The 59,180-nt window shown below is 62.4% G+C and overlaps 1 protein-coding gene, 1 long non-coding RNA gene and 1 other non-coding gene across 3 annotated transcripts; 2 read left to right on the top strand and 1 right to left on the bottom strand.

Annotated features, from left to right (window-relative positions):
* Positions 1–36,273: 36,273 nt before the first annotated feature.
* LOC125439315 lies at positions 36,274–40,232 on the top strand. The gene is made up of 3 exons (XR_007245522.1): positions 36,274–36,426; positions 37,349–37,443; positions 38,626–40,232. It is a non-coding gene; the product is annotated as an uncharacterized LOC125439315 (long non-coding RNA).
* On the top strand, positions 37,187–37,268 carry LOC125439554. Its single transcript, XR_007245551.1, has one exon. It is a non-coding gene; the product is annotated as a small nucleolar RNA SNORD87 (small nucleolar RNA).
* Positions 40,233–40,278: 46 nt separating the features above from the next.
* Positions 40,279–58,116, bottom strand: MCMDC2 (minichromosome maintenance domain containing 2). The gene is made up of 14 exons (XM_048508358.1): positions 58,029–58,116; positions 57,685–57,815; positions 57,532–57,591; positions 56,036–56,231; positions 54,905–55,027; positions 53,473–53,580; positions 50,523–50,651; positions 48,870–49,107; positions 48,360–48,565; positions 45,960–46,126; positions 45,261–45,440; positions 44,103–44,245; positions 43,449–43,558; positions 40,279–40,470 (listed from the first exon to the last, which is right to left on the bottom strand). Exons 1-14 carry the CDS (start codon positions 58,105–58,107, stop codon positions 40,304–40,306), a joined length of 2,037 nt encoding a protein of 678 aa, XP_048364315.1. The 5' UTR covers positions 58,108–58,116; the 3' UTR covers positions 40,279–40,303.
* Positions 58,117–59,180: the final 1,064 nt, after the last annotated feature.

Raw genomic sequence — 59,180 nt, 5'->3', positions numbered from 1 at the left:
CTGGCAGGGGCTGATGGGAATTGTAGTCCATGAACATCAGGAGAGCCACAGGTTGCAGACCCCTGATTTAAATCAATTGGCAGGTTTGCCATGAACTTCCATGAAATGTTGACGTCGGTCTTTCGGTCCAAACATACATATTACAAACCACAGATGTGCATTGAAGATATGTACCCAGGCTTTGAAAAACACAACAAGGGCCCTGCTGTAACAATCTATCCCATTTTTCCAACAGTGGCTACATAAATACTTCCCAAAGAACACTAGTGGGAAATCAATGTTCCTCCTTTTCTGTCTCCAGCATCTGTTCCTCAGAGAGAGGTCAAGGCTCAGTATTAGATTATCTGCTTGGCTTGCAGAAGATCCCAAGTTCCATCTCCAACATCTCCAGAAAAAATTGCATAGTAAGTAGTCTGCTAGACCTTTGACTAGAGAGCCACTGCCAGTCTGAGTAGACAGTAATGAGTCTGAGTGTTGTCAGTTTTCCGGGTTGTGTAACCATGGCCCTTTCCGCACAGGCGCAAGCGGGGGTGCGTTGGCACAAACAATAAACAATGCCGACGCACACCCCCGGACCATTCGCGCGGATGGTCCCGGTAGGGGTGCATGCGGTGGCACAGCCTTCGCACAAGCTGCTGCGCTGTCCCTGAACACCGTACCTCGTCTCCTGGCTTCCGGCACATCGCAGAGGCCAGGGGACACCCCCCCCCCGCAGGCTGGAGTGGCGGCTCTGGAGTCGCAGGCCAGCGTGGGCATGTCCCCTGGCCTCTGCGACACGCCGGAAGCCAGGAGACGAGGTATGACGTTCAGGAACGGGGGGGGGGGGGGATGGTGCCTTCCAGTTGGAAGATTGCTTCCAGTTGCTTCCGAAAACAGTGGAAACAGCGTCTTCGCGCCGCTCGGGGGTGGCGAGGCAGCACGCCGACCGTGTGAACCCCTCCCCAGGGATGGCGTTTTTGCCGCCCCTAGAGGACTCTATTCCGCCAGTGCCGAAAGAGCCTATGTTCCAATAGCATTTTCTCCTGACATTTCACTTGCATCTGTGGCTGGCATCTTCAGAGGATCATGAGTCTGAGAGACTGATGGTCTGATTCAGTGTAAGGCAGTTTTGTGTGTTTATGTGAGATAACTGCCAGTGAACACAGAGTTTCAGTTTTGCTATTTTCTGTGACTGCTCAGGATGCACCTTTTTCTTCAAAATTCAGTAGGAGATTAAAAATTAGCACAACTCTGAATCCGCACATATGTGGACCATGCACATGTGATTTTACATTACAGCTTAAGTGTGTAGTATTGAGGTATCAGTGCAATAAAACCTAATGTGAAAAGCTAGAAGTTTTTCCCAAAAAGCTGTTCTTACAACATACACAAACTTTCAACACTACATATTCTCTCAAAGCTAATAAGGTTTGCTCAGACTTATATAGTCTTAAATTTATTTTCATCTTCTCTCTGATGATGTGAATTGTGTTCATAATAAAGTGAAAGATCTACTATAAAACAAACTACCAGTGTGACATATAGTATAAGCAACTCCATCCTTTGAAGGTTGGCTCTAACAGTAATATATGTTCATAATGTAATTATTGTTCTCACTGAGATTTATTAATGTCTTATGGCTTGAAATGTATTAAGTGTTTGATAAGAGAAAAACTATGTGACACCAAATATGTATGCTTTACATATGTGAAAGAATTTGATGTGTTGATTCCTCAAACGAAGCTTGCATGTTTGGTTAGTTCAGTTTAAATATTTACTGTATGTAAGCAAGGATAATTTGAATTAAAAGTGCAGTGAGAGGCTTACTCAGCCGTTTACTCTTGATGTATCATATTATACATCATTTGTAGAATTACGCTAAATGTAATTTTATATTAAATAATCTAAAAATGATTGAAAGTTGTCAGATAAATGCAAACGTTCCCTGGAAAGACAGGAAAATGAAAGTGCATTTAAGAGGAATGTTTAGGAAGCTTCTCATTTTGTGTAGAGCTGGGCAAATTGTAATTTTATCACATCTCATGTTTGGGTGTTCTTAAAACAGTCATGGTAATATCCTGGCACTTGATTCACAGGGTTAATTTGAATCAGCTATCCTTGCGACTCATCCCCAAAACCTTTTAAAATTGAATTCCCCTGACTGTCCTGGAAAATATAACAGACACAGATGGAAATGCATGTGCACAGATACTTCCTGCTTGGAAAGGACTGATTCCCCATCTTCTAAAACCTTGGCTGATTCTGCATGGGCCAAAAACAGCAGTGTGAAAACGGTGTGAAAACAGTGTAAAAGGGTTTAAAATGGTGTAGAAGGGTTTATACTGTTTTCACACCGTTTTCACACCGCTGTTTTTGGCCCATGCAGAATCAGCCCTTCTTTTTTAGACACTGCTACTTTTTTTTTACTTTATACTCTACTAATGTCAATAATAACTTTCAGCACAAATAATATTTACAGACCGTATCTCCAAACTTTTAAAATAGCAAATTATCCCCATGCTCACAAAATGTTAACAAAAAATTGTATAATGTATAAATGCTAGATATATCAAGTTTGGGGTTTAACAGGCTATATAATGGCTTTTCCTTTCAAACCTTTCAAGGGTCTCGTGGTGATGTATCATAACCACGACATTCCTCACATGGTCACCAAACTTCGTTACACTTTTCAGAATGATCGAGCATCAGAAAGTTGTAGATTATGATAACTTTTTGAACAGGGGTTGTAAATCTCATCCATGATCTAACCCATTGGGGAGTGGCAGACACCGAACAAAGGTCCCCTCCTTAGGTTCCCCAGATCATCCTTGGCTTTGCTGCCTGTACCAGACACAGAGCTGAACATCAGCACCATTTTAGCACCTAGAAGCCTTGCTAGGTTTCAGATCACATGTGATTTTTTTCCCTCAGAAATCCCTACAACTCTGTCAGGTGTACTGGCTCTACACAGAATGAATATAGTTATAATTACAAACAGCTATATTGGCAAGTGTACTAGGAGTATATTCAAAAGGCAGAAAAACCGACCTGAGTTCACTGTGCTGCTATCTCTTAAGAGGAATAAAAATAACCACAACAAATGCTCTTAAAATACACTCCTTTTTGTTGCAATTTCATGCTGAATATATTCCAGATTAACAGTGGTCTTTTCAGCAGACATAACCCTTTCAATTCCATTGAAATTAATGGGTTTTAAAAGGTCTAATCTGTTAAGATGACACTGTTTGCCCAAGTGTGACTCTTAACCTGTTGTGAACATTTTTTCTTCCTTCTACCCTACCACTAAACTCCGAAAAGAGAATCCAGTAAAGTAGTCCTCTGAATTCTGCAAGAGATGTTTCCATGGGCTCTTCAGTCACGATAGCACAGCCTTGCCTGCCCCCTTTCATGGCACCACATATATTACTCTACCTTAACCAAATTATCCCCCATCAAAATGTATGGTTGTCTTGTAATTGCTAATACGTACCCTTGTGATTTTTCTTTCAGCATGTGGGTTGAGAAGAAAAAATATAATTAGACTCATAATTTTGGAGTAAGTGGTGACTTTAATCACATTTTTCCCTGTTCATTTCACTTCTGTCACTCCACCCTCCACCTCCTTGTCTTCACTTTGCACAAAGACAGGTCTGTTCTAAGTGGTCTCTACGGGAATGAATGGTGATTGGCAGAGAATACATTAACACACAAAATATTTAACTTGAGGGTATAGTATTGTAATTACAGCTGTTTACATGAGCAAAGTGCACTGCACAGAATATTTTCAACATGCCCAGTTTTATGTATATTATTTTATTTATTGATGTTATATGTTTGTTTCTAGTTGTCCACTGGGATAGACCTGTTTTATTTAATCTTGCACAGCAACATCCAATTGAGGTTGCTACATAAATAAAAACTTTATGAACATAAGTGTATTATACATTTCTTGAATCATAAGTTATGACAAGAGAAGAAAAGATTTCTTCAATAGTTTATACTAACTCTTCTTTTACATGTTTAGCAAAAATCAATCTGAAACTAATTTTAAAAGCCAGTTATATTTTAATTTGCATTTGTAATATCTTTTTGGAAAGAAACGAGCAGCCTGATACAATAAGAAGAGTTGCTCTGGCATAGGAATGCTGCCATAGATGGAACAATAAACCTCATGTAAATTAAGTCACCAACCCCACACTCATACAACAGAAACACTAGCACAAAATCATGACAGGATAGGGAGGATAACTAGATGCAGAAAACTTAATTCCAATTGGTCATCAAACGTTCACGACCCTTTTGACCTGCTACGTCAGAGAACACAGAACAGCCCAATAAGAAACAAACTGTCAATGAAAATTCTTTGAAGGGATGAGTAAATATTGGCTCAGTGGTGATATTATCTCACCCACGAAGAGAATCCTAACATGTAGAGAACATCAGGGGAAAGGGGATGTATAAGAACTTGAAGAGCATGTAAGTGTTGCCAACTCTTGCAAATCCATAGTTTACTACCACGTGCAAAATGTCTAAGCTTATCTGCTATTGGCTGCTAGAGCTGAACATAATGTATCTCTCTTAGGTCCCTTCCGCACATGCAGAATAATGCACTTCCAATCCACTTTCAATCCACAGCTATGCAGTATAGCAAAATCCACTTGCAAACTATTGTTAAAGTGGATTGAAAGTGCATTATTCTGCATGTGCGGAAGGGGCCTCAGCTCTTCCCAGGCAGTTATCCAACAGAGTTGGGGCAGAAACAATAAATGGACCCAAGTGACAATTCAGTGTCATCCATCAGCTGTTGTATTGTAAGGTTGCTAACTTTGGTTCCTACACCACTGCAAGCCACTTAACAGAGTTTGACCTATACCTATTGTAGGTATGTAGTAACAGACAGTTCTACCTATGATTATACAGTCAGTGCCACTTTCAAAGGCATAAGAACCTCCTAGAGGCCTAAGACTAGTCATCACTGGGGAAATCCCATCCACCTGTTAAGGCGCAAAGGCAAGCAGCATACGGGTGGGTTTTGCATAGCACACTAACGTTGTGTAACATGTTATTAATGAACCCGGTTTCCCATTTGCCTTCACACTGGAGATTTCACCCCTCCAGGAAGTGACTGAAAACAGTCTGGGTTGTTATGGCTCCTTGAGTTTCCCGAAAAAGATTGCTAGTGTAATGATTGTTTATAAAATCTGGGCTGAGGGAAATATAACTGGCTACACCTGTTTTAAGAAAGAGCCCTGTGAGTAGTTCTTCCCCAAAATGTGATAAATAGCTTTCTCATCCCATTATGTTTGGGCTGTGCAGAAACCACCATGGCTGTTACACCCTCAGAAGATGTTGAACTGCTTCATCTCCTGGGACTTAAATCTCCTGAATCAACTTCAGTGGACCAAGGTCCAAATTCAAGATGCCAAGACTGACAGAGAAAAGTGCCGAAGAGATTTTCCCAGCAAAATGCCAACAGTAGAATAGTTAGTACCTCTCACATTTATACAACCAGCAGCATTAGAACATTCAGCAAGTGATAATTCATCTTCTATCCTCTAAATGATAGCAAGAAGTGCTTCTGTGGTGATCTACTTTTCTGTGATACTCAAGGCTTTGATCAGGTATTCTTAGGGGCATAACGAGGCAAACTGGAGCCTGGGGCAAAACCTGAGTTGGATGCCCCCCCATGGGCGGCCACCCCACCAGGACCAAAACTTTTTCTGCACCAGGTCATTGGTGCCTGCAGGGGGTGCATTTTTAAACATATCGGCACCAAAATTTCAGCATATCATCAGGAGACTGTCCTGACATTACCCCTCAAGTTTGGTGCAGTTTGGTTCAGGGGGGCCAAAGTTATGGACCCTCAAAAGGGTAGTCCCCATCTCCTTAGCTCCCTTTGGAAAGAATGGGGGATGGGGGCACCCCTTTTGAGGGTCCATAACTTTGGCCCCCCTCACCCAAACTGCAGCAAACCTGGGGGGTATCATCAGGACGGTCTCCTGATGAGACCCTGAAACTTTTGAGACTGTGCCTTCAGAAATGTGCCCCCCCCCCCCCAGCTTGCATCCCTCGTTGACAGCAATGCAGAAAACTCACCCCAGAACAAAGATTCTTGGGCAAGTTTCTGGGATGTTCCTGCAGGGGGTGCATTCTTGGCCATATGGGCACCAAACTTTCAGGGTATCATCTGAAGACTGTCCTGATGCTGCCCCCCACATTTGGTGCAATTTGGTTCAAGAGGGCCAAAGTTATGGACCCTCAAAAGGGTAGCCCCCATCTCCTTAGCTCCCATTGGAAAGAACGGGGGATGGGGGCACCCCCTTTGAGGATGGGGGCACCCCCATCAGGATAATCTCCTGATGATACCCTGAAATTTTGGTGCCGATACGTCCAAAAAATGCACCCCCTGCAGGCCAAAATGTGAAAAAACAAAAAAACGGATTGCTCAAATGCCCCCTCGTGACTCAAAATTCCGATGCCCTGGCCTAAACTGCCCAATGGATGTTACGCCCCTGGGTATCCTTATGGCTGATCTCCTTATGGCTCATCTCAATCTTTTATTTAATGAGGCGACAGAACAAATCATCATCCTGGAATGAGGCAGTTAGTGGTACTTCCCAAACCACATAGAGACACTACAATTCATACAACTGAAGGTGTAGAGACTTTTTTTTAAAAGCTGGGAATTGAAAGAACCTGAAGAATGGAGCCTTTTCCACAGCACATCTCAAGGAGACATGCAATTGATTGGAACACAAAAGAACATAGAAGCACACATACACTTTTTCAGTGGTTGGGTATGGGCACTTCGAAATCAGACTAATGACACTTTTTCATTATTTTTTACTCTCTCCCTGCCCTTTTTTGCTAGCAGGTTAAGCAACAGCTGCTGTATAGAATAAAACAGGAGCATTAAAAGACTGACAAAACTGATCTCACCATAAACTTTCAAGAGTCAGAGCTCACTTCCTCTGATGCTCTAGAGAAATTTGCGTACGAATAAACATTTGTGCTGTAGCTGCAACTGTGCAACCCCCACAGTGTAGTCTGCAGTTGAGACCAATAGATAACCTTCAAAGCAATGTTAGAATTAATTCTGTGGGAAAGAGAGTGCTTTGGAACAACCCTGCCAAGTCAGTCCATTGTTCCCTCAGGCAGGGATGGAAGGAAAACTGAAAACTGTTCAATATAGTCATATGATACCTGGGATGGAAGAGTAGGTAAAATATTTTATAGTCACCTACAGTTATTCTAGTGTTACTCCCATTTGCCCCGTTAATTGCTTACTTGGTTGATGGTTTATAACACCCCTACAATATAATCTAATCTGGAGATGGGTTGGAGGATGGGGCCTGGGTAAAATGAGGATCCACAGAGATTCTCCTGATTTCATATGATTTTTGAATTGAAATGAAATGACCATGAATCTATAAAGCATGTCCTACTTTACAGGCAGCACCAAAACAATCACACATCACATGTTTCCTGGCGCATCAGTGGAGCAAAAACATGTTTGAAAAACAGGGATCCTCAAGGATGATCATGATTTCTGCAACAAGTCACCCCCAAACCACCATCCTATCACAGCTCAAGCCCTCACACATATGTCTGACCAAAGCAATCACGCATCACATGCTCCCTGGCACACCATTTGCGCAAAAACATGTTTACAATCAGGAATATTCAAGGGGTCCCGTGATTTCTGCACCAAGCCACCCCAAACCACCATCACAGCACACCTCAAGTCCCCCCCCCCCCACCCCCCCCCCCCCCCACCCCCCCCCCCCCCCACCCCCCCCCCCCCCCACCCCCCCCCCCCCCCACCCCCCCCCCCCCCCACCCCCCCCCCCCCCCACCCCCCCCCCCCCCCACCCCCCCCCCCCCCCACCCCCCCCCCCCCCCACCCCCCCCCCCCCCCACCCCCCCCCCCCCCCACCCCCCCCCCCCCCCACCCCCCCCCCCCCCCACCCCCCCCCCCCCCCACCCCCCCCCCCCCCCACCCCCCCCCCCCCCCACCCCCCCCCCCCCCCACCCCCCCCCCCCCCCACCCCCCCCCCCCCCCACCCCCCCCCCCCCCCACCCCCCCCCCCCCCCACCCCCCCCCCCCCCCACCCCCCCCCCCCCCCACCCCCCCCCCCCCCCACCCCCCCCCCCCCCCACCCCCCCCCCCCCCCACCCCCCCCCCCCCCCACCCCCCCCCCCCCCCACCCCCCCCCCCCCCCACCCCCCCCCCCCCCCACCCCCCCCCCCCCCCACCCCCCCCCCCCCCCACCCCCCCCCCCCCCCACCCCCCCCCCCCCCCACCCCCCCCCCCCCCCACCCCCCCCCCCCCCCACCCCCCCCCCCCCCCACCCCCCCCCCCCCCCACCCCCCCCCCCCCCCACCCCCCCCCCCCCCCACCCCCCCCCCCCCCCACCCCCCCCCCCCCCCACCCCCCCCCCCCCCCACCCCCCCCCCCCCCCACCCCCCCCCCCCCCCACCCCCCCCCCCCCCCACCCCCCCCCCCCCCCACCCCCCCCCCCCCCCACCCCCCCCCCCCCCCACCCCCCCCCCCCCCCACCCCCCCCCCCCCCCACCCCCCCCCCCCCCCACCCCCCCCCCCCCCCACCCCCCCCCCCCCCCACCCCCCCCCCCCCCCACCCCCCCCCCCCCCCACCCCCCCCCCCCCCCACCCCCCCCCCCCCCCACCCCCCCCCCCCCCCACCCCCCCCCCCCCCCACCCCCCCCCCCCCCCACCCCCCCCCCCCCCCACCCCCCCCCCCCCCCACCCCCCCCCCCCCCCACCCCCCCCCCCCCCCACCCCCCCCCCCCCCCACCCCCCCCCCCCCCCACCCCCCCCCCCCCCCACCCCCCCCCCCCCCCACCCCCCCCCCCCCCCACCCCCCCCCCCCCCCACCCCCCCCCCCCCCCACCCCCCCCCCCCCCCACCCCCCCCCCCCCCCACCCCCCCCCCCCCCCACCCCCCCCCCCCCCCACCCCCCCCCCCCCCCACCCCCCCCCCCCCCCACCCCCCCCCCCCCCCACCCCCCCCCCCCCCCACCCCCCCCCCCCCCCACCCCCCCCCCCCCCCACCCCCCCCCCCCCCCACCCCCCCCCCCCCCCACCCCCCCCCCCCCCCACCCCCCCCCCCCCCCACCCCCCCCCCCCCCCACCCCCCCCCCCCCCCACCCCCCCCCCCCCCCACCCCCCCCCCCCCCCACCCCCCCCCCCCCCCACCCCCCCCCCCCCCCACCCCCCCCCCCCCCCACCCCCCCCCCCCCCCACCCCCCCCCCCCCCCACCCCCCCCCCCCCCCACCCCCCCCCCCCCCCACCCCCCCCCCCCCCCACCCCCCCCCCCCCCCACCCCCCCCCCCCCCCACCCCCCCCCCCCCCCACCCCCCCCCCCCCCCACCCCCCCCCCCCCCCACCCCCCCCCCCCCCCACCCCCCCCCCCCCCCACCCCCCCCCCCCCCCACCCCCCCCCCCCCCCACCCCCCCCCCCCCCCACCCCCCCCCCCCCCCACCCCCCCCCCCCCCCACCCCCCCCCCCCCCCACCCCCCCCCCCCCCCACCCCCCCCCCCCCCCACCCCCCCCCCCCCCCACCCCCCCCCCCCCCCACCCCCCCCCCCCCCCACCCCCCCCCCCCCCCACCCCCCCCCCCCCCCACCCCCCCCCCCCCCCACCCCCCCCCCCCCCCACCCCCCCCCCCCCCCACCCCCCCCCCCCCCCACCCCCCCCCCCCCCCACCCCCCCCCCCCCCCACCCCCCCCCCCCCCCACCCCCCCCCCCCCCCACCCCCCCCCCCCCCCACCCCCCCCCCCCCCCACCCCCCCCCCCCCCCACCCCCCCCCCCCCCCACCCCCCCCCCCCCCCACCCCCCCCCCCCCCCACCCCCCCCCCCCCCCACCCCCCCCCCCCCCCACCCCCCCCCCCCCCCACCCCCCCCCCCCCCCACCCCCCCCCCCCCCCACCCCCCCCCCCCCCCACCCCCCCCCCCCCCCACCCCCCCCCCCCCCCACCCCCCCCCCCCCCCACCCCCCCCCCCCCCCACCCCCCCCCCCCCCCACCCCCCCCCCCCCCCACCCCCCCCCCCCCCCACCCCCCCCCCCCCCCACCCCCCCCCCCCCCCACCCCCCCCCCCCCCCACCCCCCCCCCCCCCCACCCCCCCCCCCCCCCACCCCCCCCCCCCCCCACCCCCCCCCCCCCCCACCCCCCCCCCCCCCCACCCCCCCCCCCCCCCACCCCCCCCCCCCCCCACCCCCCCCCCCCCCCACCCCCCCCCCCCCCCACCCCCCCCCCCCCCCACCCCCCCCCCCCCCCACCCCCCCCCCCCCCCACCCCCCCCCCCCCCCACCCCCCCCCCCCCCCACCCCCCCCCCCCCCCACCCCCCCCCCCCCCCACCCCCCCCCCCCCCCACCCCCCCCCCCCCCCACCCCCCCCCCCCCCCACCCCCCCCCCCCCCCACCCCCCCCCCCCCCCACCCCCCCCCCCCCCCACCCCCCCCCCCCCCCACCCCCCCCCCCCCCCACCCCCCCCCCCCCCCACCCCCCCCCCCCCCCACCCCCCCCCCCCCCCACCCCCCCCCCCCCCCACCCCCCCCCCCCCCCACCCCCCCCCCCCCCCACCCCCCCCCCCCCCCACCCCCCCCCCCCCCCACCCCCCCCCCCCCCCACCCCCCCCCCCCCCCACCCCCCCCCCCCCCCACCCCCCCCCCCCCCCACCCCCCCCCCCCCCCACCCCCCCCCCCCCCCACCCCCCCCCCCCCCCACCCCCCCCCCCCCCCACCCCCCCCCCCCCCCACCCCCCCCCCCCCCCACCCCCCCCCCCCCCCACCCCCCCCCCCCCCCACCCCCCCCCCCCCCCACCCCCCCCCCCCCCCACCCCCCCCCCCCCCCACCCCCCCCCCCCCCCACCCCCCCCCCCCCCCACCCCCCCCCCCCCCCACCCCCCCCCCCCCCCACCCCCCCCCCCCCCCACCCCCCCCCCCCCCCACCCCCCCCCCCCCCCACCCCCCCCCCCCCCCACCCCCCCCCCCCCCCACCCCCCCCCCCCCCCACCCCCCCCCCCCCCCACCCCCCCCCCCCCCCACCCCCCCCCCCCCCCACCCCCCCCCCCCCCCACCCCCCCCCCCCCCCACCCCCCCCCCCCCCCACCCCCCCCCCCCCCCACCCCCCCCCCCCCCCACCCCCCCCCCCCCCCACCCCCCCCCCCCCCCACCCCCCCCCCCCCCCACCCCCCCCCCCCCCCACCCCCCCCCCCCCCCACCCCCCCCCCCCCCCACCCCCCCCCCCCCCCACCCCCCCCCCCCCCCACCCCCCCCCCCCCCCACCCCCCCCCCCCCCCACCCCCCCCCCCCCCCACCCCCCCCCCCCCCCACCCCCCCCCCCCCCCACCCCCCCCCCCCCCCACCCCCCCCCCCCCCCACCCCCCCCCCCCCCCACCCCCCCCCCCCCCCACCCCCCCCCCCCCCCACCCCCCCCCCCCCCCACCCCCCCCCCCCCCCACCCCCCCCCCCCCCCACCCCCCCCCCCCCCCACCCCCCCCCCCCCCCACCCCCCCCCCCCCCCACCCCCCCCCCCCCCCACCCCCCCCCCCCCCCACCCCCCCCCCCCCCCACCCCCCCCCCCCCCCACCCCCCCCCCCCCCCACCCCCCCCCCCCCCCACCCCCCCCCCCCCCCACCCCCCCCCCCCCCCACCCCCCCCCCCCCCCACCCCCCCCCCCCCCCACCCCCCCCCCCCCCCACCCCCCCCCCCCCCCACCCCCCCCCCCCCCCACCCCCCCCCCCCCCCACCCCCCCCCCCCCCCACCCCCCCCCCCCCCCACCCCCCCCCCCCCCCACCCCCCCCCCCCCCCACCCCCCCCCCCCCCCACCCCCCCCCCCCCCCACCCCCCCCCCCCCCCACCCCCCCCCCCCCCCACCCCCCCCCCCCCCCACCCCCCCCCCCCCCCACCCCCCCCCCCCCCCACCCCCCCCCCCCCCCACCCCCCCCCCCCCCCACCCCCCCCCCCCCCCACCCCCCCCCCCCCCCACCCCCCCCCCCCCCCACCCCCCCCCCCCCCCACCCCCCCCCCCCCCCACCCCCCCCCCCCCCCACCCCCCCCCCCCCCCACCCCCCCCCCCCCCCACCCCCCCCCCCCCCCACCCCCCCCCCCCCCCACCCCCCCCCCCCCCCACCCCCCCCCCCCCCCACCCCCCCCCCCCCCCACCCCCCCCCCCCCCCACCCCCCCCCCCCCCCACCCCCCCCCCCCCCCACCCCCCCCCCCCCCCACCCCCCCCCCCCCCCACCCCCCCCCCCCCCCACCCCCCCCCCCCCCCACCCCCCCCCCCCCCCACCCCCCCCCCCCCCCACCCCCCCCCCCCCCCACCCCCCCCCCCCCCCACCCCCCCCCCCCCCCACCCCCCCCCCCCCCCACCCCCCCCCCCCCCCACCCCCCCCCCCCCCCACCCCCCCCCCCCCCCACCCCCCCCCCCCCCCACCCCCCCCCCCCCCCACCCCCCCCCCCCCCCACCCCCCCCCCCCCCCACCCCCCCCCCCCCCCACCCCCCCCCCCCCCCACCCCCCCCCCCCCCCACCCCCCCCCCCCCCCACCCCCCCCCCCCCCCACCCCCCCCCCCCCCCACCCCCCCCCCCCCCCACCCCCCCCCCCCCCCACCCCCCCCCCCCCCCACCCCCCCCCCCCCCCACCCCCCCCCCCCCCCACCCCCCCCCCCCCCCACCCCCCCCCCCCCCCACCCCCCCCCCCCCCCACCCCCCCCCCCCCCCACCCCCCCCCCCCCCCACCCCCCCCCCCCCCCACCCCCCCCCCCCCCCACCCCCCCCCCCCCCCACCCCCCCCCCCCCCCACCCCCCCCCCCCCCCACCCCCCCCCCCCCCCACCCCCCCCCCCCCCCACCCCCCCCCCCCCCCACCCCCCCCCCCCCCCACCCCCCCCCCCCCCCACCCCCCCCCCCCCCCACCCCCCCCCCCCCCCACCCCCCCCCCCCCCCACCCCCCCCCCCCCCCACCCCCCCCCCCCCCCACCCCCCCCCCCCCCCACCCCCCCCCCCCCCCACCCCCCCCCCCCCCCACCCCCCCCCCCCCCCACCCCCCCCCCCCCCCACCCCCCCCCCCCCCCACCCCCCCCCCCCCCCACCCCCCCCCCCCCCCACCCCCCCCCCCCCCCACCCCCCCCCCCCCCCACCCCCCCCCCCCCCCACCCCCCCCCCCCCCCACCCCCCCCCCCCCCCACCCCCCCCCCCCCCCACCCCCCCCCCCCCCCACCCCCCCCCCCCCCCACCCCCCCCCCCCCCCACCCCCCCCCCCCCCCACCCCCCCCCCCCCCCACCCCCCCCCCCCCCCACCCCCCCCCCCCCCCACCCCCCCCCCCCCCCACCCCCCCCCCCCCCCACCCCCCCCCCCCCCCACCCCCCCCCCCCCCCACCCCCCCCCCCCCCCACCCCCCCCCCCCCCCACCCCCCCCCCCCCCCACCCCCCCCCCCCCCCACCCCCCCCCCCCCCCACCCCCCCCCCCCCCCACCCCCCCCCCCCCCCACCCCCCCCCCCCCCCACCCCCCCCCCCCCCCACCCCCCCCCCCCCCCACCCCCCCCCCCCCCCACCCCCCCCCCCCCCCACCCCCCCCCCCCCCCACCCCCCCCCCCCCCCACCCCCCCCCCCCCCCACCCCCCCCCCCCCCCACCCCCCCCCCCCCCCACCCCCCCCCCCCCCCACCCCCCCCCCCCCCCACCCCCCCCCCCCCCCACCCCCCCCCCCCCCCACCCCCCCCCCCCCCCACCCCCCCCCCCCCCCACCCCCCCCCCCCCCCACCCCCCCCCCCCCCCACCCCCCCCCCCCCCCACCCCCCCCCCCCCCCACCCCCCCCCCCCCCCACCCCCCCCCCCCCCCACCCCCCCCCCCCCCCACCCCCCCCCCCCCCCACCCCCCCCCCCCCCCACCCCCCCCCCCCCCCACCCCCCCCCCCCCCCACCCCCCCCCCCCCCCACCCCCCCCCCCCCCCACCCCCCCCCCCCCCCACCCCCCCCCCCCCCCACCCCCCCCCCCCCCCACCCCCCCCCCCCCCCACCCCCCCCCCCCCCCACCCCCCCCCCCCCCCACCCCCCCCCCCCCCCACCCCCCCCCCCCCCCACCCCCCCCCCCCCCCACCCCCCCCCCCCCCCACCCCCCCCCCCCCCCACCCCCCCCCCCCCCCACCCCCCCCCCCCCCCACCCCCCCCCCCCCCCACCCCCCCCCCCCCCCACCCCCCCCCCCCCCCACCCCCCCCCCCCCCCACCCCCCCCCCCCCCCACCCCCCCCCCCCCCCACCCCCCCCCCCCCCCACCCCCCCCCCCCCCCACCCCCCCCCCCCCCCACCCCCCCCCCCCCCCACCCCCCCCCCCCCCCACCCCCCCCCCCCCCCACCCCCCCCCCCCCCCACCCCCCCCCCCCCCCACCCCCCCCCCCCCCCACCCCCCCCCCCCCCCACCCCCCCCCCCCCCCACCCCCCCCCCCCCCCACCCCCCCCCCCCCCCACCCCCCCCCCCCCCCACCCCCCCCCCCCCCCACCCCCCCCCCCCCCCACCCCCCCCCCCCCCCACCCCCCCCCCCCCCCACCCCCCCCCCCCCCCACCCCCCCCCCCCCCCACCCCCCCCCCCCCCCACCCCCCCCCCCCCCCACCCCCCCCCCCCCCCACCCCCCCCCCCCCCCACCCCCCCCCCCCCCCACCCCCCCCCCCCCCCACCCCCCCCCCCCCCCACCCCCCCCCCCCCCCACCCCCCCCCCCCCCCACCCCCCCCCCCCCCCACCCCCCCCCCCCCCCACCCCCCCCCCCCCCCACCCCCCCCCCCCCCCACCCCCCCCCCCCCCCACCCCCCCCCCCCCCCACCCCCCCCCCCCCCCACCCCCCCCCCCCCCCACCCCCCCCCCCCCCCACCCCCCCCCCCCCCCACCCCCCCCCCCCCCCACCCCCCCCCCCCCCCACCCCCCCCCCCCCCCACCCCCCCCCCCCCCCACCCCCCCCCCCCCCCACCCCCCCCCCCCCCCACCCCCCCCCCCCCCCACCCCCCCCCCCCCCCACCCCCCCCCCCCCCCACCCCCCCCCCCCCCCACCCCCCCCCCCCCCCACCCCCCCCCCCCCCCACCCCCCCCCCCCCCCACCCCCCCCCCCCCCCACCCCCCCCCCCCCCCACCCCCCCCCCCCCCCACCCCCCCCCCCCCCCACCCCCCCCCCCCCCCACCCCCCCCCCCCCCCACCCCCCCCCCCCCCCACCCCCCCCCCCCCCCACCCCCCCCCCCCCCCACCCCCCCCCCCCCCCACCCCCCCCCCCCCCCACCCCCCCCCCCCCCCACCCCCCCCCCCCCCCACCCCCCCCCCCCCCCACCCCCCCCCCCCCCCACCCCCCCCCCCCCCCACCCCCCCCCCCCCCCACCCCCCCCCCCCCCCACCCCCCCCCCCCCCCACCCCCCCCCCCCCCCACCCCCCCCCCCCCCCACCCCCCCCCCCCCCCACCCCCCCCCCCCCCCACCCCCCCCCCCCCCCACCCCCCCCCCCCCCCACCCCCCCCCCCCCCCACCCCCCCCCCCCCCCACCCCCCCCCCCCCCCACCCCCCCCCCCCCCCACCCCCCCCCCCCCCCACCCCCCCCCCCCCCCACCCCCCCCCCCCCCCACCCCCCCCCCCCCCCACCCCCCCCCCCCCCCACCCCCCCCCCCCCCCACCCCCCCCCCCCCCCACCCCCCCCCCCCCCCACCCCCCCCCCCCCCCACCCCCCCCCCCCCCCACCCCCCCCCCCCCCCACCCCCCCCCCCCCCCACCCCCCCCCCCCCCCACCCCCCCCCCCCCCCACCCCCCCCCCCCCCCACCCCCCCCCCCCCCCACCCCCCCCCCCCCCCACCCCCCCCCCCCCCCACCCCCCCCCCCCCCCACCCCCCCCCCCCCCCACCCCCCCCCCCCCCCACCCCCCCCCCCCCCCACCCCCCCCCCCCCCCACCCCCCCCCCCCCCCACCCCCCCCCCCCCCCACCCCCCCCCCCCCCCACCCCCCCCCCCCCCCACCCCCCCCCCCCCCCACCCCCCCCCCCCCCCACCCCCCCCCCCCCCCACCCCCCCCCCCCCCCACCCCCCCCCCCCCCCACCCCCCCCCCCCCCCACCCCCCCCCCCCCCCACCCCCCCCCCCCCCCACCCCCCCCCCCCCCCACCCCCCCCCCCCCCCACCCCCCCCCCCCCCCACCCCCCCCCCCCCCCACCCCCCCCCCCCCCCACCCCCCCCCCCCCCCACCCCCCCCCCCCCCCACCCCCCCCCCCCCCCACCCCCCCCCCCCCCCACCCCCCCCCCCCCCCACCCCCCCCCCCCCCCACCCCCCCCCCCCCCCACCCCCCCCCCCCCCCACCCCCCCCCCCCCCCACCCCCCCCCCCCCCCACCCCCCCCCCCCCCCACCCCCCCCCCCCCCCACCCCCCCCCCCCCCCACCCCCCCCCCCCCCCACCCCCCCCCCCCCCCACCCCCCCCCCCCCCCACCCCCCCCCCCCCCCACCCCCCCCCCCCCCCACCCCCCCCCCCCCCCACCCCCCCCCCCCCCCACCCCCCCCCCCCCCCACCCCCCCCCCCCCCCACCCCCCCCCCCCCCCACCCCCCCCCCCCCCCACCCCCCCCCCCCCCCACCCCCCCCCCCCCCCACCCCCCCCCCCCCCCACCCCCCCCCCCCCCCACCCCCCCCCCCCCCCACCCCCCCCCCCCCCCACCCCCCCCCCCCCCCACCCCCCCCCCCCCCCACCCCCCCCCCCCCCCACCCCCCCCCCCCCCCACCCCCCCCCCCCCCCACCCCCCCCCCCCCCCACCCCCCCCCCCCCCCACCCCCCCCCCCCCCCACCCCCCCCCCCCCCCACCCCCCCCCCCCCCCACCCCCCCCCCCCCCCACCCCCCCCCCCCCCCACCCCCCCCCCCCCCCACCCCCCCCCCCCCCCACCCCCCCCCCCCCCCACCCCCCCCCCCCCCCACCCCCCCCCCCCCCCACCCCCCCCCCCCCCCACCCCCCCCCCCCCCCACCCCCCCCCCCCCCCACCCCCCCCCCCCCCCACCCCCCCCCCCCCCCACCCCCCCCCCCCCCCACCCCCCCCCCCCCCCACCCCCCCCCCCCCCCACCCCCCCCCCCCCCCACCCCCCCCCCCCCCCACCCCCCCCCCCCCCCACCCCCCCCCCCCCCCACCCCCCCCCCCCCCCACCCCCCCCCCCCCCCACCCCCCCCCCCCCCCACCCCCCCCCCCCCCCACCCCCCCCCCCCCCCACCCCCCCCCCCCCCCACCCCCCCCCCCCCCCACCCCCCCCCCCCCCCACCCCCCCCCCCCCCCACCCCCCCCCCCCCCCACCCCCCCCCCCCCCCACCCCCCCCCCCCCCCACCCCCCCCCCCCCCCACCCCCCCCCCCCCCCACCCCCCCCCCCCCCCACCCCCCCCCCCCCCCACCCCCCCCCCCCCCCACCCCCCCCCCCCCCCACCCCCCCCCCCCCCCACCCCCCCCCCCCCCCACCCCCCCCCCCCCCCACCCCCCCCCCCCCCCACCCCCCCCCCCCCCCACCCCCCCCCCCCCCCACCCCCCCCCCCCCCCACCCCCCCCCCCCCCCACCCCCCCCCCCCCCCACCCCCCCCCCCCCCCACCCCCCCCCCCCCCCACCCCCCCCCCCCCCCACCCCCCCCCCCCCCCACCCCCCCCCCCCCCCACCCCCCCCCCCCCCCACCCCCCCCCCCCCCCACCCCCCCCCCCCCCCACCCCCCCCCCCCCCCACCCCCCCCCCCCCCCACCCCCCCCCCCCCCCACCCCCCCCCCCCCCCACCCCCCCCCCCCCCCACCCCCCCCCCCCCCCACCCCCCCCCCCCCCCACCCCCCCCCCCCCCCACCCCCCCCCCCCCCCACCCCCCCCCCCCCCCACCCCCCCCCCCCCCCACCCCCCCCCCCCCCCACCCCCCCCCCCCCCCACCCCCCCCCCCCCCCACCCCCCCCCCCCCCCACCCCCCCCCCCCCCCACCCCCCCCCCCCCCCACCCCCCCCCCCCCCCACCCCCCCCCCCCCCCACCCCCCCCCCCCCCCACCCCCCCCCCCCCCCACCCCCCCCCCCCCCCACCCCCCCCCCCCCCCACCCCCCCCCCCCCCCACCCCCCCCCCCCCCCACCCCCCCCCCCCCCCACCCCCCCCCCCCCCCACCCCCCCCCCCCCCCACCCCCCCCCCCCCCCACCCCCCCCCCCCCCCACCCCCCCCCCCCCCCACCCCCCCCCCCCCCCACCCCCCCCCCCCCCCACCCCCCCCCCCCCCCACCCCCCCCCCCCCCCACCCCCCCCCCCCCCCACCCCCCCCCCCCCCCACCCCCCCCCCCCCCCACCCCCCCCCCCCCCCACCCCCCCCCCCCCCCACCCCCCCCCCCCCCCACCCCCCCCCCCCCCCACCCCCCCCCCCCCCCACCCCCCCCCCCCCCCACCCCCCCCCCCCCCCACCCCCCCCCCCCCCCACCCCCCCCCCCCCCCACCCCCCCCCCCCCCCACCCCCCCCCCCCCCCACCCCCCCCCCCCCCCACCCCCCCCCCCCCCCACCCCCCCCCCCCCCCACCCCCCCCCCCCCCCACCCCCCCCCCCCCCCACCCCCCCCCCCCCCCACCCCCCCCCCCCCCCACCCCCCCCCCCCCCCACCCCCCCCCCCCCCCACCCCCCCCCCCCCCCACCCCCCCCCCCCCCCACCCCCCCCCCCCCCCACCCCCCCCCCCCCCCACCCCCCCCCCCCCCCACCCCCCCCCCCCCCCACCCCCCCCCCCCCCCACCCCCCCCCCCCCCCACCCCCCCCCCCCCCCACCCCCCCCCCCCCCCACCCCCCCCCCCCCCCACCCCCCCCCCCCCCCACCCCCCCCCCCCCCCACCCCCCCCCCCCCCCACCCCCCCCCCCCCCCACCCCCCCCCCCCCCCACCCCCCCCCCCCCCCACCCCCCCCCCCCCCCACCCCCCCCCCCCCCCACCCCCCCCCCCCCCCACCCCCCCCCCCCCCCACCCCCCCCCCCCCCCACCCCCCCCCCCCCCCACCCCCCCCCCCCCCCACCCCCCCCCCCCCCCACCCCCCCCCCCCCCCACCCCCCCCCCCCCCCACCCCCCCCCCCCCCCACCCCCCCCCCCCCCCACCCCCCCCCCCCCCCACCCCCCCCCCCCCCCACCCCCCCCCCCCCCCACCCCCCCCCCCCCCCACCCCCCCCCCCCCCCACCCCCCCCCCCCCCCACCCCCCCCCCCCCCCACCCCCCCCCCCCCCCACCCCCCCCCCCCCCCACCCCCCCCCCCCCCCACCCCCCCCCCCCCCCACCCCCCCCCCCCCCCACCCCCCCCCCCCCCCACCCCCCCCCCCCCCCACCCCCCCCCCCCCCCACCCCCCCCCCCCCCCACCCCCCCCCCCCCCCACCCCCCCCCCCCCCCACCCCCCCCCCCCCCCACCCCCCCCCCCCCCCACCCCCCCCCCCCCCCACCCCCCCCCCCCCCCACCCCCCCCCCCCCCCACCCCCCCCCCCCCCCACCCCCCCCCCCCCCCACCCCCCCCCCCCCCCACCCCCCCCCCCCCCCACCCCCCCCCCCCCCCACCCCCCCCCCCCCCCACCCCCCCCCCCCCCCACCCCCCCCCCCCCCCACCCCCCCCCCCCCCCACCCCCCCCCCCCCCCACCCCCCCCCCCCCCCACCCCCCCCCCCCCCCACCCCCCCCCCCCCCCACCCCCCCCCCCCCCCACCCCCCCCCCCCCCCACCCCCCCCCCCCCCCACCCCCCCCCCCCCCCACCCCCCCCCCCCCCCACCCCCCCCCCCCCCCACCCCCCCCCCCCCCCACCCCCCCCCCCCCCCACCCCCCCCCCCCCCCACCCCCCCCCCCCCCCACCCCCCCCCCCCCCCACCCCCCCCCCCCCCCACCCCCCCCCCCCCCCACCCCCCCCCCCCCCCACCCCCCCCCCCCCCCACCCCCCCCCCCCCCCACCCCCCCCCCCCCCCACCCCCCCCCCCCCCCACCCCCCCCCCCCCCCACCCCCCCCCCCCCCCACCCCCCCCCCCCCCCACCCCCCCCCCCCCCCACCCCCCCCCCCCCCCACCCCCCCCCCCCCCCACCCCCCCCCCCCCCCACCCCCCCCCCCCCCCACCCCCCCCCCCCCCCACCCCCCCCCCCCCCCACCCCCCCCCCCCCCCACCCCCCCCCCCCCCCACCCCCCCCCCCCCCCACCCCCCCCCCCCCCCACCCCCCCCCCCCCCCACCCCCCCCCCCCCCCACCCCCCCCCCCCCCCACCCCCCCCCCCCCCCACCCCCCCCCCCCCCCACCCCCCCCCCCCCCCACCCCCCCCCCCCCCCACCCCCCCCCCCCCCCACCCCCCCCCCCCCCCACCCCCCCCCCCCCCCACCCCCCCCCCCCCCCACCCCCCCCCCCCCCCACCCCCCCCCCCCCCCACCCCCCCCCCCCCCCACCCCCCCCCCCCCCCACCCCCCCCCCCCCCCACCCCCCCCCCCCCCCACCCCCCCCCCCCCCCACCCCCCCCCCCCCCCACCCCCCCCCCCCCCCACCCCCCCCCCCCCCCACCCCCCCCCCCCCCCACCCCCCCCCCCCCCCACCCCCCCCCCCCCCCACCCCCCCCCCCCCCCACCCCCCCCCCCCCCCACCCCCCCCCCCCCCCACCCCCCCCCCCCCCCACCCCCCCCCCCCCCCACCCCCCCCCCCCCCCACCCCCCCCCCCCCCCACCCCCCCCCCCCCCCACCCCCCCCCCCCCCCACCCCCCCCCCCCCCCACCCCCCCCCCCCCCCACCCCCCCCCCCCCCCACCCCCCCCCCCCCCCACCCCCCCCCCCCCCCACCCCCCCCCCCCCCCACCCCCCCCCCCCCCCACCCCCCCCCCCCCCCACCCCCCCCCCCCCCCACCCCCCCCCCCCCCCACCCCCCCCCCCCCCCACCCCCCCCCCCCCCCACCCCCCCCCCCCCCCACCCCCCCCCCCCCCCACCCCCCCCCCCCCCCACCCCCCCCCCCCCCCACCCCCCCCCCCCCCCACCCCCCCCCCCCCCCACCCCCCCCCCCCCCCACCCCCCCCCCCCCCCACCCCCCCCCCCCCCCACCCCCCCCCCCCCCCACCCCCCCCCCCCCCCACCCCCCCCCCCCCCCACCCCCCCCCCCCCCCACCCCCCCCCCCCCCCACCCCCCCCCCCCCCCACCCCCCCCCCCCCCCACCCCCCCCCCCCCCCACCCCCCCCCCCCCCCACCCCCCCCCCCCCCCACCCCCCCCCCCCCCCACCCCCCCCCCCCCCCACCCCCCCCCCCCCCCACCCCCCCCCCCCCCCACCCCCCCCCCCCCCCACCCCCCCCCCCCCCCACCCCCCCCCCCCCCCACCCCCCCCCCCCCCCACCCCCCCCCCCCCCCACCCCCCCCCCCCCCCACCCCCCCCCCCCCCCACCCCCCCCCCCCCCCACCCCCCCCCCCCCCCACCCCCCCCCCCCCCCACCCCCCCCCCCCCCCACCCCCCCCCCCCCCCACCCCCCCCCCCCCCCACCCCCCCCCCCCCCCACCCCCCCCCCCCCCCACCCCCCCCCCCCCCCACCCCCCCCCCCCCCCACCCCCCCCCCCCCCCACCCCCCCCCCCCCCCACCCCCCCCCCCCCCCACCCCCCCCCCCCCCCACCCCCCCCCCCCCCCACCCCCCCCCCCCCCCACCCCCCCCCCCCCCCACCCCCCCCCCCCCCCACCCCCCCCCCCCCCCACCCCCCCCCCCCCCCACCCCCCCCCCCCCCCACCCCCCCCCCCCCCCACCCCCCCCCCCCCCCACCCCCCCCCCCCCCCACCCCCCCCCCCCCCCACCCCCCCCCCCCCCCACCCCCCCCCCCCCCCACCCCCCCCCCCCCCCACCCCCCCCCCCCCCCACCCCCCCCCCCCCCCACCCCCCCCCCCCCCCACCCCCCCCCCCCCCCACCCCCCCCCCCCCCCACCCCCCCCCCCCCCCACCCCCCCCCCCCCCCACCCCCCCCCCCCCCCACCCCCCCCCCCCCCCACCCCCCCCCCCCCCCACCCCCCCCCCCCCCCACCCCCCCCCCCCCCCACCCCCCCCCCCCCCCACCCCCCCCCCCCCCCACCCCCCCCCCCCCCCACCCCCCCCCCCCCCCACCCCCCCCCCCCCCCACCCCCCCCCCCCCCCACCCCCCCCCCCCCCCACCCCCCCCCCCCCCCACCCCCCCCCCCCCCCACCCCCCCCCCCCCCCACCCCCCCCCCCCCCCACCCCCCCCCCCCCCCACCCCCCCCCCCCCCCACCCCCCCCCCCCCCCACCCCCCCCCCCCCCCACCCCCCCCCCCCCCCACCCCCCCCCCCCCCCACCCCCCCCCCCCCCCACCCCCCCCCCCCCCCACCCCCCCCCCCCCCCACCCCCCCCCCCCCCCACCCCCCCCCCCCCCCACCCCCCCCCCCCCCCACCCCCCCCCCCCCCCACCCCCCCCCCCCCCCACCCCCCCCCCCCCCCACCCCCCCCCCCCCCCACCCCCCCCCCCCCCCACCCCCCCCCCCCCCCACCCCCCCCCCCCCCCACCCCCCCCCCCCCCCACCCCCCCCCCCCCCCACCCCCCCCCCCCCCCACCCCCCCCCCCCCCCACCCCCCCCCCCCCCCACCCCCCCCCCCCCCCACCCCCCCCCCCCCCCACCCCCCCCCCCCCCCACCCCCCCCCCCCCCCACCCCCCCCCCCCCCCACCCCCCCCCCCCCCCACCCCCCCCCCCCCCCACCCCCCCCCCCCCCCACCCCCCCCCCCCCCCACCCCCCCCCCCCCCCACCCCCCCCCCCCCCCACCCCCCCCCCCCCCCACCCCCCCCCCCCCCCACCCCCCCCCCCCCCCACCCCCCCCCCCCCCCACCCCCCCCCCCCCCCACCCCCCCCCCCCCCCACCCCCCCCCCCCCCCACCCCCCCCCCCCCCCACCCCCCCCCCCCCCCACCCCCCCCCCCCCCCACCCCCCCCCCCCCCCACCCCCCCCCCCCCCCACCCCCCCCCCCCCCCACCCCCCCCCCCCCCCACCCCCCCCCCCCCCCACCCCCCCCCCCCCCCACCCCCCCCCCCCCCCACCCCCCCCCCCCCCCACCCCCCCCCCCCCCCACCCCCCCCCCCCCCCACCCCCCCCCCCCCCCACCCCCCCCCCCCCCCACCCCCCCCCCCCCCCACCCCCCCCCCCCCCCACCCCCCCCCCCCCCCACCCCCCCCCCCCCCCACCCCCCCCCCCCCCCACCCCCCCCCCCCCCCACCCCCCCCCCCCCCCACCCCCCCCCCCCCCCACCCCCCCCCCCCCCCACCCCCCCCCCCCCCCACCCCCCCCCCCCCCCACCCCCCCCCCCCCCCACCCCCCCCCCCCCCCACCCCCCCCCCCCCCCACCCCCCCCCCCCCCCACCCCCCCCCCCCCCCACCCCCCCCCCCCCCCACCCCCCCCCCCCCCCACCCCCCCCCCCCCCCACCCCCCCCCCCCCCCACCCCCCCCCCCCCCCACCCCCCCCCCCCCCCACCCCCCCCCCCCCCCACCCCCCCCCCCCCCCACCCCCCCCCCCCCCCACCCCCCCCCCCCCCCACCCCCCCCCCCCCCCACCCCCCCCCCCCCCCACCCCCCCCCCCCCCCACCCCCCCCCCCCCCCACCCCCCCCCCCCCCCACCCCCCCCCCCCCCCACCCCCCCCCCCCCCCACCCCCCCCCCCCCCCACCCCCCCCCCCCCCCACCCCCCCCCCCCCCCACCCCCCCCCCCCCCCACCCCCCCCCCCCCCCACCCCCCCCCCCCCCCACCCCCCCCCCCCCCCACCCCCCCCCCCCCCCACCCCCCCCCCCCCCCACCCCCCCCCCCCCCCACCCCCCCCCCCCCCCACCCCCCCCCCCCCCCACCCCCCCCCCCCCCCACCCCCCCCCCCCCCCACCCCCCCCCCCCCCCACCCCCCCCCCCCCCCACCCCCCCCCCCCCCCACCCCCCCCCCCCCCCACCCCCCCCCCCCCCCACCCCCCCCCCCCCCCACCCCCCCCCCCCCCCACCCCCCCCCCCCCCCACCCCCCCCCCCCCCCACCCCCCCCCCCCCCCACCCCCCCCCCCCCCCACCCCCCCCCCCCCCCACCCCCCCCCCCCCCCACCCCCCCCCCCCCCCACCCCCCCCCCCCCCCACCCCCCCCCCCCCCCACCCCCCCCCCCCCCCACCCCCCCCCCCCCCCACCCCCCCCCCCCCCCACCCCCCCCCCCCCCCACCCCCCCCCCCCCCCACCCCCCCCCCCCCCCACCCCCCCCCCCCCCCACCCCCCCCCCCCCCCACCCCCCCCCCCCCCCACCCCCCCCCCCCCCCACCCCCCCCCCCCCCCACCCCCCCCCCCCCCCACCCCCCCCCCCCCCCACCCCCCCCCCCCCCCACCCCCCCCCCCCCCCACCCCCCCCCCCCCCCACCCCCCCCCCCCCCCACCCCCCCCCCCCCCCACCCCCCCCCCCCCCCACCCCCCCCCCCCCCCACCCCCCCCCCCCCCCACCCCCCCCCCCCCCCACCCCCCCCCCCCCCCACCCCCCCCCCCCCCCACCCCCCCCCCCCCCCACCCCCCCCCCCCCCCACCCCCCCCCCCCCCCACCCCCCCCCCCCCCCACCCCCCCCCCCCCCCACCCCCCCCCCCCCCCACCCCCCCCCCCCCCCACCCCCCCCCCCCCCCACCCCCCCCCCCCCCCACCCCCCCCCCCCCCCACCCCCCCCCCCCCCCACCCCCCCCCCCCCCCACCCCCCCCCCCCCCCACCCCCCCCCCCCCCCACCCCCCCCCCCCCCCACCCCCCCCCCCCCCCACCCCCCCCCCCCCCCACCCCCCCCCCCCCCCACCCCCCCCCCCCCCCACCCCCCCCCCCCCCCACCCCCCCCCCCCCCCACCCCCCCCCCCCCCCACCCCCCCCCCCCCCCACCCCCCCCCCCCCCCACCCCCCCCCCCCCCCACCCCCCCCCCCCCCCACCCCCCCCCCCCCCCACCCCCCCCCCCCCCCACCCCCCCCCCCCCCCACCCCCCCCCCCCCCCACCCCCCCCCCCCCCCACCCCCCCCCCCCCCCACCCCCCCCCCCCCCCACCCCCCCCCCCCCCCACCCCCCCCCCCCCCCACCCCCCCCCCCCCCCACCCCCCCCCCCCCCCACCCCCCCCCCCCCCCACCCCCCCCCCCCCCCACCCCCCCCCCCCCCCACCCCCCCCCCCCCCCACCCCCCCCCCCCCCCACCCCCCCCCCCCCCCACCCCCCCCCCCCCCCACCCCCCCCCCCCCCCACCCCCCCCCCCCCCCACCCCCCCCCCCCCCCACCCCCCCCCCCCCCCACCCCCCCCCCCCCCCACCCCCCCCCCCCCCCACCCCCCCCCCCCCCCACCCCCCCCCCCCCCCACCCCCCCCCCCCCCCACCCCCCCCCCCCCCCACCCCCCCCCCCCCCCACCCCCCCCCCCCCCCACCCCCCCCCCCCCCCACCCCCCCCCCCCCCCACCCCCCCCCCCCCCCACCCCCCCCCCCCCCCACCCCCCCCCCCCCCCACCCCCCCCCCCCCCCACCCCCCCCCCCCCCCACCCCCCCCCCCCCCCACCCCCCCCCCCCCCCACCCCCCCCCCCCCCCACCCCCCCCCCCCCCCACCCCCCCCCCCCCCCACCCCCCCCCCCCCCCACCCCCCCCCCCCCCCACCCCCCCCCCCCCCCACCCCCCCCCCCCCCCACCCCCCCCCCCCCCCACCCCCCCCCCCCCCCACCCCCCCCCCCCCCCACCCCCCCCCCCCCCCACCCCCCCCCCCCCCCACCCCCCCCCCCCCCCACCCCCCCCCCCCCCCACCCCCCCCCCCCCCCACCCCCCCCCCCCCCCACCCCCCCCCCCCCCCACCCCCCCCCCCCCCCACCCCCCCCCCCCCCCACCCCCCCCCCCCCCCACCCCCCCCCCCCCCCACCCCCCCCCCCCCCCACCCCCCCCCCCCCCCACCCCCCCCCCCCCCCACCCCCCCCCCCCCCCACCCCCCCCCCCCCCCACCCCCCCCCCCCCCCACCCCCCCCCCCCCCCACCCCCCCCCCCCCCCACCCCCCCCCCCCCCCACCCCCCCCCCCCCCCACCCCCCCCCCCCCCCACCCCCCCCCCCCCCCACCCCCCCCCCCCCCCACCCCCCCCCCCCCCCACCCCCCCCCCCCCCCACCCCCCCCCCCCCCCACCCCCCCCCCCCCCCACCCCCCCCCCCCCCCACCCCCCCCCCCCCCCACCCCCCCCCCCCCCCACCCCCCCCCCCCCCCACCCCCCCCCCCCCCCACCCCCCCCCCCCCCCACCCCCCCCCCCCCCCACCCCCCCCCCCCCCCACCCCCCCCCCCCCCCACCCCCCCCCCCCCCCACCCCCCCCCCCCCCCACCCCCCCCCCCCCCCACCCCCCCCCCCCCCCACCCCCCCCCCCCCCCACCCCCCCCCCCCCCCACCCCCCCCCCCCCCCACCCCCCCCCCCCCCCACCCCCCCCCCCCCCCACCCCCCCCCCCCCCCACCCCCCCCCCCCCCCACCCCCCCCCCCCCCCACCCCCCCCCCCCCCCACCCCCCCCCCCCCCCACCCCCCCCCCCCCCCACCCCCCCCCCCCCCCACCCCCCCCCCCCCCCACCCCCCCCCCCCCCCACCCCCCCCCCCCCCCACCCCCCCCCCCCCCCACCCCCCCCCCCCCCCACCCCCCCCCCCCCCCACCCCCCCCCCCCCCCACCCCCCCCCCCCCCCACCCCCCCCCCCCCCCACCCCCCCCCCCCCCCACCCCCCCCCCCCCCCACCCCCCCCCCCCCCCACCCCCCCCCCCCCCCACCCCCCCCCCCCCCCACCCCCCCCCCCCCCCACCCCCCCCCCCCCCCACCCCCCCCCCCCCCCACCCCCCCCCCCCCCCACCCCCCCCCCCCCCCACCCCCCCCCCCCCCCACCCCCCCCCCCCCCCACCCCCCCCCCCCCCCACCCCCCCCCCCCCCCACCCCCCCCCCCCCCCACCCCCCCCCCCCCCCACCCCCCCCCCCCCCCACCCCCCCCCCCCCCCACCCCCCCCCCCCCCCACCCCCCCCCCCCCCCACCCCCCCCCCCCCCCACCCCCCCCCCCCCCCACCCCCCCCCCCCCCCACCCCCCCCCCCCCCCACCCCCCCCCCCCCCCACCCCCCCCCCCCCCCACCCCCCCCCCCCCCCACCCCCCCCCCCCCCCACCCCCCCCCCCCCCCACCCCCCCCCCCCCCCACCCCCCCCCCCCCCCACCCCCCCCCCCCCCCACCCCCCCCCCCCCCCACCCCCCCCCCCCCCCACCCCCCCCCCCCCCCACCCCCCCCCCCCCCCACCCCCCCCCCCCCCCACCCCCCCCCCCCCCCACCCCCCCCCCCCCCCACCCCCCCCCCCCCCCACCCCCCCCCCCCCCCACCCCCCCCCCCCCCCACCCCCCCCCCCCCCCACCCCCCCCCCCCCCCACCCCCCCCCCCCCCCACCCCCCCCCCCCCCCACCCCCCCCCCCCCCCACCCCCCCCCCCCCCCACCCCCCCCCCCCCCCACCCCCCCCCCCCCCCACCCCCCCCCCCCCCCACCCCCCCCCCCCCCCACCCCCCCCCCCCCCCACCCCCCCCCCCCCCCACCCCCCCCCCCCCCCACCCCCCCCCCCCCCCACCCCCCCCCCCCCCCACCCCCCCCCCCCCCCACCCCCCCCCCCCCCCACCCCCCCCCCCCCCCACCCCCCCCCCCCCCCACCCCCCCCCCCCCCCACCCCCCCCCCCCCCCACCCCCCCCCCCCCCCACCCCCCCCCCCCCCCACCCCCCCCCCCCCCCACCCCCCCCCCCCCCCACCCCCCCCCCCCCCCACCCCCCCCCCCCCCCACCCCCCCCCCCCCCCACCCCCCCCCCCCCCCACCCCCCCCCCCCCCCACCCCCCCCCCCCCCCACCCCCCCCCCCCCCCACCCCCCCCCCCCCCCACCCCCCCCCCCCCCCACCCCCCCCCCCCCCCACCCCCCCCCCCCCCCACCCCCCCCCCCCCCCACCCCCCCCCCCCCCCACCCCCCCCCCCCCCCACCCCCCCCCCCCCCCACCCCCCCCCCCCCCCACCCCCCCCCCCCCCCACCCCCCCCCCCCCCCACCCCCCCCCCCCCCCACCCCCCCCCCCCCCCACCCCCCCCCCCCCCCACCCCCCCCCCCCCCCACCCCCCCCCCCCCCCACCCCCCCCCCCCCCCACCCCCCCCCCCCCCCACCCCCCCCCCCCCCCACCCCCCCCCCCCCCCACCCCCCCCCCCCCCCACCCCCCCCCCCCCCCACCCCCCCCCCCCCCCACCCCCCCCCCCCCCCACCCCCCCCCCCCCCCACCCCCCCCCCCCCCCACCCCCCCCCCCCCCCACCCCCCCCCCCCCCCACCCCCCCCCCCCCCCACCCCCCCCCCCCCCCACCCCCCCCCCCCCCCACCCCCCCCCCCCCCCACCCCCCCCCCCCCCCACCCCCCCCCCCCCCCACCCCCCCCCCCCCCCACCCCCCCCCCCCCCCACCCCCCCCCCCCCCCACCCCCCCCCCCCCCCACCCCCCCCCCCCCCCACCCCCCCCCCCCCCCACCCCCCCCCCCCCCCACCCCCCCCCCCCCCCACCCCCCCCCCCCCCCACCCCCCCCCCCCCCCACCCCCCCCCCCCCCCACCCCCCCCCCCCCCCACCCCCCCCCCCCCCCACCCCCCCCCCCCCCCACCCCCCCCCCCCCCCACCCCCCCCCCCCCCCACCCCCCCCCCCCCCCACCCCCCCCCCCCCCCACCCCCCCCCCCCCCCACCCCCCCCCCCCCCCACCCCCCCCCCCCCCCACCCCCCCCCCCCCCCACCCCCCCCCCCCCCCACCCCCCCCCCCCCCCACCCCCCCCCCCCCCCACCCCCCCCCCCCCCCACCCCCCCCCCCCCCCACCCCCCCCCCCCCCCACCCCCCCCCCCCCCCACCCCCCCCCCCCCCCACCCCCCCCCCCCCCCACCCCCCCCCCCCCCCACCCCCCCCCCCCCCCACCCCCCCCCCCCCCCACCCCCCCCCCCCCCCACCCCCCCCCCCCCCCACCCCCCCCCCCCCCCACCCCCCCCCCCCCCCACCCCCCCCCCCCCCCACCCCCCCCCCCCCCCACCCCCCCCCCCCCCCACCCCCCCCCCCCCCCACCCCCCCCCCCCCCCACCCCCCCCCCCCCCCACCCCCCCCCCCCCCCACCCCCCCCCCCCCCCACCCCCCCCCCCCCCCACCCCCCCCCCCCCCCACCCCCCCCCCCCCCCACCCCCCCCCCCCCCCACCCCCCCCCCCCCCCACCCCCCCCCCCCCCCACCCCCCCCCCCCCCCACCCCCCCCCCCCCCCACCCCCCCCCCCCCCCACCCCCCCCCCCCCCCACCCCCCCCCCCCCCCACCCCCCCCCCCCCCCACCCCCCCCCCCCCCCACCCCCCCCCCCCCCCACCCCCCCCCCCCCCCACCCCCCCCCCCCCCCACCCCCCCCCCCCCCCACCCCCCCCCCCCCCCACCCCCCCCCCCCCCCACCCCCCCCCCCCCCCACCCCCCCCCCCCCCCACCCCCCCCCCCCCCCACCCCCCCCCCCCCCCACCCCCCCCCCCCCCCACCCCCCCCCCCCCCCACCCCCCCCCCCCCCCACCCCCCCCCCCCCCCACCCCCCCCCCCCCCCACCCCCCCCCCCCCCCACCCCCCCCCCCCCCCACCCCCCCCCCCCCCCACCCCCCCCCCCCCCCACCCCCCCCCCCCCCCACCCCCCCCCCCCCCCACCCCCCCCCCCCCCCACCCCCCCCCCCCCCCACCCCCCCCCCCCCCCACCCCCCCCCCCCCCCACCCCCCCCCCCCCCCACCCCCCCCCCCCCCCACCCCCCCCCCCCCCCACCCCCCCCCCCCCCCACCCCCCCCCCCCCCCACCCCCCCCCCCCCCCACCCCCCCCCCCCCCCACCCCCCCCCCCCCCCACCCCCCCCCCCCCCCACCCCCCCCCCCCCCCACCCCCCCCCCCCCCCACCCCCCCCCCCCCCCACCCCCCCCCCCCCCCACCCCCCCCCCCCCCCACCCCCCCCCCCCCCCACCCCCCCCCCCCCCCACCCCCCCCCCCCCCCACCCCCCCCCCCCCCCACCCCCCCCCCCCCCCACCCCCCCCCCCCCCCACCCCCCCCCCCCCCCACCCCCCCCCCCCCCCACCCCCCCCCCCCCCCACCCCCCCCCCCCCCCACCCCCCCCCCCCCCCACCCCCCCCCCCCCCCACCCCCCCCCCCCCCCACCCCCCCCCCCCCCCACCCCCCCCCCCCCCCACCCCCCCCCCCCCCCACCCCCCCCCCCCCCCACCCCCCCCCCCCCCCACCCCCCCCCCCCCCCACCCCCCCCCCCCCCCACCCCCCCCCCCCCCCACCCCCCCCCCCCCCCACCCCCCCCCCCCCCCACCCCCCCCCCCCCCCACCCCCCCCCCCCCCCACCCCCCCCCCCCCCCACCCCCCCCCCCCCCCACCCCCCCCCCCCCCCACCCCCCCCCCCCCCCACCCCCCCCCCCCCCCACCCCCCCCCCCCCCCACCCCCCCCCCCCCCCACCCCCCCCCCCCCCCACCCCCCCCCCCCCCCACCCCCCCCCCCCCCCACCCCCCCCCCCCCCCACCCCCCCCCCCCCCCACCCCCCCCCCCCCCCACCCCCCCCCCCCCCCACCCCCCCCCCCCCCCACCCCCCCCCCCCCCCACCCCCCCCCCCCCCCACCCCCCCCCCCCCCCACCCCCCCCCCCCCCCACCCCCCCCCCCCCCCACCCCCCCCCCCCCCCACCCCCCCCCCCCCCCACCCCCCCCCCCCCCCACCCCCCCCCCCCCCCACCCCCCCCCCCCCCCACCCCCCCCCCCCCCCACCCCCCCCCCCCCCCACCCCCCCCCCCCCCCACCCCCCCCCCCCCCCACCCCCCCCCCCCCCCACCCCCCCCCCCCCCCACCCCCCCCCCCCCCCACCCCCCCCCCCCCCCACCCCCCCCCCCCCCCACCCCCCCCCCCCCCCACCCCCCCCCCCCCCCACCCCCCCCCCCCCCCACCCCCCCCCCCCCCCACCCCCCCCCCCCCCCACCCCCCCCCCCCCCCACCCCCCCCCCCCCCCACCCCCCCCCCCCCCCACCCCCCCCCCCCCCCACCCCCCCCCCCCCCCACCCCCCCCCCCCCCCACCCCCCCCCCCCCCCACCCCCCCCCCCCCCCACCCCCCCCCCCCCCCACCCCCCCCCCCCCCCACCCCCCCCCCCCCCCACCCCCCCCCCCCCCCACCCCCCCCCCCCCCCACCCCCCCCCCCCCCCACCCCCCCCCCCCCCCACCCCCCCCCCCCCCCACCCCCCCCCCCCCCCACCCCCCCCCCCCCCCACCCCCCCCCCCCCCCACCCCCCCCCCCCCCCACCCCCCCCCCCCCCCACCCCCCCCCCCCCCCACCCCCCCCCCCCCCCACCCCCCCCCCCCCCCACCCCCCCCCCCCCCCACCCCCCCCCCCCCCCACCCCCCCCCCCCCCCACCCCCCCCCCCCCCCACCCCCCCCCCCCCCCACCCCCCCCCCCCCCCACCCCCCCCCCCCCCCACCCCCCCCCCCCCCCACCCCCCCCCCCCCCCACCCCCCCCCCCCCCCACCCCCCCCCCCCCCCACCCCCCCCCCCCCCCACCCCCCCCCCCCCCCACCCCCCCCCCCCCCCACCCCCCCCCCCCCCCACCCCCCCCCCCCCCCACCCCCCCCCCCCCCCACCCCCCCCCCCCCCCACCCCCCCCCCCCCCCACCCCCCCCCCCCCCCACCCCCCCCCCCCCCCACCCCCCCCCCCCCCCACCCCCCCCCCCCCCCACCCCCCCCCCCCCCCACCCCCCCCCCCCCCCACCCCCCCCCCCCCCCACCCCCCCCCCCCCCCACCCCCCCCCCCCCCCACCCCCCCCCCCCCCCACCCCCCCCCCCCCCCACCCCCCCCCCCCCCCACCCCCCCCCCCCCCCACCCCCCCCCCCCCCCACCCCCCCCCCCCCCCACCCCCCCCCCCCCCCACCCCCCCCCCCCCCCACCCCCCCCCCCCCCCACCCCCCCCCCCCCCCACCCCCCCCCCCCCCCACCCCCCCCCCCCCCCACCCCCCCCCCCCCCCACCCCCCCCCCCCCCCACCCCCCCCCCCCCCCACCCCCCCCCCCCCCCACCCCCCCCCCCCCCCACCCCCCCCCCCCCCCACCCCCCCCCCCCCCCACCCCCCCCCCCCCCCACCCCCCCCCCCCCCCACCCCCCCCCCCCCCCACCCCCCCCCCCCCCCACCCCCCCCCCCCCCCACCCCCCCCCCCCCCCACCCCCCCCCCCCCCCACCCCCCCCCCCCCCCACCCCCCCCCCCCCCCACCCCCCCCCCCCCCCACCCCCCCCCCCCCCCACCCCCCCCCCCCCCCACCCCCCCCCCCCCCCACCCCCCCCCCCCCCCACCCCCCCCCCCCCCCACCCCCCCCCCCCCCCACCCCCCCCCCCCCCCACCCCCCCCCCCCCCCACCCCCCCCCCCCCCCACCCCCCCCCCCCCCCACCCCCCCCCCCCCCCACCCGCTCCCCTCCCAACCCCCCCCTCCCCCCACCGCCCCCCCCCCCGACCCCCCCCCCCCCCCACCCCCCCCCCCGCCCCCAACACCCCCCCGCCCCCGCAGGCGGGGGCCCCCCCCCCTGGGTCCCCCCACCCCCCCCCCCCCCCACCCCCCCCCCCCCCCACCCCCCCACCCCCCCCCCCCCCCCCCACCACCCCCACCCCCCCCACCCCCCCCCCCCCCTCCCCCCCCACCCCCCCCCCCGCAGGTTCCCTACCCCTGATCTATAGTATCATGGTGGTTTCATTTCATTTCAATATAAAAATTGTGTGAATTCCATGAGGATCCGTGCCTTGAATCCATATTTTTTGCTGCTGCAGTGCCACAAAATGTCTTGACTTTCATATGTGATTTGATGGAGGGAGCTTTCCTTTAACACATGGAGATCCATGAAGATCTGTGTAGATCTGGCTTTTTACCTTTTTCCACATGACTACACTTTCACGAATGAATTGGGAATCTGCTAAAAGAATATGATGATTTCAAGTAGGAGGTAGGAAAACTCACAATCCCCACCAAATGTATATTCCACAGACCATAACCACAACATAACCAATCAAAATTATTTTATTTTTATGTCTGGAGTTTGGATTCTAGCCTGGGTCTTCCACATCGTACTCCAAGACTGGAATCATTACACCCCATTGACTCTCTTAAATATCAGGGTAGGTTTTAAAGAAAAAGAATTTGGCCTTGATTTAAGGAAAAAGAGAAAATGGTGTTTCCAGTCTGTTTCCTTTCCTTAATGTGACCATTAAGTGTAATCTTCGTTCAGGATTCAGTGTTTAGTTATGAGATGATATTAGTCTCATCAGGTACTAAAAATAGTCTTTTTAACATCTTAATTAATTTAAAAGAGTTCCATTAATATTAAATAAGTATAGAAACCAAGCACACATATATTATTGACAGCATCTTGCCACAGTTCTGTGTTATATTAGTTTATACAGCTGTACAACTCTTGTATTTATAGGAACCATTTTATGAACTTTGTGGCTTAATCAAATATTAAAGGCAGTTTGATCTGCTGTGATGTTGTAGAACAGTAGGATGATATATATGGCCAAGGAACTTAGATTTGGACTGCTGAGGAACTTGTTTGATGTAGTAGAATGTAGAATTGTAGGTTTATAGATCTCTTGTAGGTTTAGATACTTCATTAAACCTGGTTGTAGGATTGAGATAACAAAAGACCCGCATCAGTACATTCGGCTGAGGACAGACATCTTTGCATGCCCTCTGCTACCAGGAGCGCAGACCAGTGCAGCCTAGTCCCAGATTGTGCGGAGTACCAGATTGTGAGCTGTTCCTGTTCTTGTCTTATTAATGTGTTCTGAAAGCTAAGATTCCAAAGTTACGGATGTTGCAGTAGTATTTACCCTGAATTCCTGTGATAGATAAATGCTGTCCTAAAAGTGGAAGTACACTGAGCCTTGGAACTTTTTTTAAACAAGCTAAACATATCTGTATTTGCTGACAGCATTGCTCTTTAACTTCCTGTAAAAACAGTCCTTTTGTACACATTTTGTAACATTGACATAGGTTTTAATTGGGTGGTGTATTGAAGACACAATGGGAAAATTTACTTCCAGTATTGATTATTTTGAGTTATTTCTAATCCTCCAAGTTGTCTGAGTGATGATGAATTAGACAGCTAAACTTCATTATTGCAGTTGATGTCTTCATAAATCAGAAGCATCAGCTGGATGTCGTAGTGCTAATGATAAATTGCCTCTTTGTCAATTGGGAGACTGGTTATAGAGTCATCCTATAGCCCTGACCTGTGCCCTCTTCACAGCATAGCAATGTCACAGCATAGCAAGGTCTGGGGATTCCATTTTACTGAGAGTTTGACTTGATGATGCTGTGAAATACCATGTACTTAGTTTGAACTGAGCCTGTAGGGAATATTTTGTTGTGCTTGCTTAGATAGCTGGAGTCCCAAATGTATGGAAGTTGTAATCTTTAACCTTGCTTCATCTTTCATACTTGACAAAAAGGATTGAATAAAAGTGCAATGTATAGTCTTTAAAAACATAGCTAAACTGAACAGTTTTCTAACTTTGCAGAGAGACTTCCTTTTTGTAGACTTGTGAGCCATTAGAATATTGTCAATGAAATATGATTATTCTGCATGTTAAATGAAACGGTGCTATAAATTGTTGTATTACTTTCAGTAACTGGGAATAATTCCTGAAACTTAATGAAGTTACTTGCTGAAAGGATTGAAATCTAACTTTCATTGTTGTTTTTTTAATTGAACCTCAGCCAGTTTATTTTACGGGTTTCTGACATTTTTGTTTAAATCAGATTCTGAAATTAGAGTCTAAAATCAAATCATGTTTATATCCAGTGGCTTCAGAATTCTTTGTGTAGGATTGCCTTGCTCATTTCAACCAGCAAGATTTAACATGAACCTTCAAGGGGGAATAGTAAATGTATTCATTTTCTTTTTGATGATTTAAGTACATGGAACTGGTGAAATGTGTGGAGCCTAAAGCAAACTCCTTGTTAAATCCAGCTTCAAATAGGATTAACAGTTAATTTGAGGGGACATATTTAGAGGTAATGAGAGAAAAACCATACAGTGACTTGGTTGGAATTTTTCATACCAGTGTAACACTCTTAAAATGTTTATAACTACCTAGATTAAGTAGGGAAAGGAGCAACTGACCCCAGCAAAGCAAGAATGAAATAATAGTGGATTCCTAGTTTTTCAACATCACTTGTCGTTGCTTTGTAAGAAACTGAAGTGGGAGCTGTAGGACATGGGCCTTGCAAGTAGGACGGAGAATACCCTGATCAGTAGGTGTCTGGAATGGCATGCCAAATGGGTTAAAATACGCATGAGCGGTACAGATCTGATGACGGGCATTTCAGAGATAGTAGCAGTACCAAGGAAAGCTACTGGCACTGTGGTTTAGATGCAGATGATGATATCTTTTTAACTACAGTGGAACCTCGGTTTTCATCGATTTTTTTCAGTGAAAAATTTGTCTCACTTTTCATTGATTTACAGTAAAGTTTTGGGGTTTGTGGAGAAAAATCACCCGGATAAAGCTGTTGCAGGCTGTGTCTGCAACTTGTTTAATGACAATGTCTTGTCCCATTTCAGACAAAGAGGTCAGAAACAGACCTCTTTGGACAGCCTTCTGGTGCGACATTAGTCCACTGGCTCTGAAGCTGGTCCTAGTGTTATTGTTTGTTACTGTTTTCAGCATTAAACACTATGTTTATTCACCAAAAATGTGTTTTTGGTATGTTTTTTGGAGTGCCTAGAACGGATTAATTGGATTTACATTGATTCCTATGGAAAAGTTTGCCTCGGTTTTCATCGGTTTCAGTTTTCATCGATTCTTTTCAGACAGATTACCAACGAAAACCAGGGATCCACTGTATAAGGTGGTTGCAGGCAGAATGCCGGCCGTAGTGACATTTTGGTATGCAGTATTTTCTGTCTCCCAGGCATGAATGGCATATTAGTGGAATAAGCCTGGTCTCTTGCTCCATCCTCAGGGCAGAATTTGTACCAGGTGCGACTAAACAAGTAGCTTACTATCCTAATTTTATAGTGCCCATTTCAGGAACAAGAAAATGCATATGGGTTTGAAAATACTGAATATTCCCTTAAGTAATTTGTTCCCAGAGAATTCTGAAAATATTCTGAACAGTGAAATTACTCACATTACTCAAGAATCTCTTTGCTGATATGCTTTCTCATAATGGTAATGGTGTGTATCATTAATATAGCCAAGAACAATTATTCTGAATAAGCTGAACTGTTAAATTATACATTTCCTTTTAAAAGTATTTTAAATTGTTTTATCTCCTAGGTTTCATTTTCCATTTGTTGAGAACCATCAAGAGGTCTTTTTGTTCCCTAAGGTAGAGATAATGGTGAGTGTTTTATCTTATCAATAGCAAGGATTCCATTCTTCAGCAAAACTTGTTTTTGAAAATGCATGGGGTTAAAAAAATTGTGTACACCTGTCTTAGGTAAATAGATTGGAGGAGGATGTAATTACATATAATCTCAAATTGTGTAATTTCTTTTAATTTTTGCATTTGGAAATAGATAGTAGTATTTACTTTTCAATCTAATACTGAAACAGGGAAAATATTTCAATAAAGAGAACTATACCTTGTCTCTCAGAAAGAAAGAAAAAACTCAATGTTGAATTAATCCACAGCCACTTCCTGGATCTTCTTTATATTGAAAGGAGATAGTAGCCATCTTAGGAGACCATGAAAAAATGTGGAAAAATGAAGGTTTGAGTTTTGAAAAACAGTGGGTGGAGAAGAATCTTTTGGTGATCCCAAACAAAATGCAGTTAAAACTACTGTGATAGCTAAAGGGATTCGAGAGATACAGGAATTTTTCCCCATGGTGGCCATTTAAAAAAAAGGGGAGAGCTGAATTAAAAAAACTATTAGTGGGGGAGAATCCTGAGCAGAATGCAGTTAAAACTGTTGTGATAGCCCAAGGAATTCCAGAGACAGAGGTGGTTTTATCTGCGGCTGCCATTTTAATATTGGAATTTTTTCCTACAGCAGAAGCATACTACTTTCACATCTGCTGAACAATGCAGAACCACATTTTGATCTTTTGGTGAAACAAAGAATAGTCAATTTGTGTATGATTTTGAAGAATTATATTGCTGGCACAATGATGATTTCCTTTTGCCGTTTACCCATCTGAAATAGTGCTGATGTGTATTTACTCATTCTGAGGTGCCAGTTAATGTTTAAATAGGCCAAGTGACTTGTTTTGTATTTCAGCAGAACGTTCAAGATCTGTTAAATGTTTTTATTTTTGCAGTGAATATCTCAATTGTGCGCCCAGCAGACTTAAGATCTGTTCAGACACCACGTTCATCCTGCTTACTGCAGTGAAAGGAATGCTTGGGGTGTGAGGTAATTCTGACTTCTGTTAATAAGATGTCAATCTTGAATACTGTAGAAATGCTTTATGAAGAAGAAATTGTGTGAAATATAGAATCCGAGATAAAATGGAAGAATGAAGTCTAAATTATGTAAGAGAGCTTTTCAGTATGAATGTGAAAGAAGGCTGATAATAATGCTTGAAATGTGCTATTTAATATTTTATATTTAAAATTGAGTTTAAATTTGATTTCATTTTTAAAGAACTATTTTAATTAAATTGAAATACTGTTCTTCATAGAATATTCTAAAGGCTTGTTTTTACCTAAATTTCTCTCTTTAACTGAGAACAAAGACAATAAAAGAAGCAAACAGCTTCATCCTCAAGTGACATTTGCTTTGTGTATAGTGGGGTTTAATGTATCACCCTAATATAATAGAGTAATTGGCAGCTATTTGATTTGACCTACTCGCTTCCCTTTTTCATTTCAAGCTGGCAAGAAGATATTTGACAGAACCATTGTTTTCTGAGTAAACTTAATTTGTGACTTTCAAATAATATTGTTAAGGTGCTGGAGATAGTTTCTATAGTGGGATATTGAGAGCCCTTCTACTCAAGCATTGCCTATCCTAAGAGGGTATTTTTTTTCAAGGAATTTTTTTCCAAAACACACAATTTAACACACGGGGATCAAAATACAGTCCACAGCTCTGATCCACCTTCTTGTGAGCTCTTACCCAGCCCACAAGTTTTTACAGCCTGTTTCAAATTTCTACTCCCAGATAGGAATACAGCAACCAACACCTGTATGCACTCTCTGAGTTGTGGGTGGGCTGTTTGCACGCTACGCTGCTCCAGGCCTACTGCATCTGCCATCACTTCCTGCCCTTGCGCCTGTCTGGCACTGGGGTCGCATAGACGGTGACAACGACAGCAAATTTTACTTTGGACAAGTCCCCGTCTCTTCCTTCCTTCCTCTTTTTTTTCTTTGCTCAGAGATGGCCCGTGTCGCCTTCTGCTGCCTTCTGGAGAAGTGATGCCTCACATAGGGTGGCTCTCTTTGAACAGCTATTAAAAGGAGGACAAGGCACCATTTTCCAGGCTGATATTTGTATCATAAGCTAATGTTTGCATCACATAAATTATATGCAACTCCTGGTTTCTTAGACATAAATGGCCCACTGTCTGAAAATTGTCTTTTCCTTTTCTTGCAGTATTGTGTTGCGTTCCTTGTTTGAAACATAAGATAGTAGTTATCATGACATTCACCAAGAAGAGAAAAGTGGGTGCACAGTGTCGGGTTGTTCAGGAAAAATGGAGACATCTTTATTTTTCTGTGGAACAGAATGATAAACAAACTTGCCTGATTTGTACACAGCAAATATCTGTCCCCAAAGAATACAACATTCAACAGCGTTATGGAACTCATATGGAAAGTATGATAAATATGTTGGGGAACTACGGGAGGTAAAAATTTCTAAACTGGAACAGTTGTTGATGAAAGAGCAACCACTGTTTAAAAAGTCACATTGAGTGAAGCTGCATGTAAGGTAAGATATGACCCATGAAATAGCCCTCATCAAAACTTTCAGAAGGGGAGTTTATTAAGAGGTGTATGATCACGGCTGCAGAACAAGCCTGCCCAGATCAGCGGCAGAGGCTTTGGCAGATATAAGCCTCTCAAGAAACACAGTTTCAGAGAGAATTTGTGATTTCTGACAATCGTGACAGCCAACTTGCAGAAAAAGCAAAGTCCTTCTCTGTAATGAATGTTAATAAATCAAAAGTATGTTCTCAGCTTACTTAAAATTGCTACAGCACAGAGTTTGACTCCAGATTTTGATGCAGTTCAGCACAAGGGGTGTCAATTATCAAAGACTGTTAAATAAAAAGAAACACTGGAAGAGTGTTATTGTTTTAAACATGTTTGTATTTTAAGTAAAGAAGAATTTCATTAATTGGCTTTGCTGATGTCTTCTGTAAAGTTTGTATTTCCAGTACTAGGCATTAAATTTTATGGTGCAAATGGCACAGCCTGACCAAGTGACATTTATATCCATCCCTTGTAACAAATGAGTTTGACACTCATGATTTAACACATTCATAGACCAAGTTCACCTTGTTTTTATTGGAATATGTATTGTCTGGTACACAAAGAACAGAAGAAGACCCTACAAGATGTAACAAAAGGGCAGTTAGATAGGACACTGAGATCCCCACCTTCTCTCCTGCTAAGTATCATTTCTTGTCGGTTTCTGGATTGTGACACTTAGGGCAATATCCTGCTTCTCAGAGGTTGTACTCAGTCTCCTCTTTCTCACTAAGTGGTGTAGTTAGGATATTATCTGTTTCCTATTTACTATTAAGTATTAGTTCCTGAATAAACTGAATAAAGCTGCCAACAGTTTTATATCTTAGAGGAATGTTGGAATTTGTTGTTTGTCCTTTTAATTGCATTTTTTTCATTTTAACAGTATTTCTGATTTGTCAAATGTTTTAACGTTTTTTATGTTCACCAACTTGAGGACCCTGCAGGGATTGGAAAGCAGCATTAAAATGTTGTAAATAAATACCCTTATGTCAATATCTTGACTCTCTCTCACGCACACAGGTTTCAACATCCTGGTTTCAGGCCAATAGTTATGTATTTTGTTAAACTCTGTCATAGAGTGACTTATAGCTGAAAATAGGTCTGCATTTTCCTTATCTATTGAATGAAACGGATAAAAATAGACATTTTTGAACATTGCTTTTATTCTGTATGCTAAAAACAAAGCACTTAAGATGCAATACTGTTACTAGAATAAAATATTAGCAATTACTTCTGTACTTGTCTTTTATTTCACATTACCCTGAAATCAGCAAAGGATCCTCATACTTGCTACAGTTCTGTTAATCTTCAGTACTGAGAATGTGTGTTGGAGGCCCATATGTGGCAATGAACTGCATCAGCTGTTGGTGACACTGCATAAGATAAACATCCCTTTGATCCAGAGAGTGCTCATGGTTGAGTTCAAATGGGAAAAGGACATTGGGGGGCACACAAAATACAGAGGCACCTGTATGGAGACATTAAAGTCAAGATACTAAATTACAATGCAATTTTGAATATATCAGCATTTCTTCTACTGTAAGGTACCGTATATACTCATGTATAAGTCAACCTGCATATAAGTCGAGGTACCTAATTTTACCACAAAAAACTGGGAAAACTTATTGACTCACGTATAAGTCGAGGGTGGGAAATGCAGCAGCTACTGGTAAATTTCAAAAATAAAAATAGATACCAATAAAATTACATTAATTGAGGCATCAGTAGGTTAAATGTTTTTGAATATTTATTTCAAAGAAAAACAGTAAACTAGCACTGTAAGCCCTGATTCTCCCTTTAAATCCACTCAGAAGGGGGGTGATTTAAAGGGAGAATCTGGGGAAAATTTGAGGGTGCCTGTCGGGAGGAATGTTTATGTTAGCAGTACCAACATTTCAGAGTATCTTTAGGATGATACCACCCAGGTTTGATGAAGTTTGGTTCAGGGGGTCCAAAGTTATGGGCCCTCAAAATGTAGCCCCATCTACTATTAGCTCCCATTGGAAACAATGGGGGATGGGGGCACCCCTTTTGGGGGTCCACAACTTTGGACCCCCTGAACCAAACTTCACCAAACCTGGCTGGTATCAGGAGTGTCACCTGTTGCTAGCCTGAAATTTTGGTGCCACTAACCGAAAAAGAAAGTAAAAACCCTAAAATACTTTTTAAAATACACCTTGCATATAAGTTGAGGGGGGCTTTTTCAGCACAAAAATGTGCTGGAAAAGTTGACTTATATCCGAGTATATACGGTAATACTAAGATGCATGCTTGGATTTGTCATATTTATATAAAAGTTTGAAATCGGGTGTTTCTAGGTAGAAACCCTAATCTAGCGGCATGCAGTACTGAAAAATCTTCTGGTGAGTTGGTAGCAGCTTTTTACTTAACATATCTAAACAAGACACTGCTCTTTAATATTCTTTAAAGGTAATTTTAAAGGTATCCAAGGACAAGATTTATAAACACACACACACACCCCTTAATATAAATTGGCTCCTAACAGTTATGGATTGAGTTGTTACAGAATATATGCTGTTTTCTGTGTCACCATCCCCAGAAGCCAAAAGAGAAGTGGAATGGCATGGGATTTGGTATAGGGGACTGCAGCCAAGATGGAAAATTGGTGAAGATTATTTTTCAGGTTGCTGGCATCTGATCTTAGATTTTTGATCTCTTCAAGTTGAATTTTCCACTTCAGTTTTGATGTTTGATTTACCTTGGGTTTAGGTGTTTCAGTATCCAGTTCTCATGTGACCACTGAAGCCATATGCCTCATGAGCTGATTGGTTTGATGAAAGTTACTTCAATTGTCATCTATGCCTTGTTCACATCCCTCATGTTAATCAGCGTGAACTGATGCGTTATAGAATTCTTTTGTATTTGTTTCACCATATTGTATGGGTTGGTGGCCACTGTTAGTCTGTTTTTTTCATTGAGACCTGTCTAACTTGGGAGACCCTTCTAGTAGAATACACTACCTCCAGCATAGCTCTCGCATCATCACAGCACACAAGCCCCTTCCTCACGACAAGAGGGTATCCTCAAGTGAATTATTATTATTAGTAGTAGTAGTAGTAGTAATAGTTAAGTAATTTCTCTTCTGTATGTTGAGTGCTCTCTTGTCACTTCCAACTTATGGTGATCCTATGAATTAAGGACCTCCAGAGTGTTCTAGGTTAACAGCCTTGGTTATAAACTTCTTAGTGTTTTTTTTAAATTCTATTTACTGTATGCAATTTAGACCTTTCTGCCATTTTGACCATTTGTGGCTTATCCAGTCACCAAAGGGGAAAAAGTCACAAAGGAACCCTAAGCAAATGAATTGGAGATTCCAGGAGACATTACTGCTCATTCAGTCTGTAATGCAGCAACATCCACATCCTTTGAGACTAATGCTTTGATTGCTGATGTTTTCAAGGCTACAATGTGGGCATCAGTGTCCACTTTTGTCAGACACTGTAAGTTGGACTCCATAGCCTTTGGAGGGTGGGTCCTACAGTAAGTGGTCTTGTGTTCATGTGGCAGTTGAGTTGCCACTCTCTGGACATACTGCTTGGGAACATCCCAAATGTTGTTAAACCTTTTTACAGTTGTTTTAATGATGTATGTTTTTATTGTAATGATTTTATAATGTAATTTTGTCATCTGTCTTTTAAATTGTTAGCTACCTTGTTGATCCTTGAAAGACAGAAAGGCAGGATTTAAATTTTGTAAATAAATAAAATGTTCCAGAATGTTTTCCTATCCTCAAGCAATAATGAAAGAGGAGGTGTTGCATCACCCTTCTTTCCTACTGTCTCTAAACGTTACTTTGGTTTCTGTTCATCCTGTTGACATTGTTGTTAGTGTATTACATTCCATTGCTCTGGCATCGATGATTAGGGGTACACAATGCACAGAGAGACACACTATGCAAATGATATATTTGCTAAGGAAGTCTCCAAATGGAGAGTGGCAGGCATTCCCTCCCATCTAGAGACAAAAGATCTGTCTACTTTCTGCCTCCAGGGGTGAAATGTAGGAAAGTACCCAAATGTTCCAGAATGTCCTCTTCCTCAAGTAAAATGCACCTTCAAAGTAAGTCCAGTGTTTCATTTCATGACAAGGTAGGATGTAAAAGAATGTCTAACGAGGCTGGCATAATTCTGCAGCCAGTAGGGGTCAATCATAGAGTTGGAAGAGACCACAAGGACCATCAAATCCAACCCCCTGCCATGTAGAAACACACAATCAAAGCACTGCTGACATGGTCATCCAGCCTCTGTTTAAAAACCTCCAAAGAAGGTGATTACACCACTCTCCAAGGCAGTGAATTCCACTGTCTAACAGCCCTGACCAAAAGTTCTTCCTAATGTTTAGGTGGAATCTCTTCCTGCACCTTGAATCCTGCATGAATTTTTAGAGAAACAGTTTGGACTTAAGAAAAATTAATGTTTATTTTACCGTGTTTTAAAGTGAGAGATGATTCATACAATAAGATAGCAATCAAGGCATCTTCTTCAAGTACGTTTGTCCGTAAACTCAGTTTAGCATGTGCTTCAGACAATGAAATCCTGAAATATAAACATGTCTCTAAATTACGCTTGTCCATAGGACGTTACACAAGGATGCTTAATGTTCCCCTCCCGCACAAGGCAGTTACTTGCATTATAGCTTAGATAACAACCATATTTGAAAAATTAAAAAATTGTTTAGAATTACCCCAGAACCTGAATATATTGTTTCATCCTAACAAAAGTATAGATGAAGTTTATGAAACTGGATTTTACAATTTGATATGTTCCTTGACTTACATTCAAAATGTTTTCCTAGAAAAGGTATAGGAATATTTTCAAAGAAAACCAAAGATTCATATGTTTTGTTCTACAACTAACATGTTTAAAAGGAGCGTATACGAAGCATGGGAGTTGCAGATCCTCTATTCCTTCCAAGCTTCCCAGGAAGGTTGGCTTACAACCCTTGATTGGGCATCTCACCTTATTCTCTGACACAACTATTTAAACCATAATTCAGTTGTGTCGGTAAAATATGTTTTTAGATTTTGAAGGATAAAAATTTAAGTAACTATACTTAACATAATTTGCAAATGAAACTTACAAAACTTTTAGTGCAGCTGTTGAGACATTCGATCCATGAATGGAATGTGTTCTTACTCTGCGACTTGCTAGGTAGTAACCATGTATAAGTTTTTCTGCCTCTGACCTAAGTTCCGCATGTAAATTCTTAGCAAAAGCAACAAACTAAAAATGAAAACATTTCAATCTTTCAGAAGTGTGGAAAACTTAACTTATGAAAGCAGTGTACATAACAGGATTTTCATGGTAATCACACCTATATTGCACAGGAATGTAAACTACTGCTATATTGTAGAAGTATTTGTCAGAGATGCCACTGTGGTGTGGTGGGCTATGATTAACAATAGAGTATTGGTTATCAACAGTCAGCCAGTTAGTCTAAGGATAAGTACAGTTTGAGTACAGTACTTCCATTTCAAGTAGGCTCTGACATGTGTAGTCTCCTGGAGACCTTCCTGAAACATTTAAAGAAAGGATCAAACATCATCATGACCAATCTACTGTACAGTTGCTGTTTTCTCTCTGTACAGCCCATCGTTAGCCGACTTTTATATTTATTTAAATATTTCAGTTTTCAATTCCACTTTTACAGTTCCACTTTTCTACTACTCAGTGGGCCTCAAAGTGTTGTAAAAGACATGGAAGTATAGCGGAAGAAATAGAAATGTACTCGGTCTCAACTTGAATCTGAGTAACAGTACATACGAACTGCCAAAGGGAGAATAGGGGAAAATAACGCCTAATTTCATTGTTGAATCAAAATATTGTTTAAATATCCTGTGCTATGAGAGATCTAACACTTTCATCTATCTCCATTTAAAAAACCAGCACTGTCTATTGCAGTGAAAACAAGCAGTAATTTTATCATACCTTAAAGACTTAACCTTTGATAGAATTTAAAAAACTTTTCATTAATTTTCTGAGATGCCAGAAAGTGTCAAGGTGCCACAAGATTAATATTGTTAAATCTGAGATTATATTTTGGAAATGAAAGAGGATTACAGCTACACAGGTTAGAGACCAAAAGAATATTGTCTTGGACAGAGAAGAGGAAACACGACTAATTTCAAAACACCCCAATATTTTAGATACAATACTGGAACAGCAAGTTACCAATCATTCTCGTGGCTCCAACAGTCATAACTAAAAGATGATTGTTTCACACCCAGTATACAGTTACCTCCTCATAATCTTGTGTTTTGAAGTGATGGGAGAACACATAAGATGCCTCTTCTGGGTCAACAGCCTTCTTTAAAATAAAATTCACAACAGGAAGCATTGAATGGCAATATGATGGGTCAGTACAGTGTATCAAGAGGCCAAAAGCATCTATAAGGTTGGCTGAAGGCAGATTTAAATCCTGGTAATATAAACACATGCATACTTTCAAACAAAAATAACTTTTGCACTGTGGGGTATGAAAAATGTAAAAGTTCATTTTTTTTCTTCTGGTATGCATAGGGTCCTACAGAATCAAACTTTGACTTAAAATAGGTTCTATGACTGAGGAAATAAGTACATGTTGAAACTAGGCTAGGAATTGGCTCAGAAAAAGATCATCTGTTTTGTGGGCAGAGGGCTCCTGGTTCAATCCTGGATACATTAAAAGGATCTCGTGGTTGGTAATGTGAAAGACCTCTAGTTTGGAAGAGCTTTTCAGATGTATGTATTTACAGTCATAGACCTATAGAAAGCATGGATAAATCTGAAGAACTATTGTCACTCACAACAGACAGTAGTCACCTTGATCGATCAATAGTCTGGATCAACATGACTGCTTCACTTGTTCATGGTTGCCATCTGTGTCCCATCGATAGCCATTAGGTATTCCTAGTTACTGTTACATTCCATTAGCACTTTAATGTTGTATAGGACTTACTATTTGGCCAACTGGAGAATCATCCTTTAGAATATGCTTTCTGGAACAGGAATCTACATCAATAAATGTCCAGAAACTGGTTTGAATTGGAAAAGAAATTTGTTGATCAGTATCTTCTCCATACTTCTTTCCAGGAATGAATACTGTAGCAGTTCTGCTCTCTAGCACTAAAGTTAAAATACAAACTGCACTTAATCCAAAGGTCTTGCAGAGCTCACTGCAAATATTGCTTTGTATAATACATCACATACTTATTTGTAAGAACCTCAGAGATGGATTACATGTGATATGTTTAAAATAAAGCGTTTCACCAAGTTGTTTCTTGCTGTATTTGTTTCTCAGAATGACATAAATATAGATACAACCAACAGCAGCCTGCTGGCTTACCCATTCTTTTGGAAGCTGGATTCTATTATTTAATCTTTAACTTTCTTCCTTGTTCTCATTCTCTCGTGAGTAAATTGCCTCACTGTTTTCTTAAATTTTTAAGCACTTTGTTAAATGCATAAGTTACTATTTCACAAGCGGTTTCTGCACGGGCTGAAAGCAACGGCTTCAGCCCGGTAAAACACCGTTTTGGCGGAGACCCTTTGCACAGGCGCCGCTGCCATGCCAACGGCAGCGGGTGGAAGCCGGCGTTTTCCCCTCCCCGGCCCCAAACACCTCGTTACCTACTGCTGGCAGCCGCGTCGCTCTGAGGAGGGAAGGGGACACGACACGGCCCCTGGTCTCTGGTGCTTCAGCTGTCGCTGTGGCCACGGGGGCGTGTCCCCTTCCTTACTCAGAGCGACGATAGAGCGACATGGCTGCCAGCAGAAGATAAGGAGGCGTTTGGGGCCAGGGCGGGGAATACGTGGCTGTGCAGAGCTTGCTCCAACAGCTGCGCATCCCATGGGGCCGTTTGTGCGAACGGCCCCAGAGCCTGCATCAGCATGATTAATGCCAATGCAGGCTCTCTCCCTTGGCTGTGCAGAAATAGCCACAGTAAGATAGAATTGAGATTTTTTCTATATCCCATATTTTTAATATCCATATCAAATTTACAGACTCACAACAGTATTTTTTGATGTTGTTTCAGAATTATTCTCTACAAAGTGTTATGTAATATATTTCAAGGATTTTAGGTGTTTCTAACAGAGTAATTTGTAAATTATAATAATTTGAACTTTAATATCTAATTTTAGATATGCTCTCCTACATGTTTACCTTATTACTTGCTTTTTAAAGCAATAAATGCTAATTATCAGTTAAAGGTAAAGAGCAACCCATTTCACACCTGAGGACTGCCATTGACGCAGGGTTGGAGGGGGCGTGGATAGTAGTCTGCATTGGCTTTTGTGCACAGGGTAAGTGTGGCCATTGGAGGCCTGCCCGTGTGGCAGGATGACATGACTGGGGGCAGGACCAGGGGGGGGGGGATTCCTCACCATATAAGACTAGGTGAGGCATGCCTCTGCCTCCTTTGCCTTGGCACACCCCTGGCCAGACCCACCTTTGTTGCATGTTTTACGTTTCGTTGTTACAGGATATGGTATATTAATTGCCTATATTCAACACAGCTTGTGGGTTATGCATGGGGACTGATCTGCCTGCGTGTCAGTCCTCCCCAGTAGTGGGGGCTCCCATAAGGAGCCTTTGGGGGTGGAGCAAGCCATGGTGCTACATGCCCAGGCAGAGGCTCCTGACTGGCTCATGTCCCCAGGTAACGAGGGAAGATTCACTGAGAGGCAAGCACTCAGAATGGCTCCCAGTGGCTTGCTGCTCCAGGTTCCCCCAGGATTGGGCTTGGGGGAAGGGTGTCACTGGGGATGGCAAGGGTGCTACATAGTGACCAGATCTGTCCCCTATGCTGTGCCTCTGCTTCCTTCCGCCAGCAAAATCAATAAACAAACTGTGGCCAGTTTTAATCCAGACCAGTGGTCTTGTATGTTATTATTTAGGGTCCTCGGCCTCTTTCTCCCTTATGCAGTCAGTAATTTCTCTTGTGTAGCATCAGATATCATCTCTGCATCAACCTAGCATACATCTCTAACAACAATACAATCCTTAGAAGTTAGGGCAACTGTCTTATGAAACTAGCATAGGCTTCATTCACATTAGTATAGCCAAAATGTTTGATACTTCTATAGGATTTTGTCAGAAGGATGTGCCTTATCTGTATATTGGTCACAGATAAAACAGTATATAATGCTATTTCCTCCCAAAAGGACTGCATGTAGTGAAGTCATACAGAGGTAATCCAGAATTTTTCTTATCTTTTTAAATGTACCTGTTCTTAGTGATGGACAGATTCTCCCTGAAATTAAAAAGCATTAAAGACAAAATGTATTCAGCCAGTTGAAGTACCGGTAACTTCAATTGGTGTGGCCTCAGCATTTATAAAATTTCCAGCTAGCCTACCTGATTGCAGCTGTTCAAGTTTATCCTTTTTATATGACGATAGTTCTCCTATGAAGCAGATTCCACCTTTAGCTAGCAAAGCACTACCAGCCTGAATGCTAGCAATTCCAGTACCATGTTTATCTTTGGCTACAGTGGGAAAAACTTTACCAGATGGTATGTGTTTTATGCCCCGCTCCACAAGGCAGACACTATAATTCAGAAGTCTAGAAGACAGGAAAGCAGATATCTCAATATCTTCAGTGCTTTATGGGGAAGAAGTTTTTAAAACACTTTTAAAGAAAATGTAAATATAGCCCAAATTGATAATTGCATTCCCATAAAGAAGCAGGCACATTGCTTTGCTCATGTTTATTTCAAACAAAAGAAAGAATGTGATGAATGGCTAAATTAATGCTACAAAAACAACAGGATTATTTGTGCGTGCATTTTAAAAAATCATGTACAACTATCTAAAAATGTTGCATATCTAAAAATGTTGTCCACTTATACAAAAGAGATACAGTTCACCTCTCCAATATGAAAGTATCATGTGTTGCTACCAAAAGATCCAGGTATTCAGCCATTGCCTCGTCTCTGTCATTTGTCTGTACTAGACTCAACAATAAGGCCAGTTTGAGAGTATTATAAATGCCTGGTGGAAGGACTTGGGAAGCAAAGCTGTCAGCAAGAACAGCCGTAAATCTCCAACAAGAATTCGACGTCAAAGCAAGGAGATGCTTAAACTTTTCACTGATGCAAGGAGGATCTGAATTTTAAAAAAAAAGTCAAGAGAGAATCTTCAATCTAACTAACACAGCAGGAGCATTTTAAACTAGTGATACAGTCAATTTCATAATCATCGTCCTCAATTTTTATTGAATTCCCTGAGATTTGTTGGAGGAGCAAATCTCATGTTTTAGTTATTTTATTTGTAATGAGTTCTACAGACCAGTTCTCTGCATGTTTGCTTTGAACCATGTTTACTGGAATTTGTCCAGGTAGTTGCATAGAATTGTAGCTCAACACTGTAGTTCTGAATGCACATGCTACTAGGACTGACTTCCAAACAAAAGTTGCTAGAATTTAGATGTAAGGTTTCATATTATGTGGCCATCTTGGTTTTATAAGTTGTGAGCTGTATTCAAGCTGAGGTTGTTACCTTTTCGGCTTTCCCATCTAGCAGAAAATAAGGTAATTTTAAAAACTGATATATCTTATTATGCATTGATTGGCAGCCTAAGTAAGTGGCAAAGCAGTCAACTTATCAGTTGTCCTGCTTGACCATTGACTTGGCCTATATTAAAACAACAGATTTATGCATATTATTAAGTACATGCTATATTATTTATTCGTTATTAAAATTCCACATATCTCTTTCAGTACGAGACACATGTCAATCAACAACATAAATACTAAAATGAAGCAACCACAAAAGGCAACAAAATCAGCATCAATAAAATCCACTTGGTATTGGTGCCAAATGTAAACATCAATGCAGAAGAATCTTCAGAAGAAGTGCTTTCTACCCAGATTAAATTTTATTGTTGCATTATTAGCTTATTTGACCCTCAGATGTGAAAAGTAACCTTTAAATGCTGTAAGATCACAAATTAAAAGGTAGAGGGCACTCTATTATGAAATAAGGCAGAAGTGAATCATAACAGGGTGATTTTCCAGAATGCTGAGTACCTTGTATGTCTAAATTCAAATCTAGTAAATATATCATATAAATAAGATGAAATATGAGAATGAAAAAGAGGGGGGGGCATGGGCATAAGCAAAAAAACCCCCTCTGAATGTTCCAGGGCCAGAGCTAATTTATTGAACTTCAATTAATAGAAAACTAATCAATTACCCTGCACGTAGAAAGCAAGCCACCTAAAGTAATGGCACACATTCTGCAGCTCACAGAGAGGCACATTTGCAATTACCATCAATCGAAATAGCCAGAAGACTACTGTTTACTCTGTGCACCACCCTAAACATACAATAATATAACTATTAATATTAAATATAGCCTTTTAATTACCAAATACCCCTGTAAAGGTAGAATATCACTGCACTAAAGTTTTTTCACCCTCTCCCAAATTAAGGCTTTACTCTGCCCATAGTGTCTGTGTCCTCATGAGAGCAGAGAGCCACAGGCACCTCTATTTTTTCCCCACCTTTCTCTGGACTTACCTCTGAGCTTAGGGAGCAGCACACTATTGGCTTCCAGGCACACTGTGACTTGTGAGCCATTTTGCATACAGACTGGAATTCCTATAATTTTGTACCCATTCCCTATTTTCATTTTATTGGCTAGCTCATCTATAAGTAACAAACAGGCATATGAATTTCTTTTCTAATAAAGACAATATATTTCAGTTCAGATTCAAAAACAAATGTAAAAGTCACAGGAAAGCTTCATGGCTGTTTTTAAAGGTGCTTGAAAAATAAAATACCAAAGTGCCACTGGCCATTTGCACATGCACCACCCTATAGTTAAGAAGCAGTCGATTCTCAAACTTTGCTTCGCAGTGGGAGTTTTCTGTTTGCATCATCCTTCCTCCCACTCCCCTTTTTGCCTTGCATTTGGCCATTTTTGAGGATTCAGAGAAAATCTATTGAGGGGAGAGGCAGAGAAGGGCCAGCCTGGGTAGAAAGACGCTCCTAGCCATCAGAGCTGCCCTCCTCCTCCTCCTTAAGATTTTGGATTACATCCACAGTCTGAAGCACCAGGCTGGCCAAAAGTGGAGGAAGCTCACCTGGCTCCAGCAAACCAGGTCTCCAGCTGCTCTCCTACTCTATGTTCACTGGAACTCAGTGTCAGTCCCACCACCCTTGCAGAAATTCACACAAGGAAACACTAAAAATTATATCCTCTCCCTCCCCCTCCCCACAGGCTCTGGGCAGAGCTGGAATCTTTGCCTGTTGACCAGAAAAGCCCTGCAGCTCCCACTTGCTGATTCTGTCTGGCCTCAGTGGGGGTCCTGTGGGGGAGGGGGGGAGGAAATTGCCATTTGAAAAGAATTTGAGTTGATCAAAGACTGAGAACCAAGGACTTTGCAGTCACAGCTTATATGTGATCAGAATGAGTGGCGACTCCCGGCTAAAGACCTCTTGCTGTGCATTGTGGGAGACTGCCTGCCAGCTTTTTTGGGGGGAGAGGGGAATTGCATCTGGTTTATCAATACTTTGTCGACTGGGGAAACCACCACACATCAATAAACAGCGCTGTATTTTTTTTAATGGGATCCAGTGGGGGAACATCCCAAAACTTCCAATTGTGCAAAAATGGAGGAGGGAGTGCAGTGGGCAATGGAGTTTGAGGAACTGCTGTGGAGGAGGGAGTGCAGTGGGCAATGGAGTTTGAGGAACTGCTGTGGTGTGGGTGAGAAAAGGTGGGAAGGAGTGAGAAAACCTGAGGAAATCATAAGGCATCAGGATCTCTTTCGCTTTCCCTGTGAAGGGAGAATAAAAGTCACATTCACAGAGCATTCAGAAAAAGTGGGGATTCTCAGATATAAGAGTGGAGTTGGTGCTGAAGAAGGGAAAACATGTGCATAAACAATAATAATAATAATAATAATAATAATAATAATAATAATAATAATAATAATAATAATATCCAAAGGGAATAGCTGCTTAAAGCGAAGGAGACCATATGTGTGTAAATGGCCATTAGTTTTCTGTCTACAAGACCATTCTGTGCTTCACCAGTATAGTCTTATTACAAATGATAACCTTTAGGATCATAGATGCAACTAGATAGATCCCCAGGCTAAAAGTAGCTCTGGTTAGTTAGTATTCATGGTTCCCTTTCCATCATGTTATCCCTACAACAATCTTGTGAAGTAGGTTAGGCCAACTGGCCGCTGAGTGGAGATAAACTCAGATTTCTTGCCTGATACTTTAATCACCATAAGATAGCGGCTCATCATTTGAAGCAAGAAGTTTATGTTGGGAAAATAATATGGTGGGTTAATACCCCCTTTGTGTGGCACTGATCCAAATCCTTCTTCTTGAACAACTTTTAGGGTCCTCCCCCCAAATGCAGGAGTTTCTAAATAGGGATCTCCTGAATCATGTCTGGTTTGACTTTGACAGATTAAATCTAGGTAGTTGATTCTGTAATGGCTGGGTCACCTCCCCCCTCTCTTTCTCCATTTGTAGGACTTGTCTCCATGGATGAATTCATATGACCAATTCTAATTACAAAGTGATCTCCTTCAGCTGTGTGCACATATTCCATTTGGTCTTGTGAGTTAAGCATATGTTCAGATCATCAGTCAGAAATCCTTAAAAAGTCTTTTGAACAAAACTTCTTACAATAATAACATTTTCCAGGCCCCTCAAATAAACTAGATCTAGTTTAGGCTGTTCCTAGGACATGCAGGAGAAGAGCTCAGCAGATTGTGTTATGATTGCAGAAATATCAGTTAAACGCAAAAGGCAAATCACAGATATGGGTTCTGTTAAAAACTTTATTCTGTGTAGTTGAATTTTGGAAAACCAGGGATAGAACATATCACAACTAAGGAAACAGATTGAGGAAGGATGTTACAAAATGATTAAGCAATTATAGAACAACTTGATCATAGGAAACAGAAAGGAGGAACTAACATTACAAGGAAAAAGTTCTGTTGAAGTATGAGAAAGTCTAAGACCATGAAAAGGTCTGAGATTATAGAATTTTTAGTTATATTCCTGTTGTTGAACCACAGATTCAATGGGACAAACTTTTAAATATGACAAACATCAGAACTAAACATTACTTCAGCATTTTGGTTTACATGCAGGTACATACAGGAAATGAAAGATTGATTCCACTCAAATGCTACTGGGATAATAAGTATAATGTAGTGGTTACTGTTAGCTATCTGGGATTTTCAGGTTCAAATACCCACTTTGCCATAGAAAGATGCTAGGTGAGTTTGGGTCAGTCACAAACTCTCAGCATAACCTACCTCACAGGGTTAGTGTGAAAATAAAATGAAGAGAGGAAAGCTTCTTTGAATCCCCATTGAGGAAAAAGTTGGGATTTAAGTGAGGTAAATACAAAAACAAATACTTCATAGAACACAGTCAATGTCTGAAAATCATACCACAGTTTTCAAAGAATGGTTTTAACAAAGTTAACAAAACTTACCTCTTAGGAAAACAGTAAAAGACTGAAATCTGAAATGGTCTTTATTACTGCAAAATCCTTGAAAAGCACTCATTGCTTTTGGATCAATCATTTCAATAATCTTTTTATCTTTAAAATATAAAAGGAATATTAACGTATGTGTGGACCAAAGTATTTTAAAATTTTGCTTAGCTTAGTAAATTTCAAAATGGACATGAGATATAAACATTGGGATCCAAGGGATTTGTTGTGTGAGTGGAAGGCACTTCTACTCATGAAAAGGAGGGAGACCTAATTTCTGTAGATTACCTCCTCCAGCTATAGCCCCCTGTATGCATTCCCATGCCATTCCACAAAGTCTCCCAACATTTGGACATGACTTTAAGGAGTTGCAACTCTCCCAGAAAGTGTTCTTAGGATGGTTCTGTCTGTCTCCCTAGTTCCTAAGCAACGTACATGATTACATAGATTTAGGACTATATATGGATTTAGGTGCACTGATGACACCAGTTAAAGTCAGATTTTTAAAAATTTTAAAGCATCAAAACTGCTGATAACTTTGTGGACTGGTCCAAGAGATAAATATCTTGATCTGGCCGTTTTGGTGATTTAGCATCTAAAATTTCAATCTGCGGTTTTTACCAGTAAAAATGGGTCAAAGCACAGGATGCTTTATGCCCTAAAAGAGGGCTAAAAGGTAAAGGAATACATGTGGAACAAGAAAATTATTTTGGTTCTGCCAAGTTTGTTAGGGCTCTAAAGGTTAATACCAACAGCTTGAACCTAATCCATTACCTCATCTGGAGCCAGTGCAGCTGATGGAGCACCAGTTGTATGTAGGCTTGCCATGATGTCCCAGTGAGAACTCATGCAACTGCATTTTGAACCAGCTGGAGTTTACAGAGCAGTTTCAAGGGCACTCAAGTACATTGAGTGAGTTACAGATGTCTCGTCTGAAGGTTACCATTGTGTGGATCACCATTGTAAAGTGAGGATGAGACAGGTAGAGCACCAATTGCCTGGTCTGTTGCAGATGGAAAAAAAGCCAGCCTGGCAGTATGTATGACCTGTGGCTCCATAGAGGCTGTCCAATCCTGAGTCCCCCCGAACCTACCTTAGGATCACTGTCTTTGGTGGATTTAATTTCTATCAGCTCTGCCTCATCTATCATGCCACAGCCTCCAAACAGCTGGTCATTGTATCCAAAGGTGGTATCAGGCCAGCTGCCCATCAAGAGATACAGCAGGGCGTAATCAACATATTGGTGACAACTCAGTCCAAAACCCTGGACCAACTGGGCAAGGGTTTACATGTAGATGTTAAGCAACATCAGGGAGAGGATTCCCTTTTCCACCCTTTTCTATTCTCTTTTTACAGCCTGGTAACAATGCACAACATAAGTCTGTAGAACTTTTATTGTTTACAACTAGTTAATAAAATATATAATTCTCACCTCCAAGTACTCGATATTTGATGTCTTCTTGCAGTGATGAAGAACATAAACTGCACACAAAATCATTTCTCACTGTTGCAGATTCTGTAGCACCAGGAGAATGTACTCTTATATACTGAAACCCTAAGAGAAGCAAACAATAAATTCAGTTTTCTTAACATTCATGAAATGATAGCTGATACTTGATTGGTTTTTCATTTCCATTCAATCATTATATATTCGTAAACAATATTTTAGTAAATTAGTAAACAGTTTTTTGACAGCCAGTATGGTATAGTGATTAAGGGTGTCAGACTAGGATCTGGGTTTGAATCCCCACTCCATGACAGCTCACTCAGTGACCTTGGGCCAGGAACTCTCTCAGCCTAACCTACCCCAAAGAGTTGTTGTGAGGACAAAATGGAGGAAAACAGAATGAAGTAAGCTGCTTTGCAGCGGCGTAGCGCCAAGGGGACGGGGGGGCGTGATGTACCGTGCGTGCGCCAGTGCAAGGAAGTGGTGGGGGTATTCCAGTGCTACGGCCCTGCTGGTTTGGGAGAAAGGCAGGGTATAAATGAATTAATATATAAATAATCCGTGAAAATGGATATTGTGATCCTGTTTCTGACTTTGGATCAAGTGTCATGGGAAAACAAAGTTCTGTTATGTTCTTACTAGCCCAAATGCAATTTATGTATGTAGTTATTTTTATTGCTGCTTTCCTGCCCCAACAAGGGCATTCAACATGGTTCACAAATGAAAAATAGTAGAATCACATCCAAATAATAGTCAACAATATAACGTACATTTTCAGCGTCTGTGATGGAAATCAAAATGAGTTCAGAGTGACATTTTGAATGATCAGGTAAGTGACGTTTTTCACCCTACTGCTTTTCTTCCCATTGTTCTTAGAGTCTGACCCCCTGTATACACACGCATAACTGGTATCTCCTTCTTGCTTCATCCCCAATACCCAAGCCTTGAGGTTAAAATACCAAATTCTGTAATCCCATTTTGAGCAATTAAAATAAATTGTATATAAAACTTTGCATGAGAAAATAAAATAATACTAACATTGATATTGATCACTTTCTTGTTGATATTAATCAGTGAATTACAGAAAACTGAGTTCAAGTTTCCAGACTGGCATACCTTCAGAAAATGGGCATGTTTCCTCAGAACAAACAAATCTTGCACCTTGTGTATATTTTGTTACAACGGTTGCTGCGATCACTATTCCTTCTGACATATAAAATCTTTGAGACATGTAATCAAATGGAAATGTGCAAAGACTGAGGTTGTAACAAGGTAGGGATGGCAAATGTGTTAGTTTCAGTACTATGTTCATCTAAGAAGAAAAAAATGTTAAAAATTGCAATCAAAGATTATGCTTAAAAACGGCTACTGACAGTACCTTCTTAAACAGAGCTAGACTTTTTAGGCCCATTTTCTTCAATGGACTTAGAACGATGTAACTTTGCTTAGGATTGTACTGTAAACAGTCTATGGTTTCACAGCAACAAATACATAAGAATGCTTGGCGTTTACATATCACTGTTCCTCAGTGTCACACCACATTCTGTCTGATTCAGACAACAACCCTGGGTTGCTTTCATACAGCTGTTGCCTCTGCACATGTGGGTGCCATTCCACACTGACTTAAGGGCTACCTCTGACATGAAAATCAAAGGTGAAACTACATCCAGGCATGAACTTTGGCACTACTATAGAGGTAGATTAGGAACTCTGTCTTGTCAGTGTGATGGAAATAATTTTGCCTTACAACATAATCCAGATTGCTGTGCTGCCTCCCACAGGCTTTCCAGAGGAGTGGGGAGGGAGAAAAAAGCAAAACCCCTCCCTGTTGCTGGAAAACCCTCCATGGGGCCCAATGGTCTTATGCTACCAAAAAGGGTGGTGTATATCCAGGGTTGGGGCCACAGCACAACTGGCCACAAATCGAAGGAGGGAGGCGACTAACTTTGGTGCCACCATTGAAAATGCCCCACCTCTCTCCAATGCCTGCTTTGGATGCCAGCACAACTCTGCAGCGCCCCAGATTTCTGGGTTTGCCCGCCATGGAGATGAGGGGCAGCCAGCCACAGGCACATTTGCTCCTTGCGCCAGTGGGGCAGCAGGGGAGGGGAAAATGCTACGGCATGGCCTTGTGCTGATCCCTATGTGCATTCAGCCCCCTCCATCGGGTTGGGGCTGCCAGGTGTTATCTTGTGATTAAACTTTGTCTTTGGATATTTAATTTATTTATAGTCTACCTTTCTCACCTGATCTCAAGACAGATTGCACAGTAAGTCAATGCAATCAACAGAATGTGGCATTCAATAAATACATTAGGATTAGGGTTGAAGAACCAACGAAACATCTAAAAAGACAACTGAAATAATAATTCTTTACATGACACTTTGCACAAAAATTATTTTGTAGGATCTTAGTTTCAGTAAGCTGAAAACAACATATTAGATTGTACAAAAATTACATAGTAGGATCGTACTTTCAGTAAGCTAAACACAAAAGCATAGAATGCATTTCAGAAAATTTATCAAACTTAAAAATGTAAAGGAGGGAAACTATATTTTTAATAAGTACAACTGTTTCTTAATCATAACTTGAAAAATACAGCAGATTCCTACCTGAGCCTTTGTCTGCAGTTGTTGAATTAGTGTCAGTGTCTTAACAGCTGTAAAGCACACCTAGAATTCAAAATGCAATTTACTTCATAAGAAAACTGTGGTTTAGATTTGTCAATACATTTCTGTTGTCTCCAAATGTATGAGATGCCTTACCGTCTGAAAAATCTGTGTGGCCTTAACAGGCTCATGCAGAATATAATTTCCAAGAGTAGCATCCAATTCAGCAATATCAGATGGATTTACAGAAATAAGAAACCGAAAGACAGCATAACTTTGTTTTGAGTCTGTAAGAGAAGACAGTCACAAGAGTTGCTATAGCCTATTCAGTGGTGGCGAACCTTTGGCACTCCAGATGTTATGGACTACAATTCCCATCAGCCCCTGCCAGCATGGCCAATTGGAGTGCCAAAGGTTCGCCACCACAGGCCTATATATTCCTTTTGATTTAAGTAAGATTTTTCTTTCAATAATACATTAAAAATAAATCTAGATACTACCATTGTACAGTTTGCAATCTTGCACAAATTTCTGAAGGCCACCACTCCTGTCAAGATAAGTTAAGGCAACTTCGTTCATTTTCTGAAAATTTAGTCTCATGTTCTCCTGATGGTTTTGCTTCCTTGCAAAATTCTTAGACTGCAGATAAATAATACATTACTATGAAGAATCAACAATAGAAGTAGAATCAATGCTTTAAATATGCAGTATTCAATCTATTGTAATTTGTATTTAGGAAGACTAACAACCTAATTCTAAGCTCTAAGAGGCTAGTACATTGCTGATGACAATGTAATACTAGCATAATTACTGCTATCAATGAGAGATCACAGTAACACCACAACCAAATATGAAACAGTATAACAATGTCCCCATATCAAGCATGGGTTTAAATCCTATGTCAACCATACATTGAAGGGACCAATCAATACATGCTAACTGTGAGGTCACTCTGCTTCCACCCATGTACAAAACAATCAAACAAACAAAAAACCCACTGGAAAGGTTCCATGTACAGTTGGGGAAGAAACAAAGGCGACATAGCATCCTCCACTCTGAATAGAGAACCCTTTTCCTACCCATTCACCAAGGGTGGGTGGGCCACACCAGATGACAGGCCACCTTTCCCTCTTCTCCCCTATCGTTCCTCCCAGGGTGGGTGGGTCATGACCAGATGATGGGCCCCCTTCTGGTCTCCCTCTCCTTCCCCTTTCTCCCAGGGTGGATGGGCCATGAGCAGTCCTGAAATCTCTGAAATAAAATGTAAACGTGATATTTTGACAGGCAGACACGCAGGGAAAGAACTGTGATCCCTTCATTCACAGCACCTTTCTCTTAACATTACCTAATTCTCCTCTTTGCTACAGCTCTCATTTCACATGGTTTTTGTCTATGCAAATCCCAAGACCCCAGCACAGCCACTGAGGCCATCGGAACAGCTAACCAGCTGGCCAGGGAGGCATCACTGAAGATGGCATGCAGCATCCTCACCCTCTGATGCCCAAGATAATAGTCAAGGCTGCTCAATGTGCAGGTTGCACTTGTGTGCACCATCTAGTACTTTCCTCCCTATATATCAGCACCCCAAAATTGGTCACACAAGATCTTATGTTAGCAAATATGTGTGGGGATATAATTAGTTTGACTTCACA

Source organism: Sphaerodactylus townsendi, linkage group LG09 (assembly GCF_021028975.2).
Source record: "Sphaerodactylus townsendi isolate TG3544 linkage group LG09, MPM_Stown_v2.3, whole genome shotgun sequence".
NCBI classification, from domain to species: domain Eukaryota; kingdom Metazoa; phylum Chordata; class Lepidosauria; order Squamata; family Sphaerodactylidae; genus Sphaerodactylus; species Sphaerodactylus townsendi.
This window is presented reverse-complemented; position numbering and strand designations above follow the sequence as displayed.

Excerpts from the sequence above, each read along its gene's own strand:
- MCMDC2 (XM_048508358.1), bottom strand. The coding sequence starts at position 58,107 with ATGAACGAAGTTGCCTTAACTTATCTTGACAGGAGTGGTGGCCTTCAG. Across the intron at positions 56,232-57,531 it reads AACTGCAGACAAAGGCTCAG|ATGAACATAGTACTGAAACT; the intron begins GTAGGAATCTGC and ends TTTTCTTCTTAG. Across the intron at positions 48,566-48,869 it reads GATACTTTCATATTGGAGAG|ACTTCTGAATTATAGTGTCT; the intron begins GTGAACTGTATC and ends CCTGTCTTCTAG.